This window comes from Diabrotica undecimpunctata, chromosome 2 (genome assembly GCF_040954645.1).
Source record: "Diabrotica undecimpunctata isolate CICGRU chromosome 2, icDiaUnde3, whole genome shotgun sequence".
NCBI classification, from domain to species: Eukaryota; Metazoa; Arthropoda; class Insecta; order Coleoptera; family Chrysomelidae; genus Diabrotica; species Diabrotica undecimpunctata.
Window position 1 is genome coordinate 70,450,512 of NC_092804.1, and position 72,089 is coordinate 70,522,600.

Below are 72,089 nucleotides of genomic sequence, written 5' to 3' on the forward strand. Positions count from 1 at the left end.
AGTACTTACCGCTACGACGCGACAGGGAAACTAAATACGTGTAACCATCGCATTTCGTTCGATGTTCTGTTCTTAGAGTTGCGACATGCGCGTAGTAATTTGCAAAGCCACCGATAATACAGATGACACAGATTCCCACGCGGGGTACGAATGCCCGCCGATCATAATTTATTTGTTTTTAATTTGAAACATCGTTACTGATTTTATGAATAGGATATTATTTGCAATACCCTAATGGACACAAAATAAAATTAGCCAAACGAAACAGGCGCTAATTTCATAAATATTACAAAAAATGTGTATCTGGAGTACAGCTGTACCCCACCCGGGAAGACGAAGGTTAACTTTGAGTTACATTTTTGATAATTAAAAATTAAGATGTTTAAGTTACAATAGGAATTGATTACATGGCAATGTAAGACTCCACTGATGTTGCTAGTCCTTAGACGAAGTGTCTGTGAGGACTTGTTGATAGCATATATCATCAGATTCAACTGTATGTGAAAAATCAATATCATATAAAAAAAATATTGGGAAAAAAGTTAAATATCCTTTGTTCTACTCAACTAGAATGTTTCAGTGTGATGGTTATTATAGAAGATGAAGATTTTAATAGAGCCATGGTACTACCTTACTAACTATGCAGAAACATATTTTTTTTATCTTTAAAACATCTTAATGCCTGTTAATTATTGAAGTTATACTTCTATACGCGCGCTCCACGTTGGAAATTTGTATGGAAGTGAATCTGTGAAATCATTACATATGTAAGATAATGAGTAAGAGAGAGACAGAAGATATATTTTCTCTCTCTTCCTCTCTCGAATATAAAAATGTTCCTTTTGTATATATAATTTAATATTATATATATTGTATAAAGATATATATATATATATATATATATACAAATAATATTATATATATATATATATATATATATATAATAAAATATTTATTAATATTATTATTTATGTGATATGTTTTGTATTATTTATTAAATGTTCATAATTATATTAGTCTTTTGTATTTCAAAATAATAATCTCAATAAATCACTGTATGATTCAGAACTGTCAATTTTGAAATACGTTTGTGTCATGTCCTCGGTAGTATAGTAGTCAGTATCCCTGCCTGTCACGCGGGAGACCGGGGTTCGATTCCCAGTCGGGGAGGACTTTTTTATTAATATTATTACATGGTAAATGTATAATGGTAAAACATATATGCGTCAGTAGAAAAGTTATGTATATTATTATAATACTCCCAAATAAATTTGTAACGGCGAATGCGTGTATAGAAGTGTAACTTCCACCGGCAGTCCCACTGGACTGCCACACTCGTTTTTTTTTGTGTGTATTTCTTTTTATCTTCATAAATTATATAAAATCTGGCAACTGTGGGCGCAATAAAATTCCTACAACCGATGCTAGCAACCCACTGCGGACTAGACAATCTGCTGGTGCCAATATCATAGTGACTCCTATGAAAAGAGAAAGATTTTACGAGCATCCTATGTGAGTGACAGTGATAGATATTATATATTTAGTAATACGTTTAAATGATACTACTCGAGCCAGGCACGAGATCTCGAGATAGAAGTTTTAGTAGATCTTATCTATTTCGAGTTTATTTATTTCTTCGCTTGCTGCTGTTGTGTTTATTATATTTTGCTTATTTCGTACGTTTAATTTATTTATTAACAATGAATCAAATTAATATCTTAAAAAACTCTTTTAGTGGTTTTTCGTTAGAAAAAAAAAACTACAAATTAAAGAACTCGGTCGGACTTTACCCGATTTAAAAATTAAAAAACAAAGTGGAAGTGGAGAAAAACTTCGCTGTCGTAAGTTTAAAACTATTTATGATAAAAATAGCTGATTGTGTGGTTGCGAACAAACTAATAAACTGTTTTGTTTTGTATGCGTTTTGTTTGAAGGTGACGAGACTTGATCAAACAAAGCCACCCATGATCTTGTTCATATATGGGAGAAAATGAAATCCCATGAAAAATCTAAAGTGCACATAAATAATGTTTTTAGCTTTTCAATTTTTGGTAGGTTAAATATAAAAACTCAATTAAACACAATGAACAGGTAAATAGGAATCGATATGTCTTGAATCAAATTATAAATTGTATAAGGTTTTGTGGAGCTTTTGAGTTAGCTCTTAGAGGTCACGACGAAACTAAAAATTGAGAAAATAGAGGCATATTTAAGGAGCTGGTCAATTTTAGCGCCGAATTGAACAACGACTTAAAGGTTCATATTCAAAGTTCCAAATTTTTCAAAGGCACCTTAAAAATAACCCAAAATGAACTCCTTGAGTGCATGTTGGATGTTTACCACGACGAAATTAAGAAAGAAATTGAAAATTCTCTTAATATTGCAGTGATTGCCGATGAAACGACAGACATTGCTGGTGAATTTCAATAAGTTATAGTTTTACAATATTTGTGTAAACGTCGACCAATTGAGAGATTTTCAAGATTTTATGTGCTGGACCGACATGAAGTCCATCGCTGAATGCATTTTAAATGTTTTAAATCCCTTATTAAAATATACTCCGAACAAATTACTTGCTCAAAGTTATGATGGCGCATCTGTTATGAGTGGTGGATTAAATGGTGTGCAAAAAATTATTAAGGAGACATATTCTCTTGCAAATTACGTTCATTGCTATGCACACCAAATGAATTTAATTATGACAAGTGCATGTTCTATCAATAATCAGGCGCTAGGATATTTTTTCTAATTTATCTGGTTTATGCTCATTCTTTTTTACGTCTCCTCAAAGAACAAAAATTTTGGATAAGGTGGTTAATCGCAGGTTACCAAAATCTTTCCAAACACGTTAGAATTTTCAATCACGGGGTGTTCATACTGTTCATGACCTGAAAATAGGTCATGAACAATAGAAAGGACCTCATTGCAGTGATGGACATTATAGAAAGTACTTCACGTGATTTTTCATCCATTAATCAAGCAAATGGTTATAAATTAAAGCTCCAGGATAAACATTTTGTATTTTGGTTCTTTATTTTCAATAAAATAATACCTCACGTTGAAATTATTTTTCATCAATTGCAAAAAGGATGCACTGATTCTGTTAAAGTGAAAAAAGATTTGGAGAATTTTGAAGCAGCAATTCAAGGTATAAGCATTGTTAAGGGAGCAAATGGACGTCATTATTGATAACATTCAAGTAGAAATAACCAGAACCAAGAAGAAAAAGAAACCAATAAAAAAGGCGCAAACTGGAGAGGACAGGCCCAGCAGAAAACGGGAAGCCTTAGAGATATGTGATAAAGTTTTGTTAAAAAATAAAAACAAGGTTTACCTTCTCTGGATATTTATTTGCTTCTAATTTATTTATGTCGGAGAAGTTTTCTGCTTATCAACATCAGTTCTACAAATCATTTCTTAATGAAACATCAGACAATTTTTATTTTTAAACAAAACTTGGCTTAAAACTGAATTACAAGTACTGTATCAGCCAGACGAATTGAATACTACCTCTCGGGCTGTTCCGCTATCAGTTTTATTAAATGATGAAGACTTAAAACATACATATAAAGAAACTATTAGACTTTTAAGTATATTAATTACCATTCCTATGTCAACATCTGAAGCAGAACGTTATTTCCGATGCTAAAACGAATTAAAACATTACTCAGAAATACCATAAAGGAAGAACAACTTAATGCTTTAGGTATGCTATCTTCAGAAAAACATTTTGTAAATGGCATTGATAATTTTAATAATAAAGTGATTGAAAACTTTGTAACTAAAAAAGAAAGAACGAAGAAGGCCTTCATATATCGGAAACTTTAAAAGTAATATTAAACAACTTTGTGCGTGTGTGTAAATATACTGGAATAGTGTTATTTTTATAATTTTGTAAATAGACTTTAGAGACTAAATCGTAATAACAAACTTTAAGTACCACAACAGTAAATAATGGTGGTAAGTTGAGTTTTTTTTTATTATTAATTAATTAGGAAAAAAAATTAATTAGGTTTTGATAAATTTTGGTCAATTTCTTGGCACGTCAGAAATAGTAGATACATATATAAGATAAAAGTATCTGTGCCTATTTTTTTTAACTTCCATTTTATACCTTTTTGACAATATTATTAACCCGTCACTCAAAATTTAGGCAGTTGCCCGAATTCTGGCACTACCTTCTTAAAGTGATACTGGTCATTTCTAAATCAATCTTAAATAGAAGGCAAGCCAGGGCATCCCCTTGTCTGAGTCCATCCTTTATCTCAAAGAATCGAGCATTCCCTCCCTGTATCCTAACACTGCCTTTTAAGTTAGATATTGTTATTCGTATTAATCGGATAAGTTTTTCTGGTGTACCAAGCTCACGCATTGATTGGTATAGTACTGTTCTCGTGACATTGTCGTACGCGGCCTTGAAGTCGACGAATAGGTTAGTTAAGCGCAAGCGCCCCTAACATGACTTAACGACTACTTAAGTAACCTTTATGACGGCTTCACGTGCCCCTCAAAAACCGGTGGCGCTCAGTTCAATTAGAAATTGAACAATTTCTGGTGTCAGCGCCGGGAATCGAACCCGGTCCCTACATCTTGTTAAGTTAGTAACATAGCCACTGAGCTACGGTTGTCTCTGGAAAATTTGGTAAAAGTAAACAACGAATAAAATTGTACCTCGCCTGTAAGATGAAAAAATAATTTTGCCAAGAAGTCAAAATTTAAACTAATAGTCATTGCTAATTAGAATATTCTTTAAAACCATTCCCATTTATAGACACAGTTTAAAAAACATTAGAGTATCGCACGAATATAAAGTTATACTTTTAAATGCAAAGTTATTTAATACCAAATATTATTCTACATTAAACTAAAAACAGTTTCACTTTTTTTTCACTGAATATACCCTCAATAAATAATTTATTATCCATACACCTGCACGGTTTCTAGTTAAACATGTTCAATGTTAGTCTACTATTGATAAAAATAAAGGTACTCACGATTTCACTGCATTTTAAATCGTTATTGTTCCACTTTACCAATCATAATTGTATGCAGCAGGTGCAATTCAATCCATAATCAAATTCGTTCCACACATTTTCACACAAGTTCAATAACATCGTTTATTAGATAGAAATAAAAAGCGAATATGTTGTTTTTATCTGAGTTATCATTGTTACAAATAGCTCATAGAAAGACTTTATAGATAATTTTAAACGAATTTTTGACATATCACCACATCCGCAGCCAATATGTTAGGATCAACGAATTTTCAAAAGAATTAAAAAATAAATTTTTAAACTAATAACCTTCTTGCAGACATTTATTCATAGGATAAAGTGAACCGTCTTTTCACGTCAAATTATGTTGCGGTTTCTTATCTGTCAAATAAATGTAATTTTCAAAGAAATCAAACTAATGTTTTAATATCTCTTTTGATTATACAATTTGTGGTGGCAAGAATAAATTAATATATATATATATATATATATATATATATATATATATATATATATATATATATATATATATATATAGGGCCTGCGTAGCGCAAGCGGTAGGATGCTTGACTCGCAAGCCGGTGGTCCGGGGTTCGAATCCCACCGCCGGCAAGAACATCTAGACATTTTAAAAATGTCTATAGGCCCCAGGTCGACTCAGCCTGAATAAAAATGAGTACCTTGGGTAAAACCAGGGGTAATAATAGACGGTTGAAGCGTAGCACTGGCCATGTTACCTTCCTTGTATACCGTAGGCCCTAGATATAGCAGACTACCCTGCTATACTCCCAAAGCCGCGACAGCGGTATAAAACGGGAGACTATTATTATATATATATATATATATATATATATATATATATATATATATATATATATATATATATATATATATACAGATTGAACGAATTTAAAACGGAACATACAATTTAATATATGTCTGTTTGAACTGCATTTGAAATAGTGGACCAATATAAAACTTGGACAAAAATAAATCCATACCCGGTGATAGACATTGTATAAAATATCGTTCAACTATCTGTCTCCTTTAAAGGAAAGAGGAGCTTGCCTAATAGTCGGAGAGATAGAGCCGAAATTTTGAACTGATCAGTAATATGACATTTCTCTATTGGAATATATTCATTGTAACTGGGTTAAGACTTTGTCTTACAGGCGGACGCCCCTCGTGGTACAGGGGGTGGCTATACAGGGATGAAGTTGTAATTTTTTTCGGAAAAATTAACGATCGATAATATGGCTGAAAATTTGCCCAGAGTAAGATCTTGGTATAACTAGACGAAATCACAAAGGGCGGACGCGAGAGTGGATACATAAGGGGTGGCGGACAGGGATGAAATTGCAATTTTTTGGGGAAAAATTAACGATAAGTAATATGTCCGCCATTTTCATGGCTCATTATTTAGCCCCTAAAAACTCTAAATCCAAAAGAGCGGACAGCTGGGTTGGTACAGAGAGCCATAAAACTCATCTTCGTTTCATTTTTCTCACTCTCACTGATGTCATCACATTCATCATCTTCGTCACTTTCACTTTCAATAATATCACATTCATTATCTGCTTCATTTTCAATCACTACTTCTCGAATTGATTCTGGTATCTGAGGTCCACTAAACCATTTGAATTTATATGTTTCATCTTCAAACTCCCAACCATGTTCTTCAACAATCAATTCTGTTGGTACTTTTTTATGAGCATTTGTCCAAATATTTGAAATATAATGGGCTCGCAGTAGATGTTGGTGTAATTCATCTTGACATGGTGGTAAGCTTGAAGCATCGAAATTTTTTAGTTTTTTTTTTAAAAAGGCTCGTTCATATCATGCAACTTATACTGCCGGTTAAATAGTGAAAATCTGACATCGTTTACTTTTCTTTTTGGAATTGTTCTCGTCAGTTCTGTTCCATATAAGTGACATATGAAAGTTTCTAAGGTTTCAAAAACTTTATTACAATCGAAGTCAGTTTCACCAAGTTGGATAAAAGCATCTTGATACTTATTACATTTAGCGCATGCGTCTAGAATTACTGATCTAAATGGAACGCGCATCATTATTATTTTAATATTTTAAAATAATAATGATTCAAAATTAATGTCCAAACAGAATTTGTAAAATTATAATTAACTAATGAAAAGAAAAAATTCAATCAATTTGAAAGTTAAAAAAAATATTGAAAATATCTAAGTACAAAGTAAATTTCAAAACTTAAAAAATTGATAATTCCACTATTAAATTGATTTTTATTAATAATTATTTGTAAAATGTTAAAGGAATTCTACAAATTGAATTTTACCTATTGATAAATAGAAATAATATATTTTGTATTTGATTATTAATGTAATAATAAATCAAATTTTTCTTATATCTGAACAACCATTATTTATGCAATATAAATTTAAAAACCTTTTTATTTCAATAAAAAATAAGTAAAATTACTATTTGTTATACCAAAAATATTTAATAGTTAACATTATAAAATTACTTTAAATTAATAAAATATCAAATATCAAACATTTATTCAATTAAAAATTAATTCGTAAAATATTTATATTTAAGAAAAAAATGTGATTTGTAAAGTAAATATGACTAGTTTGAAAAAAAACATTTTTCTTATCGTAAAAATCGTTTGAAAATTTTTGGAAAAAAATCATGGTATAACTTACAGAAAATCGAAAGGATTCTATAAATTAGATTTTACCTCAAAAAATTACGAAAATTTTCATTTACGGAAATTTTGTTGGAAAATTTTGAGGAAAACTCTACTTGACGCTTCTCAGAATAGTAACAGAAGTAAGCATACAAATTTTCAAATCAATCGGTATAAAAATATCATAATAAAATCAGTTTGAAAATTGTTACCGAGACCTAAAATGCGCAGGCAAGTGGTACATTTGACCCCGTTTTATGGCTCTCTGTACCAACCCAGCTGTCCGCCCTTTTGGATTTAGAGTTTTTAGGGGCTAAATAATGAGCCATGAAAATGGCGGACATATTATCGTTAATTTTTCCCCAAAAAATTCCAATTTTACCCCTGTCCGCCACCCCTTATGTATCCACTCTCGCGTCCGCCCTTTGGGATTTCGTCTGGTTATACCAAGATCTTACTCTGGGCAAATTTTCAGCCATATTATCGATCGTTAATTTTTCTAAAAAAAATTACAACTTTATCCCTGTATAGCCACCCCCTGTACCACAGGGGGCGTCCGCCTGTAAGGCAAAGTCTTAACCCAGTTACAATGAATATATTCCAATAGAGAAATGTCATATTACTGATCAGTTCAAAATTTCGGCTCTATCTCTTGGACTATAAGGAAGCGATAAGTGGTTTGACAGCATAATAACTGCTTGTGTAGTCTAGTTTTCACAGTGAATGAATTCAGAATCCAGCAGCCCGCTGAAGTATTGGATTTTTATAATATAATTATTTGACAACCTTTTGTTGGCCAACCACCTAGAGCGGAGTTGAGCCGAAATACATTGATTTCGTATGTTCCGTTTTAAATTCGTTCAATCTGTATATATATATATATATATATATATATATATATATATATATATATATATATATATATATATATAACAATCCCTACGGCCCAGAAATAACAAACGAAGAAGTAACTATGGCCATTAAGCGGATTAAAGATGAGAAATCACCAGGACTTGATGAGGTGCATGGTTAAATTTTAAAGCTATTAGAGGCACACCAAATCACAGCTCTTACGAAGCTATTCAACAACAACTACGAGACAGGTTACTTTCCGAAAGACTGGCTCCAGTCAATATTCATTCCACTTCCTAAAAAAGCCAACGCTAGAAAATGTGAAGAACATAGATTAATTAGTTTGATGAGCCATGTTCTTAAAGTACTACTTACTATCATTCACTCGCGCATATACACCAAATTAGAAGAACACCTGAGAGAAGTTCAATTTGGATTCAGAGTAGGACACTCGGAACGAGGGAATTTTAGTTTGCAAGTTCTAATACAAAGAGCCGGGGATGTCAACTACGATGTGTATGCATGTTTTATTGATTTCGAGAAGGCACTAGATAAAGTCCCACATAAGAAACTAATCGATATCCTAAAAACATCAGGGCTCGATGGTAAGGATATAAGACTGACCTCAAACTTATATCTCCAACAAAAAGCAACAGTACGATTAGAAAATGAACTGTCCAAAATCTTCATAGTCCAAAAAGGAGTTAGACAGGGTTGCATATTGTCACCGGCATTAGTTTCCATATATTCTGAAAACATCTTTAGAGAGGCATTGGAAGAATCAGAAGATGGGATTGCTGTAAATGGCCAACTTATAAACAATATTAGATATGCAGACGATACAGTGTTGCTGGCAGATAGTGCGCAGGAGCTCCAAAGGATGATGGATAACGTTGTAGAAACATGTAACAAATACGGCTTAAAACTAAATTGCAAGAAGAGAAAAATAATGATCATTAGTAAGATCATAAACGTAGACATAAACGCCCAAATTACAATAGGCGATACACCGTTAGAAAGAGTGGAAAAAATATGCTATTTGGGCTGCAATATTAAGGATACCTTGGATCACAGCTACGAAATAAAAACTCGTATTGAAAAAGCCAGAAGCTCTTTCAACAACCTTAGGAAGATTCTCTGCAACTTATCTTTAAGTATCAATATACGCATAAGAATTCTTAGATGTTACGTCTTTAGTGTCCTCCTCGATGGAGCCTTACAGAAGATGCCAGAAAACGATTAGAGGCATTTAAAATGTGGTGCTACCGAAGTATGTTGAGGGTCTCATATATACACCACACAAGTAACATAACTATTCTCCAGAGGCTAAAAAAAGACAAAGAACCATAAAAAACAGAAAATTGGCTTACTTCGGCCACATCATGTGTAATGATAAATACCGACTTCTACAGTTGATTCTTCAAGGCAAGATTGACGGTAAGAGAGGCCCTGGACGTAGACGTATATCCTGGCTGGCCAATCTTAGGAATTGGACTGGTCTAACGTCAACTGATCTATTTTATTTCGAGCTGCTTTGAATAGAATAAGATGGGTCAACATGGTCTCCAACAAGTGGAAATTGAAACGTCAATAAACGTATTTTAACCTTTAATTGTGGCTTATTCCCATATATATATATATATATATATATATATATATATTGTTATGCTATGTAAAATTAAAAATAGTATTGGTTTGCTCTTAATATATTTCAAATTATAAAATATAATAATTCAAAATATTTCAACGGATAAACTATAAAAGATATTTCAAAGAAATGAAAGTCCATTATCTTTGGATTACCTGTAGTAAACAAATTTTAAGATATGCATAAATTATTTTCTTTGTAAAATATATATTCGAGTGACGTGAGGTAGTTTAAGTAACATGGAACAATGGGAGAGTGGATTTTCCAAATAGACTTGTACGCGGATACGGTGAATAAGATAATAGAATCGAAATATTTAAAATGTATAATTCTCTGGCTACAAGCGGCCCAGTGTAGAGAACACTGGAAAGAACTGAGGGAGGCCTATGTCCAGCAGTGGACGGGATTGGCTGATTGATGATGATAATTCTCCGTTAGTTTTTAAGAATTTGTAGAACCAATTAGCATGTTAATAGTATTTAGGAAATTTATAATTGTAGGTAAAATTGTTTGTTTGTTATCTAAATGGTTTATGGGGATACGTATGACGAACTGTGATTGGAGGAGATAAAAAAAGGTGGTATAGCTATGTACGGATGAGAGTTTAGCTAGATTTTTGAGGGAGAAAAGATAATGAGTTGTTTTCCAAGGGTGCAAGGTGAACAGTCGTGTTTCTTTGGCGGTTCCCAAGTGATAGTAAGCATTAGAAGTGAATGTTTGTGAGTTTCCGTGGACTAAGTGTATCCTGACGGAAGCTGATCCAGTAAAATATTGTAAGTCATATTTTTCTACTTATATATTCCAAGAGTCACTGTTCAGACCGGAACGAGAGATTCAGTTTATCGAGAGGAGAAGGGGCTAGCGTCTTTTGAAAGATACGTGCATCTGAAGGAGATCATTTAAGACGAGAGGCTCGCAATAATTTGTTGTAAGATTGCGGATTACCTAGGGAACTGCGAAGAATAGATAGTGTAGGCTACCAGGAACAAGGATTTGGACAACTCATCTTCATAGAGATAGTTTTTTTTACCATTCGTCAGTTTTTCCTTTATCAACAAAGTTTTTTTTAATTGGTTAAGAAAAGATAGAAATATTTATCAGGAGATATAGAACAACAATTTTGATTTGAAATTTTAATTTATATAGTATATAACATTAATTTTTGAAGGTTCACGTACGTAGAACAAAATTTTGATAATCATTGTATAAGATATTTTTTGTTTAAGATATTTGAGTGTGAATTTTATTTCAATATATAATTTTGTATCATATATGTTTATTATTCCGGTATTCTTCAGACCTTACCTATCATATGTAAAGCATAGATATTGAAGCACGAATATAAGCCTGAGATAAGAGAATTAAATAGTGTGATAAAATCATAATTGCATCATTTAAATAAGTTTAATTTATTAATTAATTAGCTAATTAATTGCTTGGCGCATCTCTGACTTTTAATATCACATTAATATATATATATATATATATATATATATATATATATATATATATATATATATATATATATATATATATAACGTGATTATTTCAACCAAAAAACAATTTATAAGTATTTGGAAACATCGGGTATGTGGTCTATATTAAATAAAAATCTTTGTTTTTTCTAAAGCTCAATATTTCGCAAGTCCACTTGTTCCATCTTATTTATTGTTAACGAACGTGCTAAAAGATATTTAAAATTTTAACATGCATTTTATTGGATGTACATATACATCAGCAATAATGTTATTTTAATGTCAATTTTATTTATGTGTGTAATCTTTTAATTTCTTTACTTCCGATGAAGCTATTAAATAAATGGCGAAATATTGAGCTTTAGAAAAAACAAAGATTTTTATTTAATATAGACTATATATATATATATATATATATATATATATATATATATATATATATATATAATATATAGACTACCCGATATTTCCAACATACTCATATATATATATATATATATATATATATATATATATATATATATATATATATATATATATATATATATATATATATTAATTAATTAATGATTCTTCTAAGGTTACTCCATAACACTAAAATATTATATAAGCTTAGCTCAAACATCGTTAACTTAAGAAAGTTCAATTATATCTTTATTTAGCAAATTATCTTTAAAAATTGTCTTCATTTTAATGTCTCGCTAGGTGATAGAATGTTGGTGTAGATTAGAACAATTGAATCTTTTCAACTTTACAGTCACTTCCATTGGATAAAATAGTAAACCTTCTGTTCCAAACATAAAAAAATCTGTTACAGATCTGGTTTTAATATGGAATTCTTTTTAGAAATTTTCTTTTGAATTGTCTAGTGGACTCCTTAAAAATGGCTCCACTGTATAATCAGAATCTCCAAATAACAACCCATTTCTATTATCTCCATTTAAACTTCTTATCAAGAATACAGAATTATTTATACCTAGCTGATAGGTATCTACAAAAACATATTCAGGAAGTATCACGCAATTGTCAGAATTTAAAATTCAATAGTCCATATATTCTATTAAGATAATTCCGATTGCAGGACATTAAAATTTTGCAAGATTAAAATAACCACGTTTTATGAAATAAATGATATTTTCTGATGACGCTAGATTTTACCTAAATTGTTCAGTGAATCGTCAAAATTTGCAGAAATTGGTATAAGAATAATTCTTAGACAGGATAATTGCAGATCGTACTAAATACATTAAAAAATGTGTGAAAAGTAATAATTAATGACACAATGATTGTACCTTATTTTTCTGGAGAAAATCATACAAGGAAATATTACTTGCAGTTTCTAAGAACTGAATCTATGCCAGTCCTTGCCAATATGTTTCCAAATGCCAAAAATTCACACTTATCAGGTCATAGTTTCTGGTTTATAGTAAAATGGTGCACCACCGCACTATCTACGTGATATTAATTAAATAAGTGTTTCCTGGGTGGTTTGCATTTCCCACAGCACCAGATTCTATTTTACTGAGTTTTTTTAAAAGATTGTCAACCACTATCAATCACAGTTGAGGTGATAAAACTCTAACTTAAGGACAAGATTTTATTGCTCCATGACACATGATATAATATACAAAGTGTACGGATCAGACGGGGAAGCTAAAAAAGTATAGAAGACTAGAAGTATATAATATAGAATCTAACAATAAAACACTGAAAAATGTTGTTCTTAACACTTCCACAAAATTTATTATAAATTATTATCACTACAGCTGTTTCGACAGAGTGCCTTTCTCAAGTGATCTATTTTTGGTATGCGTTTACACTTTATAGCTTTTAACTGAATTAGTTGAGTATGGGAGAATGTTTTGTCTCAAGTTGGTCATTTAGAATTGGATCTGTATATTTTAATTTGTTAAATTCCATAGATTCTAATATGTTAATTTATATGTATTACTTTTATGTTCTGCTATACGTTTGTTAAAAGTTCTACCAGTTTGACCGATGTAAATTTTTGGGCAGTCACCACATTTAAGTTTTTATACACCGTAGTATAAGTGCTTTTTCTTTTGACTTTTGTTGTTCTTAATATATTTGCATAAGTTATTGTTTTTCTATAAGCTGGTGTTACTCCCTTCTTTTTTATGTGTTTCGCTAATTTTGTTGATATCTACAGTCAGGACAGTTACTACTGAGAAAAGCATTTAAAAAAGATGAAAGGACTATTAGAAAAAATAGGTCAAAACTTCTTCAGCAAAATACAGAGTTCTTCTCCACAACATATAAAAAACTTCTTCCTCGGGTTGTATCTAGTCTAGAACCTTAGTTCTGATGCTTGGCATTATAGTCACCGCCACACATGAATCGGTTGCCTAGTTTGTCGAAGTCTTTTAAAGTCTTTTTTTGTTATTTTATGCTTTGAAGGGCAAATAAACCACAGAGAAAGTAATGGAGCCTGCCCAGTCTTCTACAACTATATTTGTGGCTTGTATGCATTCTTTTGTAAGACAAGTTGCAAGATGATGTTTGATTGTGTTTTTAATAATGACTGCAGTTCCACCGTGGGCGGTTTCATTAGTATGCATGGTATGGTAAACTGTATACGGAATTTTTAGGACGTTCTTTTTTGTGAAATTCGTTTCTAGTATTAGTATTAGATCAATTTTATGACTTATTAAGTATACACCAAGTTCATGTTTATGTTGGGCTCAGCCATTCGCATTCCTGATAACAAATTTTAGTTGGTTGGCCATCACTTCATCTTTGCTACGACGGTGGTAAGAAGGTTGAGCATGGTGCTCATCTACTCCAAGAGACCATTCATCATTTATTTTAACTCTTGTGTGTCGGTTGGTTGTGTAGTCATTTGGTACAGTTGTTGGTTATTATTTGCTGCTTGACTATATGTAATACCTGGCACTATGGAATTTTGTGATGCTCTTCTTGCACTTTTGTTCGAACTGTTTCTTTCAGAGCGGTGGGTATCTTTCTTTCTCCAATTGCTTGTGTACAGTGCACCCTCTGTAGATGACAGGGTGATTACCATTACATAAGACACATGACATTTTCTGTTCGAGTTTTCTGTGTGCGTTCTGGGTGGTCTGACACAGAAGTTCTTCGTATGCCCATATCTTTGACACCTTTGGCATTGTACTAGATTAAATTTTACTCCTGCATTTTGTAGTGAGTCTATCTCATATATATCTTTGTTGTCAGAGCTTGGTTTTAGATTCACAAAAAATAATGGAAGTGGCTTTTTTGTTATTCTATGTCGTATATTAGTGATCTGGTTCACAATATGCCCTTGACTATCCAGTTCCGTCTTAACCTCTTCTAGGTTAGTTGTTGGATGTAGATGTCTTAGCACGACTCTGAATGAGCTATCCCTTTTTTTTTGTTAGGTGTGGTATTCAGTTTTCTTTTCATTTAATGCTTTTAAAATTATTTTATACATTTCAATTGTTTTGGATTGAACTTTTACTTGGTCATCGTTTAGAACCCTGATTGTGTGATTTTCTTTCGCTATGCTGTTTAGTAGGACATTTAGTGGTTTTATATCTTTGACGCCTGCAATGAATATTGGAGATAGTTTTGGTATTTTACCATTTTCTTGGCGACTGACTGACCAAATTGCTTACAAGATTTAAAAAAAGTTTATATTAAATTAATATGTATTTTTTACATAGAGAATATATTTTCTCGTCAAAATAGTTATTTAACCAACAAGTGTATTAATAAGGGCGATTAACAATTGACATATATTAACGCGCGTGCGAAGCGAGTGCGTTAATGTTCGAGATTGTTAATCGCCATTCTAATTCACGAGTTCGTTACAAAACTTTTCCGTCGACCATACTTTTCAGAAATAAAAATATCTTAGTTTAAATTTTTATTTACTTAACAATAAATAATGACATACAATGACAGAAAGTACTTACAGCGGCTACTTCATTTTAAATAATTTGTTAGTGGGAATATAAATAGGTATGTTTGGTTGCCTACACCACAGGTAACTGCCAATCACAGAGCGTTAAATGTGGTTAAATTAATTTATGCAAGCAATGTATGTTGTGTTGCCTATAATAAAATCGTTCATTAATAGAAAATCATTCATTAATAGGGGTCATTAATCAATGATTTTGAGGGTGTTAAAATTGATCATAAATGGATGGTCGACGGAAAAGGTAATATAATGTGATTATGCTTGTACAAAAAGGGTGTACATATGTGAAATTATAAATATAATTTCAGTAAATGAGGACTGTATTACATAGGGCTGGTTCAAATAAATTAGGATATGTGGTAAAAGGTTATACAGATTATAGCAAATTAAGTTTATATAAAGTCTTACCAATTCTTCTGCTGCACATACACACACTCGCGGTACTTGGAGGCTTTCAGTCGCGGTTGTTCTTCATACGGGGAAACTGTCCGGTTACCGGTTTCTGAAGACGTGTTTCGCGGTACTAACACTTAGATCACACGAGATATAGCACATTTGCGTCTGTACACGATTTAAAATAGTACTTGCGGTATTTTTCGCGTAACTATAAGCGAGAGAGATAATTAGAGTAGAGAAAAAGCGTGGTAAGTCTGTACCAAGCGATAGGTAGCGATAGAGAGATAATACGTCTGCCTAGTAGGACTCAGCAGACGAAAGAGAGGACGACTGTCTCTAGCAACAGTCAGCAGTCAAGAGAGAATGTCCGTTATCATCGAGAGACAACAGGCAAGAGAGTGTGACTTTCTTTGCTATCTTACAACTGTCTGTATTTCTAATGGAGTGGGGTTAAAATGTGAGTAGGAAGGGTTGGAGAACGGGAAATAATTGTAAAATTGTGGTAGAATGGTAGCTAGTAATACAGCGAAAAAATGACATGATTTTTCGCATGTGAAAAAATTGAACATACTGGGGGCGGGCGAGAAGAGTTACGCCACTGGGATAGGGTATCAAATAGTTACTTCGAGAACGAGGGTAAACCAGTATACATTAGGGGTACTGTTGTAATGAACTAAGATAACTAAAAACTATTTAAAATCTAGAGAAACTAAAGTCTATAGAAACTATATACATGTTTGGCAGAAAGTACCACTATTGGTTAAAGGGTAACCTAGCTACTTTCTTTATTGACCTAAGATATTCGCCATTAGGTGTGGATACCCTAACAGTTCGAACAAGAGAGTCTTTGCCTGGGAGCACTTCGATAATCTTTGCCAGAGGCCAGAGGAGTGGGGGAGTCTCTTCATCTTTAATTAGTACAACATCACCTATCTTTAAAGGATCAGTAGCGATGTTCCACTTACTCCTACTTTAAGTCATATGCAAATATTCCACCGACCACCTTTTCCAAAAGGTTTGATGAATTTTCGAGATATGCTGAAAGAGGGAAAGACGGTTCTGTGGTATTTCTGAGAGATCTGGTTCTGGTGGACTTGTGAGACTTTTTCCTACAAGGAAGTGTCCGGGCGTTAGGACTGAGAGATCATTTGGATCGTTTGAGAGCTGAGTGATAGGTCTTGAGTTTAAAATGGCTTCGATTTGACAAATTATTGTATAAAAAACTTCAAAGGTAAAACGAAGATTTTCTACAAGACGATAAAGATGGTATTTGGCACCTTTAATCCCTACCTCATGCAACCCAAATTGAGAAGGGTTACGAGGCACTCCAAATTTAAAACGAATAGAGTTTTCAGAGCAGAAATTAGTAATCCTCTGCGAGAAGTTCTTACTTTTAAAGAGTTCGTTTAACTCAAGAAGCTGATTGCGGGCACCATAGAAATTGGTAGCATTGTCTGACCATATAATCTCGGGAGCGCTCCGCCTTGCAATAAATCTTTTAAGGGTGAGAATAAAAGCATCAGCTGTTAAGCCGGTGACAAGTTCGATATGAACACATTTGGTGGTCATACATATGAAGAAGGCTATGTATGCTTTATATAATGGAGCCTTTCTAAGATGAGAGGATCGGATCATGAAAAAACCTCCGTAATCTACTGAGACCTTTTGGAAAGGTCTTGTCGAGAGAACACGATCGGGATGGAGATCTGCCATAAGTTGTGTTGACTTGGGTGTCATGAAACGGAAACATTTCACACAGTCGTGTATTATCTTCTTTGTTTGTCTTAGTCCAGAGATAGGCCAATATTTCGAACGAAAATTTGACAACGTGGTCAAGGCACCTGCATGTCCCAATTTAACATGCATTTGTTTTATCATTAATTTGACAACTGAATGATTAGATGGTAGTAGCAAGGGATGTTTCTGTTCGAAAGAGATAGGGGCAAATTCTAATCTACCACCTACATGAAGAAGTTCAGTTTTCTCAGAGAGGAAGGGGTTTAGTGCCCTGATAGTTTTATCAGAGATTATTTTCCGATGTTTTAACTCATGAAATTCTTTAGGAATAGTTAGTTTATTTTTTAGTGGAGCTATTCTAGTTTTCGATGCTATGAGGCGAGACGTGACTGTGTTGTCACTATACACGACTCGAAGATAGACACAAGCAGCATAAATGTCCTGAGAGGCATCGGTGAAACAATGTAATTGCATATCCGATTTAGGCAGTGGAAGTGTCAGGCATCTGGGAAATGTAATTATTTTAGATATTGATTGGAATGTATCCAATAATGATTTCCAATCCGGGATCAATAGGTCATCCAGTATATCACTGTACCAGTCTAAGGGCAATGACCAGATAAGTTGTAAGAAAGATTTAGAGTGTACTCTAAAAGATAAGAGTTTTCCTAAGGAGTTATACATTCGAGAAACATAGGTACATAATTTTCTTTTTGTTAAGGGAGGCGCCTCTTCACAAATAGGCAACTTAAAAGAAAAATCGTCTTGATAAGGTGACCTGTTAATACCTAGGACCTTAGAGAAGCTACTAACTAAGTCAAGATTAACTTCTGAAGTGAAGATCATATTATGCTCATTTGAAAAGGCACGAGAATTTAAATATATTTTATAGAGTTGGAAACCGTGAATGTTCAGAAGCGAGCGTAGTTGAGAATAAAGTATGTGTAACCTTTCCAAGTTATTGGCGCTGGTCACGATATTGTCGATATTTGCATAATTTTTTATAGTATGAGAGGCTACTGAGTGTGTGGTTTGGTTAACAAAAGTTTGAACCTGAGGGACAGTAAACAACGGAGTAGGGCACGTTACATTAACGTTCACCATATCAGGAGGCGGCAATGCACACTGGGCCTCCAGTAACAGAATATGGTTGGGCACTGCAGGAGCTGTTGTTACTTGGCCCTCTACGAATGGTAGAGCCACGGTAACAGAAGAAAAGGCAGGTTCTACTGAATTTAATGAATTAGATTGTGAGGTGGTATGAGTAAGAACAGTTTGTATTGAGAGAAATTTGATGACATCCGTGTCAATACGAGGCTGTGAGAGGAGTATTTGATTTTCGTGTGTTAGTGGAGGAACAATGGATCTATTCCGAGAAGGGATAATTTTCAAAAAATTGACATGTACAGCACCTTCACAAGGTGTTGCAATTAATAATAAATCAATAGATTTTTGTGTAGGAATTTTATTGAAATGTAAGAAAGTGGGAGTGAATATATTCTGAGCTTGAATAAAGAGTTTATTAACCTGTCGTATATTTAGAGCATTTAAAGTTTCATGTTGAGAGATATCTTGAATTTGTATACGAGTTTGGGGAGGTATATTTGCCAATTCCGCTTGCACACCGCAAGAAGGCGGTACTTGAGTTAAGTTTTCAATAACCAATGGAGACAAATTGACAGTTTTAAGAATAGGAGTAGAGACTAAAACATTTTGTGTATGTAAAACTTGACTTGAAACCAAGGTATTGGATTCTTGTAATATTTGTGGGGGAGAAATGTTAAGAAGCACGGGAGATGCAGATATTACAGTTTCAGTAATCATATTTTGTTCAGGAGTAGTTTGAAAAGTGACTGTTTGTGCTGGTAACACATCTTTTAAGAGCGGCTGGCCTATTACATCTTGAGTACTAATGTTATTAGAAGTGTTTTTGCAGAACTAAACGAAGTACTTATAGTTATTTCTTTCATCTGTTTGAACTGATTGGGGAGGGAGTCAGAGTAAAATGTATTTTTAACTTCTTTTTGGCCATTTATATTCAAATCAGTACTTTTAACAATGTGTTTACTGGAAGTATTTGCCTTAAATTTTGTATCAAATTTAAAAGCCTGTTTAGCTTCCAGTTTTTCTTCTAAGAAACATAAAGCATCCATATATTTTTCATAAGTAATATCTACTTCCTCACTTTCGAGAATAGTTTCGTCGTCAGCCAGGTTTTCCAAAGCATCCAAATACGATTTATAAGCTGCCCTAAGCTGAGTAATATATTCCCTAATTCTACAATTAGAGAGGCCTTGTTCATTTGAACTAACAACGTTCGCAATTCTGGCGATATTTCTTTGTGAAACGTGCATTGCATAAAAATATTCTGCAATTTCTGCCATTTTGAATTGGAGTATATTATAGTTATATAGAGTGTAATAAGAGTGTACGAGATGAATGAGAAAGAGAATAAAACCTAGCGACTCTTGGAAAGAGTACAAAGAGCAGAGAGAAAAATATGTATATATAAGAGTGTAATCAGATTATCAACTTCTTGTTTTTTTGTGTGTGAAAATTATATTTGGTATCGTGAATTTAATTTAAATTAACACTGAGATAATTTTAATTGATTTAATAAAGCAATTAATATGCAAATACTTTCTAAGAGCAGAGATTATTGTAAAAATTTAGTTTGTGTCATCAAGCGATTTGAATAAAGCGATTATTATGCTAGGGATTAATGACAATAACAGTGGAGAATTCTTGTAAAAATTTATTATTCAGAACAATAGGACAAAATCCCAAATTATTTACCTAGATGTCTACCTATGGCAAAACGTGTCAGAGAACAATACAATTAGTTGGGATTATAATGAGTATCTTTGGTTGACAAAAGACTGGGATTTTTACTACGTCACAGGTATCTATCAATGGGTAATTTTACCTGACTTTCTAACGTCCTTTAACAATAGAATCATAAAATTGGAATTTACACAGATAAGAATTATTAAACAAGGATCTATCAATATATCGATTTATCAATACATACGTATATACATATATATCAAAAAACATATACACATATATAGAAATACATAATTTCGAAGGACCAAATTAAATGAGATTTACAGCAGAGATAAGATTTATCTGAACCTAATTGGATCAAAATAAATATGTTTAATCGAGCATGAAATAAAACAGAGAGAATGAGGATTTACATATGACTCAAAAGTGTACCAAACTATGTAGAATCAAGATGTGAGACAGAGAGATAGAGAGTGAGAGAGAGATTATGATTTATATCCGACTCGAATAGACCACAATATGTACAAAAAGGGTGTACATATGTGAAATTATAAATATAATTTCAGTAAATGAGGACTGTATTACATAGGGCTGGTTCAAATAAATTAGGATATGTGGTAAAAGGTTATACAGATTATAGCAAATTAAGTTTATATAAAGTCTTACCAATTCTTCTGCTGCACATACACACACTCGCGGTACTTGGAGGCTTTCAGTCGCGGTTGTTCTTCATACGGGGAAACTGTCCGGTTACCGGTTTCTGAAGACGTGTTTCGCGGTACTAACACTTAGATCACACGAGATATAGCACATTTGCGTCTGTACACGATTTAAAATAGTACTTGCGGTATTTTTCGCGTAACTATAAGCGAGAGAGATAATTAGAGTAGAGAAAAAGCGTGGTAAGTCTGTACCAAGCGATAGGTAGCGATAGAGAGATAATACGTCTGCCTAGTAGGACTCAGCAGACGAAAGAGAGGACGACTGTCTCTAGCAACAGTCAGCAGTCAAGAGAGAATGTCCGTTATCATCGAGAGACAACAGGCAAGAGAGTGTGACTTTCTTTGCTATCTTACAACTGTCTGTATTTCTAATGGAGTGGGGTTAAAATGTGAGTAGGAAGGGTTGGAGAACGGGAAATAATTGTAAAATTGTGGTAGAATGGTAGCTAGTAATACAGCGAAAAAATGACATGATTTTTCGCATGTGAAAAAATTGAACAATGCTAAATTTATTTTCTTTAAAAAACCACCCTTTCATGCATATTTTCTATAGGTACTAAGTATTCTTGAGGTTTCACATTTGCCTGTTGTACTGTGCCGGCTTTTCTATTTTTATGTATAATAACCAAATAAATTTAAGTTTTTCATATCAAGGTATGTAGATTTATAACTTTTTATAAATCAAATGTTTTTTTTTAACTAAATATTTTATTTTTTGTTGTAAATAATGTTTGGGGTTATATTGACACTCACGATACACGTGTATAGTAAATTTGAACAGTACAGCCGGCTCTTTATTGATTTTTTCTCATGCTCAGACGATGAAAGTAGATCTCTTTTCATTGTAGGTATAAGATTTAAGTTGTTGGAGATAACTTGACTATATTTACTTGACTAAGTTTATCTAATTGAAATAGCTAATTTCTTATTTTGCAGATGCAATAGTCCGTTAATGCGTATTATTACTACTTTTGTTTTGAACGTGATATTTTAATCTCATACTAATCACGTTTTTTTATTAAAATTATTTACGCATCAGACACAAATTTCTATATACAAAAACTTAAGTATTAATGAACTCTCCTCAACTTTCGTGTTTCTTTAGCTACTCGTAACATTATATAGATGATAGACAGCCATCTCCATAGTAAATACACGCATTTGGACACAAATTACAAAGCAGAAAATTCACGGTGGATAAATTTCGTAATTCCATAGATAATTATGAGTCACGGCGCGCCTGTTTCCGGCGGAATTGCGTAGTTTTACTTTTAGTAAAAGTAGTCCGCAGGAATCGAAATGCAGAGTGCGAACGTAAGTCATTAAGGAATGTAAAAAATGAATTATACCCGACATGGTAATGTATTGATATTATTGTTAAGCAGTCATGGTGAGAATGGCAACTATTTTGTGGTAAATAATGTGTAGATAGAATGCATTTGACTAAAGCTTTCGTGTCAAAAAAATATATTAACAGATCGATATTTAGGCGTTAGGCCCTAAAATCTGTTGATTGGATCAAAATGAATTTTTGTAAGTTGGTCAAAAGTACATGATTGTATCACAAAAACTGAATATAAGAAAAATAAAAAAAAAAATGCCTTATTGACTAGAAAAATTTCGTGTTTTATTAATTTGGTTTGAATTTTTTATAATTGTTTCTAAAGAAATTAATTACTAACATACTTATATTTTCAAAATTATTTTGGTCTAACAGTGGGTTACTAGGAATTCCTACCAAATGATAATGCAGAATGTGGTTTAAGTGTTTTATTGAATTGAAAAGTTATTTCGAAATTAAGTTTTATTTATAACTAAAGTAGATATTAAAAAGATTTTAAACGAAATAATTATGTTCGATATTGTCGAAAAAGTAATGACAATCAGGAAGGATAACAGCTTTTAAATCTTGAAGATGTTTCCATTTCTCTGAGCCTTTAGGTTTGTTCCAACACGCAATTTTTGTACGATCCGAAAACCGTCACGAAACTACTTGTATCGTTTTTAATGCGCATTGTAATGTGGAAGTGATGACGTAGATTTTATTGACATCTGTCAGTTTCACTTTCCAAACAAACCTTGTTTAGTGTGGATAATTTGTATTTTTCGTTATTTTTTCATTTTTTACAGAATCTTTCCGCTTTTTGCAATATCTAAGTATTCTAATAGTTACTACAACAATTTTACAAGGTTGTGTAAATAATAAAGCATGTTGTTTTTATAAAAATAGCAATAAAATGCATGTATCAATAAAGTAAGGTTAGAATGTCTTTAATTTAAACTTTTAAACTATATTTCATATAAATAGAACACTGAATTATGATGGTATTATCGTAAAAAACACTATACTTAAAAGAAAAAGCAGCAAAGGAAGTAAAATGTTAACTTAATAGAAATTAAAAAGTCTTGAGATTGGGCATTTCAACTTTTGTTTGGAAAGTAATTGACAGTTGTGACGTCACACTCCCACTGTCCATTTGTAAACTGATGTTGGAACGATTTTCTGACAACTGACATAATTTGGTGACAATTTATTTTTTTTTAATTTTATTTATTTAATTATTAATCAGTAGTTTGCACAAATTTAAAATAAAGACCAATCTACCTAAATAATTCTGATTTTTCACCATAGGTTTGGCTAATAGCTCCAAATCATCCTCACTACTATAATAATCAGAAAAATCACTAATTCCTTCGTCGTCAGTCATATTTATAAAGTTATAAATAATGAGAAACAAATATATAAATAAATAATAAGTCTATCATAAACACGTGATAAAATCATTAACCTAACTTCTTCTTTTTTCTGAACAAATTTGCTGTTTTAATACAAAATCCAAGTTAATCTAGGCCCAACAAATTTAAAGAAGTAGAATAAAATCCTAGTGCGCAAGTCATCCCAACCAGTACATGCATTTGCCAGATTACTGAAATTATCATCACGAAACCCTCACTGGGCGATCATGATTTTTGTTGGAACGGTCAGAAGGACGATGAGATGAACGATCATATTTTTGTTGGAACGTATTTTGTTTAGTGCGCAGGAGCGTAACCGTTACGTGACGGTTTTTCGTTGTGTTGGAAAAAACCTTTTATTTTTCTGTTTATCAAATTCATTTAGGGCCAAACACGGCATACTTCTTGTCTGTTTCTACGCTGCGGTAGTTCTACCCATAAAATCATCAAAGTTGAGTTTGTAGAAAATAACACCTTCGGGTGTATATTTAATAGCTCTAATGTCAGTCACATTTTTGTTCTCTGGTCGTATGCCGGCATACATCTGGTTTTCCTTTTTCGAATAATCTTTAAACCGATCGTACGTTACCCATTCGGCCAAATATGGATTGTCAGTGGCCAGTGACCAGTGATTTTGTCTAGCTTCACGAGGAATAGAAAGATAAGTTGAAGGCAGATATATATCACGTCCTTTAATTTTAGTTTCTATTCGACTGTGAATGGAGTCACGCTCCATTTGAGTATGTCCACGTTCTAAGTATTTTTGTTCAATTATTTGATTTCTACTTATAGAGCAAAAAAGCAGTGAATTTGCCATGATACTGTTACAGTTTTGATATGTACATCCATCACTGTACACTGTAAATGGCAAGTTGCTATCCGTAAATCGTGTAATATAGTCCACAACCAAAGAGGCAAACGAAGAGGCGGACAAATCAGTTTCTATTTCGCTAAACCAATAACACATAACATGTTTTGTCTTTATATTCATTATGGTAAAATTATGACAACATAATTTTGTTTTATAATATACAGCACTTACGTTAAGGCTGGGACATACCTTAACAGCTTGTAGATCCATCATTAAAACGATGCTTGATTCATCTTGAGCTAGCTTGGTGTCATTCAGTTTTTCTTGTCTTGCTTTTTCCTTCTTAGTAATATGATTGGCAAAAGATTCCTCATCCAGGTTCCCTGCTTGATGTTGACAACAAGTGTCACATTTATCTTTTTTGGGCAGATATATAGAAATTCCTTTCTCATGGAATAACTCGTCAAATGTTCTTCTACTCATAGCCTAATTGCCTTCATTTTTGCACTTCAACAGATGCTTGCTATATAAAGCTGTAATAGATCGAACAGTTTGGTCTAAATATGATTTGCTTGAGCTTTTACGGCAGTAGTGGAATGGCAGTTTTGGTAGCTCATCTAAAAACGTCTCTAAAAACTGCTTGTCACGATTCATTTTGGGTCGTGCTCGTCTCATTCCTGTTTCTTCTGATACATTGGATTTGTGAATATTGTGTTTAGCTTCCTTAACCCATGAGGTTACTTGAAATTCACCCAAGGATAAAGTAGATAGAAATAATTTGTTACATACATTTGTCTTTTGACGATCAACTGGTAAAGTATAAAACAATGAAAAATTTCTGGATGATGTTTCATTCTTTGTATACCTTCGATTTACAGATGTGCGTGTAATATTATTAGCCACAAAAATTTTCCGTTGTTCCCATGTCATTTTCCAAAATTTGTTAAATATTTCTTTTCTAGTATCTTCTAAAATGTTGGAACAAGCGCGTAATTTACTTTTCTTAAACTGATTTTAATCACAGCGTGGTCCCATTGTTTTCTCAGGTTTTGGAGCAATTTGTTTGTATACTTTTGTTTCAGGATCTTTTTGAAAACCAAAATACACTTTACCGCTTTCTCGTAGTCTTTTGTTTGTTTCTCTTTTCCAAGATTGCCTCTCCGGTTTCCTGGATATCACTGGATACACTTCTTGCATGTTCCTCATTGGTAGTATTTTCATTGATGTTTAAATCTGATTCTTGATTTAATTTTGAAATTTTGTATTGATCTATATTCGATGATTCTTGTAATATTTCTTCACTTATGCTGGCTGTGTTGGTGTCCGTTAAAATTTCGAAAACTTCTCCATGTTCTACACCTCTTACATTTTCTTCATCGATAGCATTTTCATAGATATTCAACTCTAATTTTTCAGTTGACTCAGAAATTTTGTATTGTTCTTTTTTCGTTGCTTCTTTTGATATTTCTTCACTTGTGCTGGCTGCGTTGGTGTCCGTTAAAATTTCGAAAACCTCGTCATGTCCAGACATTTCAATCACTATATCATCAGGATTGTATACATTAATATTATGGACTATAGCTTGGTTGGCAGTCGGAACAGTTATAACTATAGGCGAGAAAATAGAATCAGAACTTGAACATTTTCCGTTTTGCTTAACATTTACATTAGAAGCAGCCTTTTGATCTGAAACAAACACGATGCTTAAAATCGTTTGAATATATGTATTTGTAGAGAAATGCATATTATCGTGAATTTAAAACAATAGAATAGGTAAAAACCAAAGACCACGTTCAATGTATGGATATGGGCACAATGTAAAACTAAACATGATGCATGATTAAATCGTTTTAAATAGTTTAAAGTTTTTAACAAAAACATACTAAAAACCAATTGATAATAAACGTCTTAGATATGTGAAATTATAACAGTCATCAATATTATGTAAGCTCACCTGTTGTTTTTAAACATTCTTGAACTAAGAATTTAACACGTTTAGAAACCTTAATATTGTCCATATTCATTTTAATTTGCACAAAGTTTGTTTTCAGTACTGCGGTATTTAAGAAATAATTTTAAGGTTAGAAACATTTGGGTTAAGTAATACAAGTATGCGATTCAAAAGCTTGAAGGCCACATGCGCACCATGTGTATGCGGGTTATCAGGTTTTGCTTAGAACTGCAATACCTCATATCCCACATAGACTAGATGGGTATGTGGTTTACGAGATGTTGCAGTAAAATATGTGGGATGCGAGTTTTTTGTTTTCGATAAAATTCACTGAAAAGATGTAATTGTGGCTTACCATATTTTGCAGGTGCATAGGTACGTAAGTAATAAACTCAATGGCTAATAAATCGCCATTTTGATAAAAGTGTGGGCTACGAGCTTTTGCATCTTAAGCGACGATATTATATATATATATATATATATATATATATATATATATATATATATATATATATGTATATATGTATATATATATATATGTATATATATATATATATATATATATATATATATGTATATATGTATATATATATATATGTATATATATATATATATATATATATATATATATATATATATATATATATATATATATATATATATATATATATGGAACATCGACTGTCGCTCTAAATAGTTCTACACTTTTCATTCAAACCACTTATCAATATTTCAGCTTTATTTTCTATTCTTCTAGTAACTTCTGTGTTTGACATTCTTTGAGTTCATGATATTCGTAGGATTCTTCTGTAACACCAAAATTCAAAGACGGCCAACGTAAAGAAGAGTAGTCGTAACACTAAAGCATCCTTAGGCGTAGTCCTAACCTTATATCCCGACAACAAAGAAACTTTTTAAGTCTAACGAATGATGCACGTGCTATTTCAATAAATGTTTTAATTTCTGTGCTTTGGTCTACATTTGATGTTATTCATGTTTCTAAGTATTTGTAGGTATCCACACTCTCAATTTACAGTATCTTTTACAACGAATTGGATGTTTATATCTGATGATTTAGTTATGATCATACATTTAGTTTTCTTCAAATTCATCCTTAGTCCGTACTCATGACAGCATTAATTAAGGCGTTGTATAAGGCTCTGTAAATCATTGTTGTCATCCGCCATTATTACTGTATCGTCTGCTGCAAAATGCAAGTTATTCAAAACTTCGCCATTGATAGATATCGCCTTCTAGTGAATCTGAGAGCGCCTCTTTGAATACAGCTTCACTGTAGACATTGAAACGTAGTGGTGACAGCACGCAACCCTAGCAGACTCCTCTCTGTATTTTGATTTCTTGGGTGTTCTGATTGTCAACTCTTTCCTTGACAGTGTTATTCCAATATAGAGTAGACGTAATTTTCAAATAACGCCCTTCAATATTTTTGCTTTTTAATATATCTACAAACTTTTATTTTGAACCTCATCAAATGCCTTTGCAAAATTCAAAAGCACGTTCAAGCCGGATAAAGCATTTCTTATGCCCATACTATTTTTAAAGCCAAATTGTGTGTCAATAATTTCATATTCAAGAGTTTTAACAATTCTGCTGTGTATTATTTTCAAAAATGACTCATTAAAGCTATTTTTCTGTGATCTGAGCAGCATTTGCACTTGACTTTTTGGGTATTGCCACAAAGTTCGATTGCAGCCATTATCTGGGGATTATGGCGGTCGGATATATTAGATTAAAGAGTTCAACCATTACATAAATAACATCTTCATCAATGAGTTTTAATAATTCGATGGGCACATCATCTGGTCCAGTAGCTTTGCCCTCTTTTGTGTTTTTAATGGCAAAGATGACTTATTTCTGTAATATTGGTGGTCCGGTATCGTCTGTGACTTCTAATGACAGTTCTTCTCTTTCATCATTAAATATCTTTTGGATGTAATTAGTCTAGTGTCACAGTCTTTCCTTCACATCAGTAATAATATCTCCTTTATCATTTTTAAGGATATTCGTTCTTGTGCTTTTTCTAGAATCTGTCATTTCTTTGATTGTTTTGTGTAAATTATAGCTATCATACTTTTTATCCAGATCTTCTATTTCCTTGCATCTGTCGGAGAGCCACCTCTCTTTTGCCTCTTGAATTTTTTTCAGATGTTTTTCTGAATTTCTTTGTATTTATTCAGGTTGTTTGCTTTATGTTTTCTTCGTTGTTCCATAAGTTCAAAAATTTTAAATATCATCCAAGGTTTCGTTTTTCCCCAAGTGGTTTGAGGGTTTCTTTTCCAACAGACACAAGTGCATGTTAAATTTTTCCCCATTTTCCATATCGAGTCCATATCGCAACACACAATTCTTCCCTTCTCCTTAGCCCACTTTAACATTTAAATCTCCCATTATAATATTTATATCATGTCTTTTAGTCAGCTTTAAGACATTGCCAATTTGTTCATAGAAGTTATCTATGGTGTCTTCATCCTTGTCTGCAGTGGGTGCATATATGTACTTAAATTATACTTATTTTACGTTTTAAATGAGAGTTAACAGACAGCATCTATACTCGATCAGAGTAGGGAACAAAGCTACAAATAGCTTTTTGAGAATTCTTATCGACTATAATGCCAACTTTCTGCCTGTGATTGGAGTTGTTTTTACCGGAATAATACATTATTCCATGTCTAGTTTTATTTTCCTTATTCAGGCAATTGTATATCACTAGGCCCTAATATGTTAATCTTCATTCTGCACATTTCCAAAACAGTGTTATCTAGTTTGCTATATGGGTATAAGCTTCTTACGTTCCATGTTCCAATTTTTAAAGCTATAGTTATTTTTATTTGTTTGACAGGGATTTACCTTGATAACGATCTGAGAGACCTTGTTGTTTAAATCTGAATGTATTTGCCTGTTGGATCTTGGATTCCGAGCTCCAAGATAATTAAGTAAATTATCGACTATAGTCGAAGTCACAGTTAGAATGCAGTGCAGGTAAGATAGGCAATGTATTTCTTACGGGAGAACGGCCGACCATGTTGCCGATTTGTCCCGAGTGGCGCATCACCGGATTTAAGAATCATAGCACTGAAATATACACGTACACAACAATTGCCTATGGTTGTATAATAGACTATCATTATTGTTTTAACTAAAGCACGATTTAATAATCGATCTATAAATAAGAGAGTTACATTGTCGAACTCAAGAATAACATGAAGAAAAATACTATAAAAAAAGTAAAATATATCAGAAACTCATTGTCGATAGTTTATCTATATTTATCAACTTTCAATAGCTTCTCAATAGCAACTCTTTATTTGTAAAGATGTGAAATCTTCAAAAAACACCTTAACCTGTCAAATCAAGCTTTAGGCAGGTCAGAGTGGTGTGAAATTCCAAAGAATATGAGGCGACTGCCAGACATGCACCCCCTACGCCTACGGTAACAGAGGTAGTCGTGTACCCCAACTTCAGTAACCTACCCACTAAAACACCCCTTTTGCTGCCCGATTATACCCGGTAATGTCCTATAGGGATTTACCACCAAACATGACCGGTGTGCTTACCGTACGGTTTCGTCGATGATTTAATTGAAAATCTCCTGCTGATCTAGTTCTTCCTGATATTTTTAACCCTGATAATGTGTTTAATTTTGGTGTAAATATTCAAGGTATTTTTATTGCTACATACATCGTTAAGTCTGGGTCTATAATGGTACCTGCTCAAACCGTATGTTCTGCTGTATCTTGTTCGCCACAGTATGTGCATAAAGCATAAGCTGATTTCTGAATCCCATGAGTATATTTTTTTAATGATCCTTGTCGTGTAAGAAATTGGGTCATGAAGTAGTCGGTCTTCTTATACTTTAAATGGTTAATCGCCTTTCGTCGTGAGTTAACCTTCTAGTCTAAATCCCCTTTGTCCTACCTGCCCATTTATATTATCGTCTGCCTAACATATCTAGTCTTATTTGTTGTCGTAATCTGGCGTCTTATCTGTTTGCTGTATGCTCCTACCTTCGTCTCCTTCTCCATCCATATATTTAATGAAAGGAGGTCATAAAGGCGGTTGGGGTAGTAGTTAAAGAAGGAAGTAAAATAAGAAAACCAAGAAACTGAAAAAAAAATGACTAGCTCTGTATACTGCCTATGTATAATACAAAAATTTTACATTAAACATTTATGTGTTAATATTAATCGTTTTCACTGAAATATCTTGAAAATTAAATACAATGTTTGTATATACTAATTATTACTGTTATTGTTAATCACCATTATTCAAAAACAACATTCAATAACAGGCAGAAATGGAAAAAGGTTTCCAGATATTCCCTTTCGCATAAAGAATATTTACTGTAAATTGCGAACTCTACTAAATACACAATAACGACCATATAATACCTCGCCTTGCTTAAAAAGTCAAGGTGTTGACATAAACTTTTTTCTTCTAGAGATCGACTACCTCGACTCGGGCAATTTCAGAGTTGTGATGGGTCAGTAGGTCACATCCAGTCTTACTTACCTTGAACGTTTTTATTTACCTTTAAAATAAATAATGCTACATCAGACGACAATAATTTACGTATTGATACGCAGTTTCATTGGAATATTGAAGGGTATTTACTTTTTATGTCAAAACGCAGGTATACATTTGCTATTGGTTTGGGATAGAGTAGTGTATGGAAGACCTAACTTTACAAAAATATTAAGTTGAAAAAATAATAAGTTAAGTTAATTGGACGTGTTAGTTTAGATGTACCGTTAACAAATTCTGATTTTTTTTCAGTACAAAATATTAGCCAGGTAACAATTTATAGAGCAATAAAAAGAGATCTAGGAATGTAGGACTACTTGCTGTAAGCTGGATTCTCACACATATACATACAAAAGTCAAAATTTAATTTTGGTCAAAAATACATACATTCCTGAAAAAAAGTGTTTGGAATATATTATACTGGATATAGAAAACAACTGGACTAAATTCTTAGAAATAATACAAGAAGACCACATCAGTGCTCTAGTTAAGATTTTTAATGATGTGTATCTTCTTCTTCTGCCGTTTTCTAACGAAGGTTGCCGATCACTTCTTTAAAAGCTTCTCTATCTTTTGTAACGTGAAATATCTGTTCAACACTGAGCTTAGTCCGATCTCTGATATTCTTTAGCACAGAGTTCTTCTTTCTTCTCAAGCCTTTTCTTTTCTCTATTCTTCCTTGCATGGACGTGTAGAAGAGAGTATTTATCGATTCGAAGTGTGTGAGCCAGATACGATGTTTTTCTTATTTTAATTGGGTTTATAAGCTTTCTGCCATATCCGATTCGTCTTAACACTCCTTTGTTTGAGACTTCTGCAGTCCAAGGAATTTTAAGAATACGCCTATATAGCTACCTTTCGAACGCCTCCAATTTTTTTACGGATTGGGCTTTCAGAGTCCAAGCTTCTACCCCATATGGCAGTTGTGACCATGCATAACATTCGAAGAACCTCAATCTGATAACCATACTCAATTTCTTATTTGTAAACATTGACTTGTATTTTATAAATAATCCTGTTAGAGTTATTTCATTTCTGACCTTTATCTACTCACCTTGATCTAAACTGCTCCGAGTTATTTATACTTGTCGACCCTCTCTATAGGTTTACCCTCTAATGGCATATGTATGTCGTCAAGGGGGGTTTTCCAGATCACCATGTATTTAGTTTTATCTATATTCATTGTTATTCCCTGTTAATGATTTCTATAAGAATTTGTAACTGACGTGTATATTACTGGTAAACTATCTGAGGAATGGTTGAAGTCTATTTTTATAGCAATTCCGAAGAAGCAGCGGGAAAAAATACGCCGAATACAAGTCAATTAGTCTGACGAGCCACACATTGAAAATTTTTTTTTCGCATCATCCATGGAAGAAAAAGAAGTCATTACAAAAAATACCTACATAAAACCCGGTTTAAATTTGGGAATGCGTTATGCACTTTTACGAGAAGGCGTTCGATAGAGTACAGCACGGAACGCTTTTGAATATATTAAGAACCAAACTCATTGATGGTAGAGACATTTGCATCATAGAAAATTTGTATTGGAAGCAGAAATCGGTCGTACGAGTCGATAGGGGATTAGCCAACGAATGATACATTCAAAGATGCATTAAACAGGGATGCATTATATCCCCGCTGTTATTTAATATCTACTTGGATATTATTTTCAAACAGGTTTTGCAAGATGAAAACTTTGAAGTGAAAATCAATGGTGAACTGATTAATAATCTTAGATAAACTAACGACACTGTTATCTTATGCGATAGTCCTTAATAGAGTTATTGGATTGCGTAAACACGACAGGAAGAGAAATGGGTCTAAAAATGAATGCTTCTAAGACAAAATTTATGATATTTAGTCATCAACCTCACAACATTGCTTCCCTACAGATATATCAACAAAGCATTGAGAGAGTTACTATAGTCGATCGTAAAGAATGTAGACCAATATTTTGTAGATAACGTTTAGGAGGGTAATTATCTACGTTTCAGTCTTCTGGTAGTTTTTCCTACTTTCAAATCAGTTCTACTAGCCTACTTATACAACAGGTCAAATTATTTGCGTCTTTCAATTTTTGTATTGCTTTAATGACTTCTTTCTCTGTAAGGAAGTTTTCTTTATCTCTTTCGTCTTCCATGCCTTAGAGCTGGATTTCTGCTCCTTGCAATCTCATCTCACTTATTATATTTAGTCTCTCCTCAAAATTTTCTACCCATCTTTCTAGTATCTGGTCCAGATCACCAATGATCTCTCCTATTATGTTTCTAACTATGGATAATCTAGGTTTAAATTCCCTTCGTGTTTTGGTTAACCTACTTGTAGAATTTTCGCGTTTCCATTTGTGTGTTGTGTGTTATAATTTTCTAGTTCTTTCAGTTAGTTTTCTATATGCTCCTTCTATATTTCAGTATTCGTTTTTCATCTCGTCTCGGCTACCTATACTCTTTAACTACTTGTCTCATTAGTACTATTTATCATACCAGTCCGACTTTATTTTTTTTCCCGCTTTTGTCTTCTAACAACTTCATTTGCTACCTCTTGCAATATGGTTCTACACTGATTCTAATAATTGTTAAAATCTTCAACTACACCACCTGTACAGTCCTCTAGCTTACCTTCCAGACTTTCCCTAAATATCTTAGCTATCGCAGAGTTTTTCAACGCTTCTACGTTAAATCTTTCCTCTTTACTTCCTTTGACTTTCTTTGAATTTGATTTAGCTCTTATTTTCGTTTGGACTAGGTAGTTGTTCTAATGTATGTTTGCCTTTGGTCTTGCATATACGTATATTATGTCGCTAAAATGTCTTGCATCAACCACTGCATGGTCAATTTGATTAACTGTATTCCCATTAGGGCTTTTGAGCATGTGTTGGCAACTACCATGTTTATTGAGGCGGCTGTTTGTCAGCCCAGTTCCATTGTTGTTGGACTCTTCATGTAAACTGTAGTTTTCAATGGTTGGCGCGTATTCCCTTTCTATATTCTTTCAAATATTTTCTTAAGACTTATCATATGCTCTTGAAGAAAGGTGAAGAATACAATAGAATAAGAAGAATAAGAAGAATACCGTCCATGTGAACTTGATATATTTCTCCTATAAGTCCTTTTAGTACTTTCTCCATTACTCTTTGGAATACTGAGAGTGCATTTTTCAGTCCGAATACATTTTCAGATATTGATAGTGGTCATTTTCAACAGTAAATGTAGTCTTTAGGATATATTTTTTTTTTTCATTTCAATTTGATGAATCTGCTGTCTATCTCGAGGGTGAAAAAGTATTGGCATCGTTCTAGTTTGTCGAGAATGTTTTTTATGTTCGGAAAAGGATATCGGTCATCGACGGTTTTCTCATTAACTATTCTTTAGTCGACAACTAGTCGCCATTTTATTTTTCCTAAGGCCTGGTTTCTTTGGTAAAACACAAATTGGTGATTGACTCGGACTGATTATTCCTTGATTGAGCATTGAAGTTATCTGCTTACGTAATTTTTTCTTATAGATGTCTGGATACCGATATGACTTGGTGTAAGCTGGAACTTCGTCTCTGGTTCGAATTAGGTGCTTTATTTGGTTAGTAAATATTAAGGGATCGTCTGGATGATGAAATACCTCTGAAAACTTTCTCCACGGTCGTCTTATATAAAATTGTTCTGTATTTAAATGATTGGTTCTGTATTTAGATGATCGATATCTCTATAATATTAATATTATCTTCCGTAGGTGCGATATCTCACGTGTGTATATAATATTCTTGTAGATTTATTGGTTGGCTTTTGATGGGTTTCCTTAGTACTACTTGGATTGATTAGCTCGGTCCAGGTAAGTTGATTAAATGCGATGGCACCTTTGACTTCTTGTGTATAAATGGTTTATATTTAATATTATTTTTGTAAAATTTATGGGCTATCTCAGGAATAAAAAAAGATTTAGTTGATCCTCTTCTTCTTCTTCTTTTTGTATAGAAGTGACTTTGTCTGTTTTTTATTGTGCCTCCCGTAAGTTATCATTACATGTTCTTCACCTAGTTGATCCTGTATCAATAAAAACTTTCAGAGAAGGGTTTGGAATTTTAATGTAAAAGGGCTCTCTTTTGACAGCTTGGAAATGTAATTCTATTATGTGTCTTTCTTCTCTTCTTAAAGCCATCTTCTTCTTCATATGCTTGGCTTTCTTGTTCGTAGTAAGAGTAATCTTCGTCATTGTTTCCCTCTTGTTCTTTTTCTTCCTAGAAGAAGAACAAGATCGTTTCCCTATTAGTTATTATGTTACTTCGATGTAGGTATGTATAGTTAAATATCTCATAGTAATCAAAGTTAATATAAGTGTTGAAAATATTATATAAAGGTTAATTGAAATGTAAATTTTAGTTCTATTGATAATTACGTATTTAGTTAGTATGAAATTATATATATGGATTGAACTTATCGCAAGGGGCCTGTATTAACTTTCAGCAGTAAAGTAAGCGTGCAAATTAAATAGTACTTGATTTATATCTAAAACACGTCTCGCCATTTTCGCTGTCAATACACAAACAAATTCTTTCCAATCACAAGTACCCCTACGACAATTTTATCAGAGTACCATTAATATGCAAACGATTTAAGAGTATCGAGAATACACAAGGTATCAGTTTCTCCAAATGGTCAAAAACTCAAGTACAGGCTATGAAGGATTCAATAAATTACTTACTTACTTACTTACTTACTCCGTGGCGTTACAACCCTTCATGGGTTTTAGCCGACTCGACAACATGCCTCCACTGTTTTCTGTCTTGAGCAACCTCCATCCAATTCTCCACGCCCATAGTGCTTAGGTCCCCTGCTATATTATCTCGCCACCGGAGACGAGGGCTTCCACGTGGTATCCTTCCAGTTGGGACTTCCTCCCACACCAGTCTTACTGTTCGTTCGTCAGAATGTCTTCTGAGGTGTCCTGCCCATTAGACTCTTCTGGACTTTATTTCTTTTATGATGTTGGCGTCTGGGTAAAATTCTTCGAGCTCTTTGTTAGTTCTTATCCTATATTGTCCTGATGCTTCATCCAGCATAGGGCCAAAGATCTTCCTTAGGATTTTTCTTTCCCAAACACATAGTCTCCCTTCGTTTGCCTTTGTTATCGTCCACGTTATCGTCGATTCAATAAATATCTACGCTTATATTAATCTCTCATAGCTCACTGATTAGAAACACAATAAATTCTAGGTAATAACTAATATAGTTGTAACAAATATTTTGCAGGTAAGTATTAAATAAAAACATGTTTCAGAAATCTAAATCTTTTCATAACCTGGTTAATAATAATAATTTATTAGTTTGTCAGGGTGGATCCACGACATGTTTAAATATCGGGATTGGACCAGCAGCTGTTTTATTGAATATTATTGTATTATGATAATTAATTTCTACACTTATTTCAATATACTTAAACGTAATTACATAGCACTAATTGGCTTACAAAAAAGTGACTAAAAAATTATTATTTTTACGAAGAACTTTGAAATATGTATTTCAACTCTTTGACAAACCTTCCGGTACTTCTATACTAGCTATAATCTGCTTTATTTATTCTACTGCCATAAAACTAGAATCAATTTTTTTTGTAATAATAATTTAGATACTATTGTATTGGGAATAGGCCACAATTAAAGGTTAAAATAAGTTTATTGACGTTTCAATTTCCACTTCGGAAATCGTTCTCAAAACACAAACATTAATAAATTAAATAAATTTAATTTTTTGTTACTTGGTGAAAAATTCTTCTAATAATTTAATTTTATCTGACTCATTTAAATTGAAAATTCAGATATATATTAAACATTTTAAAGTAGACGACTTTAAAACAAATATTGCCAATATTGCTGAGTTGCGTTCCTGGGGAGGAACAATAACAAACGGACCTTATAGAAAAAGAAGGGATCCAACAAAGCCTTTGGAAAACAAAATACATATATAGAACTTTATTCAAGTTTAAAGAACAAATTATCAAAGAAGATTAATTACACCTCATTACAGTAGTAAGAACCCTCATTTTTATGGAGTACCGAAAGTTCATAAAACAAATATATCACTTTGAAAAATGAAAAATGACACATTTATAAAAAATACACAACATTTTTTAAATAAATTATCAAATATTGAATTTAATTCAAATATTTAAGTAAGTTTTGACATAAATAGTTTATTTACAAATGTGCCATTAGATAAGACTTTCAATATAGCCAAGACAAAATTATAGAGTGATGATACATTGGCAACTAGAATAAGACTAAATATATCAGCTATAATGGAGTTATTGACATTATGTACTGATAATACATATTTTCAACTAAATAATAAATTCTATAAACAAAATTTTGGTCTATCAATGGGATCTAGTTTATCTTCATTATTAGCCGATATATTTATGGAAGATTTTGAAACAAATATTATTTCTAAACAAAATTTAAAACAAACAGTATGGTGGAGATATGTAGATAATGTAATCTCAATATGGCCTCATAGATCAGAGTTGTTGGACACATTCCTGAATTATATAAACGATAAAGGAGAGACAATAATATTTACCATGGAAAAGGAATATAATAACACACTACCTTTCCTGGATGTTTTAATCTCTAAGAACGATATTGGATATGAGACTCAGGTGTATAGAAAACCAACACACACCAACAGATATCTAAATTACAAATCAAATCACAACATCAATATTGAAAAGGGAAGCATTATATTCTTATACAATAGAGCCAAAATTGCTTGTTCTAACGAAAATTCATTCTTGGAGGAATAACATTTGTTAACATCTGTTTTAATAAAACATGATTATCCTTTATCGTTTATAAATAAGGAATTTTCAACAATCGACCGAATAGAACAGAACAACTTAGAACGAGATTCTACAGCATACACAAGGAATAATACGAGAAAAATAACAATGCCATATATAAATGGATTATCAGAAAAACTTAAAAAAATGATAGGAAATAAATTCACCATTTCCACAACATTCAAACAACAAACACATTGAGATCTATTTTATCTAAAACTAAACCCAACAATGAACAAAAAAGAACAAAGAATTGTATTTATAAAATCCCTTGTGAATGCGATCAGTTTTATTTCGGTGAAACATCAAGGGATCAAGGCCACTAAATGTTAGAATAAGTGAACATCAATCTTATATTAAAGATAGAGAATTTGAGAGATCTCAAATATGTAAACACGCATGGGAAAATGAACATAGGGTTCAATGGAATGATTCAAATAGAGTCCTAAAAGAAACAGATGGTAAAAAGAGAAAAATTAAAGAAGTGGCTGTAATTATGCTAAATAAGGATCTTATTCCTTGGCAGAATACAGTAGGATCTGGTTACTCATATTAAAAGAGGAAGTTAATAAAAGGAAAATACCACTATTAGTAAGTCGGTAACATAACATATCGAGGATACATCATTTATGTTTTTTAAATAACAAACATATAAAATCAGAATCTGGTGTTTATTGAGAGTAAACTAAATGAAAGACCAAATACTTACCATGTCGGGATAGTATTACGAGGTTTTTTCCTGGTTTTTCCCCTTATAATTTACTATGGAATCATTAACAGGAGATACTTTAAAATGTATAATATATGTTTGAATTGTCAATATAAATAGTCAGAGTCAGATAAAATTAAATTATTAGAAGAATTTTTCACCAAGTAACAAAACCCAAAATTTGTTTAATTTGTTAATGTTTGTATTTTGAGAACGATTTCCAGAGTTGAAATTGAAACGCCAATAAATTAACCTTTAATAATTGTGGCTTATTCCCAATAAAATACTTTAAAATCCACAAGAAAATAGCTTCAGAACAATAATAATAATTTATTATAAATTGTCGGATTACACAACCCTGTATATTCAATTACCCACTTTTAACTGAAATGGATGTTATTTAAGTGTTAAAACAAACAATAATTTCTTCATACTCTCTTGTCATATGAAATCGTTCCATTGTATTCATAGATGACTGTTGATTGTTGAGAATTAATGTGAGCAGCTGTTGATCATTTAACCTCTCATTTACAAATATGAATCACTCTCCTAAAATTAAAGTCACAGTCTAAGTACCCCTTTCTTAGTACAATGTTCGTTATATTTTTAAATACAAAGCTAGTCAAATGCATTCACCATAAAACTAGCAATATAAATTAGACTGCGATACTAGTCTAGTGTTTGGGTCTTTGAATTAACAAAGCTTTTGTTGTAAACTAGTGAAAGTTTTTATACAGGAGTTTTTTGACACCCAAGTGCCAGCACTTTTAACTATTGTTCTTAACCAGAGTAGTTGGTGAACTGAAGCGATACCGACGAACAATTAGGATCACTTAAATAATAAAAAATCGAGATTCTTCATTGAGGTCAGTTTGAAGATATAAATATGAGAAAATCAAAGATTGTCTCTTCAAGCGAAAGTTTCTTGATATCGTCAATTTTACAAACCAGATAGGATATGCTAAAGTAAATAGTAAATAGTAATTGACTACGTGTCTGAACTTGGCTGAATACTGTTGAACTATCAGATTATTTACAAGATGGAATAAGGTTTAAAATCAATTAGAGACGAAAAAGTAGTATATCCATTGCAAAAATATACTTCTCCTTCAATTTATCAATCACTATTAATGTGCATCCAATTTTCAGTAAGCTAAATGCTTATCGAAATTACTGAAAATTTGTGGCTCACATAATATAATAACATATTTATACTCCAGTCGTCAGAGACGAAAATACCATTGAACCTCTAAAAACCATACGAACAAGCTCAATTTTGCCGAGAATATTAATTTTGAGACCCCAAAAAAGATGCAAACAAGTTTACCACTTTTACATTTTACACTCACAGGTGGTAAAAACGCAAAAAAATTGATTTACCAAGAATCTGTACACCGTAGAAAAAAATGTTTCAAATAAACAATGTAGCTGAGGTAATTTTAAACAAAAATATTTATAAGCATTTTTTGTGTAGAATGAACCGTTTTCTTAGAAACAACGCTTGAAGCGACCGTCGATTTTGAATGTCAGTTACGCGCGCGAAATCAATGTTCAATAAAATTTGTTTATAATTGGCTGGACAGTAAAAATTCGATATCTTTTAATTCAAGTGACCTGTCGACAAAAATCAAGATGCGTATTAAAGGTAAAGAGTTCAGATTTTATACAGGTATTAAATAAATAAATAATGAACATAAGACAATGGAGAAGAAGGGCACAAGAGAGATCTGAATGGAAGGACATAGCCAGACAGGCAAAGACCCATCCAGGGTTATGATGCCAAAAGAAGAAGAAGAATTAAATAAATAAATGTTTTTGCTATTTTTTATAATTCCCACGAGATTAATAAAATCTATCCCCCTTCATTGACTGGCCACTATGAAGTTTCTATTACTAGAGCATAAACTGTAAAACCTATAGCATGAGATTTTAGTTTTGAGTTTTGGCAACAAATGTGAGGCATTTGAAATATGCTTAAAAAACGCTGGATTTAAACTTTCACACAACAAACGATCAAAACATTTACAACTTTTTTTCAATTACACTAGTACATTTTTTAAAAGAACAAAATTTCTGCAATAAACTACACCCAAACCGTCTTCTGAAATGCATTTCCCGTGACGTGTGATCGTTTGTAATGTAAAACATTAAATTCTGCGTTTTCTATTCATATTTCAAATGCCTCATATTTGTTACCACAACTCAAAATTAAAATTTCATGTCGTAAGTTTTAAAGATTGATCTCTAAAAATGGAAATTTTACTACAGCTGGTCAATGAAAGTGATTAATTTTATTGAGCTCATGAGAATAGTAAAAAAAAGGCAAAAATCGCGCCACGTTAATTTCTTTAACACCTTTATAAAAACTGAGTTTAATCTCGGCAAAATATAAAAACCGCTTACGAAAGCTACACTCTTTGCCGCCTTTAAAACGCATCTTGACTTTTGTCGATAGAACATTTTGATTAAAAGATATCGAGTTTTTACCGTCGAGTTGATACAAATTTTATTGAACATTGATTTGGCGCTCTTAACTGACATGAAAAATCGACGGTCGCTTCATACGTTTTTTCTAAGAGAACGGTTCATTTTACACAAAAAATGCTTGTAAACATTTTTGTTACGTTACATTACATTTTTTATTTGAAGCATTTTTTTTCTACAGTGTACAAATTCTTAGTAAATCAATTTTTTGCGTTTTTACCCCCTGCGAGGGGGGGGGTTTTAGGGCGAAGCCCGTGGGTAAAAGTGGTAAAGTTTTTTGATTCTTTTTTGGGGTCCCAAAATTAATAGTCTCTGCAAAATTCAGCTTGTTCGTATGATTTTTAGAGGTAAACTCTCTGACGATTGGACTAATAGTAGAGCGATTCAATGTGTAATTTTTAAGTTGAGAAATAACCATATTGTAAATTTATTTATTTATAGTACTGTCGACTACTTGATTATAAACTCGGTTACATTTAGTGATTTATTACTAATTTTAGCTAGGGAAGGCGAATAAACGAATAAGAAAAAGTTTAACCTGCTACACTCTTCTCAGAGAACTAAAAAATGCATCCTGATAGATTTTTTAATTAAAATAGAATGGATTTCCATTGGAATGGAAGTCGGACACGTGCTTTTAGTACAAAGTCTGCTCACCAACGCGGCATAAAACGAATTGACTCGCAACTCGCAACTGATCACGATTCAACTGACATGTCAGTCGCAAAATACAACCGTTGCTTGCACTTTTTGTGGATCTTGAAGGGATTATTTTGTGACAATATTAATTATGTATTAATATACTGACGGAACAAGACGTGTGCTTTAAATTAGTGGACGCAATTAAAAAACATGCCTGCTTGTACAATTATATTCTGACGGAATATTCTCTCAACGCTGTCGTAGAAAAGACATGATTGGAGTGGTTTATGCTCTCGGCTTTATCTATAATTAGAAACTCTACTCCTCTTGTTTAACTTCCTCTTTGGGTATAGTTTTATGAGATACCCTTTTATTAGAAATGCTTCATCAGCGACAAAATAGTATGAAAAATTTACTTCATTAGTCATATGGTAGAGAAGCAGATTCAGGTAAGTCTACTAGTCTTTAGGTACTCCTAAATGACTTGAAAATGTCTAATACCTAATAAAGTCTTGAAAATACCTAATAAAGACTTGAAAATGTCCCCATTGATATTTCGTATGGCATATCCAGTTTCTATCATAATAATGTTTCCATTCCATTCCATTCCGTTCCATTCCATTCCATTAAATTCCATTCCTTTCCATTATAATTGACTTTTTGTACCCAGTATTAGGTACTTTTTGTATTCATATATGTTTTCCATCGATAGCTTCCACACAGTGTAGGAGATTCCAAAGTTGTTGAAATAGATCTGCTATATTTTTAAAATTATTGTTATTCGCTACTGGCATATTATTGTTCATGTAACCAGTTCCAGATTACAACAGTAGGTTCAGAGATAATTTCAAGTGTATTATTTCCACGAGCAAAATAAAATGATAGCAACGTAAACAAGCATCCTGTAGCCAAATATCTGAATATATATATATATATATATATATATATATATATATATATATATATATATATATATATATATATATTTAATTAATTTAATATTAAATATATATATATATATATATATATAATTAATTTAATATTAAATATATATATTATTATGATTGTTTATTTTGACTTTAATCTTAGTTTATTGAGCCAATAAAAAAGAATTATAACTTATTTGTTATCAAAAGTAAAATAATCCTTATATTACCTGTGTTCGATGGATTCAAAAGATTTTCTAGTTGTCTTTTATCGGGAGGGGGAAGAAAGGATAAGAATACAAATATATTATATTACAAAGATTTACGTTTCTTTATTTTATATGAACGAATAAAACAATTATTAAATTCTGTCGTTATCTTATCAATCAGCATACAAGAAAATAAATCAAATTTTTATAATAATAAGATTATAAAGCTACATACATTTATATTACGTGAAAACCAATTTTACTTAAAATTTTCTTTACTTGAAACAAGAAACAACAAAACTTTAAACGTTTGATTAGCCTAACAAAACCTCAGTTCTTAAATTTGAATGCTAATGACCATGATGTTAAACCGATCCTTCACAGATATAAAATTCAATTGTACAAACACTTACAGCTAATTTTCTTCTTGAGTTGTATGTTGGAACATACCCAGAAAAGTCCAGTCTCCTCAACGATGTGATCTCTCCTCTTTGGCACCTCGGCTCCTTCTTAACGTCTCTGCAAACCTCCTGCAGACTACACAAAAAACACCTGATTCACTTCTCCAAACTCAGCTACTTATTTATGACACCAGGACCTCCTTTTGTCAACTTGATGCCGTAAGAATACTTTCACATATACTTTATAAAATGCCCACGGTAGATACAAGGACCTCTTTTAATCTACTTGTTATCTCCTTCTGCAAACTATTCACTTCTTTTCGTTACGCCGGTATCCAAACTCACGAACCACACCCTATCTTGAGACAAACGACTGTTTCCTTTCGATGACCAAAATATAACTAACTCCTCCGGTCTCCTGATCGGCTCACAAATTCCCATTTAAAAACGACCGTCCAATCAAAAGCTCAAATTGTGTTTACCATGATTTTGGAAAAGCCTAATTTCGGTTTCAGAGAAAAACTAAATAGCTTACTTTAAAATTGGTTTTGTCAATACACAATTTATACATATTTCAAAAGATTAGAATATGGTCATTTAATACTCGACTATACAAACAATGAAAAGATTAACTAAGACAGGTAAAATGTCTTCTAATTCTAAACAAAGTTTTTTTTGATAATTTTGTTTGAAACGGAAAAAGGTCGTTTGCCAAACAAATTTCTATTCTTATCTACACTAAATCTTATCTTAAATTACTATATACATTTTTATTTATAATGATATCTTAAAATTTTATTCCGATGGATATTTTTATTTATTTTTCTTTGGTTGGGAAAGAAAAATTATGACAATATATATATATATATATATATATATATATATATATATTTAATTAATTTAATATTAAATATATATATATATATATATATGTATATATATATATATATATATATATATATATATGTATATATATATATATATATATATATATATATATATATATATATATATATTTAATTAATTTCATATTAAAGTAACGGAACTAATATTTTAACACAAAAATGCAAGAATAAGTGGAGGATAATATGGACTGTTTTCGGCAGACACTTAAAGGTGGGGTCTAGCGGTGGTAAACTAAAGAAACCCAACTATCTAAACGATCCACTGCAATTTTTAATTCCTTATTTAAACCCGACAACAACAGATATTACTAGAAATCTACCTTCATCTCCTGAAGATACCCAAGAAATGAACGAAAGTGACCACACCCAGGCAGATGATGAAGATAACATAATCAATAATGTCCATCAACCACATTTACAACAGACATGGTGGGGCATGTCATAATTATTAATAGATACCAACATTATTAATAGATATAATAATATGTAAAAAATAATTAGTAATAAAACCTCTCCGAATAACTACTAGGTCAGAGCGGCCATTTGAAATTATTCCACTCCAAACCATAATTGAACCTCCGCCAAAAGCGGTCAAAAAAAATTGTGGAATCCAAAAAGCGCTCGCTTGCTCTTCTCCAGACTTTCACACGTCCATCAATATGATTTAAAAGAAATCTGGACTTGGGTCTTCTCCATATCTTACTATGCATGCAAGACATGGGCAGTCCAAGAATCAGATAGACGACGCATAGACGCTTTTGAAATATCGACATGGAAATGACTGTCTTGGTTCAAGATGAAATTAAACGCAATCAGCATCTCTCTAGTACTGTTTACTCTAAAATTTTAAAGTTCTTTGGTCATATCCATGTAAACGATCAAAAATAAAGGGTTGGTGATCCAAGGAAGGCAGAGTCAACGCCGACGCTGCAGACCTTCACAGCGATGCTGATGTTAATGACTATGATGATGATATACATGCTATTATATATATATATATATATATATATATATATATATATATATATATATATATATATATATATATTATATATATATACCTATATATATAATATATAATATATATATTATATATACCAAGTGTGCAACGTAGACGAATCACATTCACTTCATTGTGAATGATTTATCGGATCGATGGTTCAAACAGTGACCAGAAAACAAAAATGCTAACGTAATAGATAAAATCTTATTGAGTGTGCTATATATATATATATATATATATATATATATATATATATATATAATGTCAATGTCAATTGTCAATTGTCAATTGTCAATTGTCAATTTTGCATTTATGTTTGAACTGGGACTTTCTAAATTATGGAAGAATAACAATCAATAGATTTAAGAATAGTTTGTAGATAATATGTTGTATTGAAATATGATATCTACCTGCCGTTTTCAGGGATTCATTTCTGTTATCTCAAAAGCGGTTATTAACGGTGAAGGAGAAAGTTATTGTTTTGTATGATTTGTACACAATTACGGGAATTTGAAATTAGTTGAGTTTTAAGAATTTGGAGAATTTTGGAATTTGGTTGAATGCAAAGAAAGAATGTTTTGATTGGTTAAAAAAAAATTATGGAAAGGATAGACAGACGGGAATTAGATTGAAAAAGCAAGGAGGATCGTCTGCTGTTGGACTTGAAGCGAGTGAAGACAAAATCGAAAGAAATGTGCCGATAGTTTGTTTTTTTTTTAAACCGGTGAAAGAAAAAATATTGTGATGAAAAGTAGTACAAAAGCTGTAGTTGCAGTATTTATAAGTAAAATAATTTACTATTCATAGAACGAAACATAGCTAAGGAGAATTTTGGACCTCCAATAGGAGCAATAAACATTGTTAGGAGTTTGTCGACAGTTTTGTTTTTATAAGCAGAACCCGGAAAGAAGTTTGTTGAATAGGGAACTAATTAAAGTAAATCCTTTTAGAAAAATAAACAGGCAAATTGTGGAAACGAGACATTGATTGAACTATATTTAATTTGAATTTGTTTTGTGGATTGTATATGCAACAGAGTATTTAGGGAAACATTTATTTATAAGATATTTATTTAGTGTATGAAAATCTACAAAGGTATTTATTCATTATATTTTGAATTTATTGCAATAATTGATTTCTTTTATTTATTTCCCTCTACTCCTCTTTTTTTCTCAAGCACTATTAAAAGAAAAGGTAATGTTTTTGAACTTAATTAAGAACCCTGAGATGAGGAAAACAGATATTAATCTGGCGTCTACATTAAAATTCATTAAATAAATTGTTTGTTTTAATTTGCTAATTAGATCTTAATTAATTTGATTGTGTGTATGGAATTTCAAAATTAAGTTATCATAATAATATACATATATATATATATATATATATATATATATATATATATATATATATATATATATATATATATATATATTAGTGGCTGGTCTCAACTTGCGTGGAGGAGGGGCTTTGAATTGAGTAGGGGCCCTTTAGTTCTTTGCGTAAGACAGACTAGGCGGGGAAGTCCTCAACCCCTACACGGCGCGTCCCAATTGCTGAGTCCCAAATGAAAATTCCTGCAGATATGCAGGACTGGTACGAATAAGGCATAGCCAAATAAATACCCACGGATCAACTGAGGACATGGCATTAAGCAGCAGTAATGTCATTACTGGATTAAGGCTGTGGGAAAGTAAAAAAAATCCTGTAGGCTTAATTTCACCGAGTGATTGCCGATATAAGCAATCCCCCACTAACTGACCAACGGTTTCGGGCGGATGAGTTAGTAAGTGGTACGGCACTTTTATGTCCTGGGGTTGAGAAATTGGCTCCAAAGGCGGATGAACCTATTAGTGGTCAACGGCATAAGGATGTAGAAGGCAACGGGAAACCACTACATTAAATATCGTCAGATTTCCCTAGAACAATAACCATGCAAAGTACGCTCAATCATATAGCCCCTAGTCCGCGGCAGACCTTTAATGATCGAGGGGTGCTAGGAATCTCCGCGAGGAGGAGACACCCGAATGTGGCAACTAACTATATAGAGAACATATATATATTTAGGGATTCTACAGTATTCACTGCCTTCCCTCGCTCAACCGTTTCCATCTCTCTCTGTTGTTCCATTCTCCATCGTTTAGTCCTCTCTTACTCATAGCGTCGTCTACTTCGTTCCTCCAGGATTTTCGGGGTCGTCCTCTTTTCCTCCTTCCTATGGGGCTCCATTCGGTTATTTTCTTTATCCATCTGCTGTCGCTAGTTCTTCTTACATGTCCATACCACTTTAGTCTTTTTTGTTCTATATATGTTAGTATGTCTGTTTCTATTGATGTTCTTTGCTTTATTTCGTCATTACTTCTCCTATCCATTCTTGTTACTCTGCAGCATCTTCGCAGGCATTCCATCTCTGTTGCTACTATCTTACTGCTGGTTTTCTTGTTTATGATCCAATTTTTAGCCCCATATGTCATAATACTTCGCACTAATGTTTTATAAATCTGCGTTTTTGTCTTCATATTTAGGTGTCTATCCCACCATACTGAGTTAAGTTGTCGGATTGCTGTTCTTGTTTGTCCTAATCTTTGTGTAATTTCTTCCTCTGTTGTTGCCTTTTTCGTGGTTATAAACCCCAGGTATTTGAATTTATCCTTTCCTTTGATTGTTACGTTGTCATCAATCTGTAGATCTTCTATGTCTTCTTCACTTGTAGATAGGTACTCTGTTTTCGCGAGGTTAATATCTAGGCCAGCCTTGGTATATTCTTCTTGTAGTTTTTTCATCATGTAGCTGAGGTCGTCTTGGTCTTGTGCAATCACTACTTGATCGTCTGCAAAACTTAATGTATATAGGTATTCGTTCCGTACCGGTACTCCCATGCCTTCGCATTTTTTTTTCCATGTAGTCAAGGCTTTCTCTAAGTATATTTTGAATAGGGTTGGAGATGTGGAACAACCCTGCAGGAGCCCTTTTGTTGTGGTGAAGTCTCCTATGATTGTTGTTCCCATTTTAATGGACACTTTATTTTCTTTATACAGAGCTTTTGTAGCTTCTATGAGTTCCGTCTGTATTTCTAATTTGTACATTGCCTCCCATAGTTCTGACCTTGGTACAGAGTCATACGCCTTTCTCAGGTCCACAAATGTCAAGTGTATATCTCTATTTTTTGCTTTTTTCTTTTCCAACAGTTGTTCCAGTGTGTATATGTGGTCTATGCATGATCTTCCTGCCGTGAAGCCTGCCTGATCCTCTCCGATTTTGCCTTTTATCGCTTGCTCTATCTTTTCTCGTAGTATCTTCCCATATAATCTTCCTATTGATGATATTACGCTTATTCCTCTGTAGTTTTCGCATCGTTTTCTATCTCCTTTCTTAAATATAGATGTCATATATGCCGCCGTCCATTCCTTTGGGAGCTGTTCTCCATTTATGGCTTTCTGAAATATCCATTGTATCATCCGGTGTAATTTTTTTGATCCGTATTTTATAAGCTCAGGTGAGATGCCTTCAGGTCCCGATGCTTTCTTATTTTTGATTGCTTTTATGGCCGTTCTCATTTCCGTATCTGTTATTTCTATTTCTTGTTGTGGGGATCTGCTTCGTCTTCGCCTGTTTTCTTTTCCAATGAATTGTGGTCTTTGTTCTGTTAACAGTTCCTTGTAATAGTCCTTCCATTCTTTGTCCTGTATATTTCCCAATTTAATTTTTTCTTTTGAGTTTTGTTTCAATCCTCTCAGTACTTTTCATGACTCCGAAGTTCTTGTACCTCCTATGTATGATATCAATATTTAAGCAGGTTCTTTCCCATTCTTCATTCTTTTGTTGTGTTATTTGTTATTTCACTTTTCTATCTTTTGCTCTATATTCTTTATAAACTTCATCGTTGTTTGTAGTCAGCCATTTTCTGTATAGTTGCTTTTTTTCTTGAATTATTCTTTTTGTTGGTTCATTTATTTCATAATAGTGCTGTTTATTTGTTATATGTTCTTTTTCCCCAAGGGCTTCGAATGCTGCTTGCTTTATACTCGCCTTTATATGCTCGTATATTTCTTCGATGTTGCCGTATCTGAATTCTATTAATTTTTGGTCTAGACGTTGTTGGTATAGTTCTCTTATTGATTGTTCTTGGAGTAGTTCTATATTGTATTGTTTTTCTCTTATAGTGTTCAACGGTTCTTCTGTGGAGGGGGTCTTGTTATGTTTCCAATTAATGCTCATTTTTGCTGTCAGTAGTCTATGGTCCGTTCCGCATTCTGCTCCTCTTTTGACTCGCACATCTTTGATCTTTTTTGTGGTATCTTGTTTGATTATTATGTAGTCTATTATCGATTTCAGCTTTCGTGTTTCTTGCGTCCATGTATATTTATGAATATTTTTATGTCTGAAAAATCCGTTGGTGATTTTTAGGTTGTTTAGTTCGCATAATTCAATCAGGCGTTCTCCGTTATATAGAGAACAAATCCTTTTTAAATTTCGAGACATAGAATGGAGTTGGAGTTTGTTTTGGAAATTGGAATGGAAAACATGGAGTTTGTTCGAACAACAAAAGACGCACAACACGATTCAGGAAATGGACAGAATGAACCTAGAAATATTAAGCATAAGCGAAATGCGCTGGCCTGGTTCCGGTAAAACATTATTATTATTATACATAAGCGAGGGCGGAGGAACCAAGTCCCTATTATGCCCAAAAACAAAGAAATTTCATTAATAACCTACTAGTAAAAAACAAAAATTACAAATAAAATAAATAAAATTACAATTTTTGGTTTAAAAGAAAAACAATATTTTAACTATAATGTAAAACGGTCAAGTCTGTTTTTGAACGAGTTGGTAGAGGGAGCAGAGACAATGTTATCGTTAAGGTTATTCCAGCACTCAAAAACTCTATTTGGTAAAAAGTTCTGCCTTGATCTTGTAGAAAAATTTTCTTTCTTCAGTGTGAACTGATGACCTCTGAGGCGTTCATCTTGATTATTGATAAACATTTCATCGAGATTTCCAAAATTGAATTTTAATATTTTAAAAGTTGTAATTAAGTCTCCACGTTGTCGGCGATGTTCAAAAGAAGTTAGGTTAGCCATAGTAAGTCTTTCTGCATAAGAAGGTCTTCTCGGTCCCAAAGAAATTCGGGTGGCTTTTCTTTGGACGTTTTCCAACATAGTCTTGTCTCGAACCAGATCAGGATACCACGTTGGTCCAGCGTATTCAAGTATGGGTCTTACGTACAGAGTGTAAAGTTTACAGAATGATTGCATTGAAACTCTCGAAAAACACCTCTGAATAAGATACAGTCTGGAGTTCGCACGTTTACAAATAGAGGTAATATGGTCGGACCAAGTTAGGCTGCTGTTTATGATAACACCAAGATCGTTATACGAAAACACAGAATCTAATGGCTGCCCGTTAACAAAGTACGGCACAAGTGGGTTATTTTTACCAATTCGAAGCACTACACATTTCTCCGCGTTTAAGGGTAGTAACCACTGGGAACGATATCTTACTTGAGACATAATAAGGAACATCGCTGGTGTAAACCATAAACAGCAGAGGTCCAAGGACGGAACCCTGAGGCACTTCACTTTCCACTAACCTGTCCTGTGAGAAAGATTCGCCAACTCTAACTTTGTAATATCGATCTGTTAGAAAATCATCTATCCAACGAAGTAAAGTACCGCGAACTCCGAAATGTTCTAGCTTATGTAGAAGTCTGCGCTTAGGTACATGGTCAAAGGCTTTAGAGAAATCTAGATAAACAACGTCGACCGGCTGCGAACTGTTAAGGGATGACGTCCAGTCGTTAACACAATGTAAGAGATTGGTTAGAGTAGAGCGACCAGAGACAAATCCATGTTGTTGTGTTGGAATAACATGTTCCTGGAGAAGGAATTTAGTCATCTCCTCGGAGATAATGGCTTCCATAACTTTGGCAACTACTGGCAGCAAGCTAATCGGACGATAATTGTTGGTGTCGAGTTTGTTACCTTTTTTAAAAATAGGGGTAACGGAAGCTAATTTACAACTAGGGGGTAAGGAGTTCTGGATGAAAGAAGTTTGCATAATTAACGTTAAGGGTAGTGCAAGCGTGTCTGCGCACCTTTTTAACAGTTTTGGTGTTATACCATCTAAACCGGGTGAAGCGGCTGTGCGAAGTTTAATTAAGTGTTGTTTGACATGATCCACTGAGAATTCAACTTGCTGTAAGGATGCGCCGACACGATTACAGTTAATAGCAGGTAGATAACCATCATTCGATTCTTTAGTAAAAACCTGTGAAAATGCTAAAGAGAGAGTTTCGGAAGATTCTTTGTCAGAAGAGCATAAAGTCTGGTTGGATTTTTGAAGTAGAGGAATGGAAACTTTAGACGTCATGGAGGAACGTATGTATTTGTAGACTTTTTTAATGTTATGCTTTTGATAACATTTGTTTCAAAATTTTGTCTTAGGGTTTTTAGAGAGGTTTTGGTCATGGATAAAACGATATACTACACTGGAAATGACCCCCGAGATCATCTACATTTAGTTAAAATAATTATCTCCAGGAGAATCCAAGCACCCGTTGTAAATTTTGTTCCCTTTTCGGATAGAATGCTATTATTACAAATACAGGGTAAGCCAGTGAACATTAATGTAGTACAATTATATGCTCCAACTACAGATAAATCAGAAGCTGAAACAGAACATTTTTATGAACAACACAAACAACTTCGACAATATACAAGAAAGGAAGAAATTACTATAATAATGGGTGATTTAAATGCAAAGATAGGAAAAGGCTGAGTCGACAATATAATAGGTGATTATGGTTTAGAAATAAGGAATGTCAGAGGCAACAGATTAGCTCAATTTTGTCAAGAAGAAAACCTGGCGATTATGAACCCATGGTTCCGATTACTACCCCGTAGACTGTATACCTGGAGGTCACCAGAGGATAATGAACAAAATTTTGCATTAGAAATCAGATCGACTTTATTCTAACCAATCTAAGATTTAGAAATTCCATTGTAAGCGTTAAGATAGTTTCTGGAACAGATCATAACCTCAGACCATAAACTCCTTGTCTCAAAAATGAAACTGAGGGTAAAAAAGATAATAAAATCTAAAAGTTCTAAGGTGAATACTCAAGATACAGTTACTCAAGATAAATAAAATCGATGCTGAGGCTTCAACTCGTATTAATCAAGAAATAAAGAAATTAACATCAGAAATGAAAAACACTGAGAATGTGAACATTATGTGGAGCAAAATCAAGGATTCTGTTATAAAAACACAGAAAGGAACTCTACAAAAGAAAATAGAAAGCCGAAAACCTTGGATGACTCAAGAAATATTGAAAATCATGGAACAAAGAAGAAAATATAGAAACAAAAACCTAAATAAGTACAGAGAAAAACATAAATTAATAAGGAACAAAATAAAAGAGGCTAATGTACATAAAAAAGTGAATGAATTATCTGGAAAATCACGAACAAATACACCTAACCGATTAATTGACAAAAACAATAAACCTATTAAACTACAATTGAAATAAAACAAGTATGGACTAAATATATTGAAGATCTTTTCATGGACACAAGAACGGAACCAACACAAATTGATAACGAGGAAGCTCCAATAATATTAAAATCTGAAGTCCAACATTCTACAATGTTGTAGAATGTAGAAACAACTCAAAATCTGGCAGAGCCCTGAGCTAGATGAAGTTCATATCGAGCTAATTAAACTTATAGACGAAGACAATTTAAGTGCAATAACTATACTTTTTAACAAGATATACAAATCTGGTGAGATACCTACAGAATGGCTGCTATCGACCTTTGTTCCACTACCAAAAACCAAGAACCCCAAACATTGTAATGACTATAGTTATATATCACTATAGACACTGTATCTATTTTTAAAGATTATACATGCTAGAATATTCAGAAAGTGCGAAGCGGATATGAGTAATAGACAGTTTGGCTCTCGTAACGGCTTCGGAACAGTGGAAGCTCTGTCTAGTTTTACTCTTACTCAAAAATCGAGACCAACAAAAAGATCTTGTCGTTGCGTTTATAGACTATGAGAAAGCTTTCGACAAAGTTAAACATAACATTCTCATGGAATATCTAAAGAGAAAAGGACTCTACAACATAGTGAGAAATCTCTATTGAAACCAACAGGCTGTGGTAACATTAGATGGAAATAGCACGGATGCCCAACAGAAAAGTAGAGGAGTGAAACAGGGCTGTGTACTTTCCCCATTACTATTGAATATATATTCCGAAGAGTTATTTACGCAAGCACTTGAAATTTTTACAGAAGGGATCAAGATAAATGGTGAAAATATAAATAACATGCGTTATGCTGACGATACAGTCATTATCGCTGAAAGTGAGACAGACCTGCAGACGTTACTAAACACAATTTGTGATACTGGAGAACAGTTTGGTTTAACAATAAACATTAAGAAAACAAAACCAATGGTTATCCGTAAGAGGGGCAAAGTCATTACAAGGATCCAGATAAAAAATGAAGATATTGAGAAAGTCAAAATGAAATATTAGGAGTCTGGATTACGGAAGATCTGAATCCGAAATCAGAAATTCCTTCAAGAATAGAGCAATCAAGAGCAGCCTTTTTAAAGATGAGTAAATTTCTGAGTAACGAAAAACTCAATTTGCAAATCCGATATCGGATGGTAAAATGTTATATCCACTCTATTCTTCTTTATGGTGTCGAAGCCTGAACTGTTAATGTTGACTTAATGAGAAAACTGGAAGCTTTTGAGATGTGACTTTTTAGGAGAATTTTGAAGATATCATGGACCGATCATATTACGAACGAAAAGGCGAAAGACAGCATATTTGCGGCACATACTTATAAATGATAAGTACGAGCAGCTGATTATGAAGGGTAAAATCGAAGGAAAAAGGGGTCCTGGTAGACGAAAAATATCATCCTGGCTGAAAAACATTCGCGAAAGCAGAAGATAGAGACGAATTTGCAATTGTTATAGCCAACCTTCATTAGTGGGGACGGCACTAGAAGAAGATATAATATATATAATATATATATATATATATATATATATATATATATATATATATATATATATATATATATATATATAATATATATATATATATATTCCCCTTTAAAAGAATATACCTGACATGAAATACGGATTTTGACAATTTTTATAACTTACAATGTCGGATATAATATATCTAATAACATATTTTACTGGTACTCCTATTGGAAAGTCGGAAGAAATAGCATATAATTTTTCCTACTTTCTTTTAAATGTTTAATACCGCATCATAACGTTTATTAACGTTTGTGACATTAAACTAAAATGTTTTTCCACTACTTTCATTAAATTCTCATTAACTTTTTTAAGCGGACATTAAACGTTAGTAATTACAAAAAGTTTTACAGGAATTAACATGGCATTTGACTGAAAAACTAGAGGCCTAAATAATTGTTATTGTGAATATAGAAAATACGGAACAGAAAATAAATAAATGGTAATCAATTCTCTTTGTTATAAATGAACATTGAAAAGTACAATTTTATAAACTTTCACAAGAGTTATTCAGGTACTAACTTAAGTGTTTTGGTGACAGTGTTGATGTTTTAAGTGAACAATTTTAACATATATGTAGTACTCACTATACACAGAGCAACTCTAAAGTCTACCTTTAGTCTAATCATTAAAGAAAGATAATTATAAACTGAAATTTAATTACAATAAGTAAATTGTCTGCAAACTATTTAGCAAATGTATTGAAGGAGATTACCCATTGACAATTGTTTACATATTCTAGACACTGACAGTATCACATAAGTCTTTGGATTAGGTTGACTTCTGCTACTGACTTCTTTTGGACTTTGGTCTTTCGCCTTTGTCTGACTCTTTGCCTTATTCTTCTTCTTATGTGCTTTATCCAATTAGTGGATGTTGGCGACAATTCTGGCATACCCCACTCGGTCTTGTGTGGCTCTAAAGAGTGCAAGGGCATTGAGGTTTAAATAAATGTTATATTTTAATTTGCAATCATGTTTTTTAAACAACATAACATAGGAAACATTTTTCGTTCAAATTTTGTATTTTTTATAGAGTCTAATGCAGATTTAGAATCTGTTAATATTACTCCTTCGAGTATGTTATTGGATGTTAACCAGGTAACACCTTTTGTAATTGCAAAAAGCTCGGCAGTATAAATGCTACAAACAGGTTGTAATTTATATTTCAATGATTGGTTTGTCTTTTGGATAAATACACTACAACCAACACCTTTCTTCTTAGACCCATCTGTAAATATAAGAGTTTTGTTATAGAAATCACCTAGTATGGATTTTAGGAGGATGCGATTTATTTGATGAGATTCATTATACTTGGGTATTATAATTCTGTGTGTTTTTATTAAAGATTTAAAAGGTATGGTGTACATGTATTGTAATTTGTTACCACCAAACAAATTTTGGACTCCATTGGTCTCAGTAAACGCTTCTGCGAGCGGGGAAGAATTTTTTAGTTTCCAATACGGGTTTGTTAAGTCTTCTTTTACAATATGACTTAATGTGTACCGATCCCTGAGGTAACCCATGATAAACAATTCTTGGACCGTGCAGTACATTTCTATGGTCTTTGATGTATATACATCGAGAGAAATATAATTGTAATATATTTAGAGCAGTCATTTCACTCAAACCAATATCAACCATTTTTTGTTTAAGTATATTTAGGTTAACAGAGTCATAAGCCCCTTTTATATCAAGAAATGTACAAGCAAGATACTTATTAAATGAGAACGGTATTTGAATGTCAATAACTAAATGTGTTACTGCATCCAACGTACCATATCCCCTCTTAAAACCATATTGGAGAGTATTGTACTCGAGATACAACTCTAGCCTTGTTTTTATCAAAATTTTAAACGTTTTAGTTATATAACGATAGTAAGGATATAGGACGATAGGAAGAAGCTAAGTTTCTATCTTTATTAGGTTTTATTATTAAAGAAATGGTGACTTGTTTAAACTGTTCAATATATTTTCCATTTACCTACCAATCGTTGTATATTTTTAATATATATTCGAGAGCAACCTCGGGTAGATTTTTAATATCATATGTAATAAAATCATGACCAGGGACAGTATATCTAGAGGTGGTAAATGCAGCTTTTAGTTCGTCAATGCTGAAATGCGTATCCATAATAGTGATTTACAGTATTGAGTTTAGATCCTTTAAGCATATTTGGTACAAAGCTAGGTGCTACAATATCAAAAATTTGGTTTATTAGTTCTTCAGAGATAACCTGTTTTTTTAAAGTTGAATTTTTGTTACATATTTTTTTTTGTTTATAAAGCTCCAAATTTTTGAGATTGGGGTATTTTTATTTAATTTATTAATAAAATTCTTCCAACCTAGCTGCTGCTTTTGCTTGAAAATCGATTTAGCTTTGGCTTGACTATGTTTAAATTTGAGATAATTTTCAAAGATTGTGTTGTTTTTATATATCTTATAGGCCTCTTTTCTGTTTTTAACAATTATAGTACATTCATTGTCCCACCAGATGGGATCAAGTTTTTTTTACAACTATTTGACCAAGATTTAATTGACTTCGAGGCTGCGTCATTTATTAAATTTATAAAGACTTCAAAGGAATTATTGTGATTATAATTTTTATCAAATTGTGATTCCATGAGGTTTCGGAACAGAATCCAGTCAGCTGAAGATTCAATCCATTTTCAGGCAGGTATGATATTAGCGGGTGTGTATTCTCGAGATAGTGTGATATGAATAGGAAAATGATTAGATGTAAGGGTATCGTTAATAGGATTCCATTCTGAAAGGCTAACGAGACTTGGAGAAACTAAAGTGAGATCAATAATGGAAGGTCTTCCATTCGGTCTGCCTATCTTGGTCGGTCGTCCGTCATTTAGAATAATCATGTTAGTATTATCGTTGGCATCTACCAATCGATTTCCTTGAGTGTTATCTAATATGGAGCCCCAACGAGTGTGATGACAATTAAAATTGCAACATATAACATCACCCTACAGCTGTGAAAAACGTTTAGACCAGTCATTTTTAGTTACTTGTATTTTGGGAGGTTTATAAATACAAACTAAGGAAATTTTAAGGTCATTGATGGACGCTGCACAAACTTCAATTTGAGAATGGAAATTTTTGCGGATTGGAATTTCATTAAAAACTAGACAATCTTTTATAAGTATAGCAATGCCTCCATATCCATCTGATCTATCTACGCGCATTATATTAAAACCTGGTAAATTGAATGTTCTATTTTGAGATAGCCAAGTTTCATTTAGAAATATTATGTCAAACTTAGCTGTTGATTCGTTAAGAAAATTAAAGAGATTGGATTTATTTTTATTAATTGAGTTACAATTCCATTGGATTATATTTATCATCTAATAATAATTATCGTAACTATCAGAATCATTGTAATGTATTGTACCTAAAATTGTTCTTAATTCTGTTTTTGTCTCTTGTAGTATTTGTTGATTTGGGATTACTAAATTAAATTTTTTAAACAGATTTTCAAAAATATGTGTGAATTTTTGTAAAATTTGTATTTTCAATTTTTCTTTATATCATTGAAAAGATTCCATGTGGGGATTAGGAATAATAGGATTTGAATTTATATTTTGAATTTTGAAAGGGGGGTTTTTGTTTACGGAAACGGAGAGACTGGGATAGTTGTTAGGGTTGGTATTACCATTTATTTCAGAAAAATTTTGGAGTTTATTTAAAATTTCGAATTTATACAAGAGGCATTAGAAGACCAAGAAGACGTCCAAATTCAAGATGAGACTATGACATAAGGAAAGAACAGATACAAAATGGCACAGAAAAGCGAATAATAGACAATCGTGGGCAGAAATCAAGAATAACTATGTAAGAGAGGCTGCACCAAAATCGGTAGAATACGCTGAGAATGATGATGATAATGATATATGTAATGTAGACTGTAAAGAAAATATTATAAAACAGCTATGCAAATATCATTTTATAATTGTACTTAATATAATAGATAATAGAATTAAAAAATATACACTGTACACTATGTATACGTGAGTATATAGTAAATATAAAATCAAAATATTTTATTGCCTAACCGTAAAAGGGAAAACGAATACAATAAAATAATAATACTATAGCCATTTATTTATTAGACGACATTTTTGCTGATTACCATTCACAAAGTTGACGATAATACAGCCATGTCAAAACGGTAAACAATGATGTATTGTTTGGCTATCAATGTTATATTAGATAGCTATATATAAAATGATTGATACTTCCCTTTTAGTAACGCCTGCCTAATTTAAATTCCAAACATTAAATTAATATGTGACAAATATAATACTAACTAGATGATTAAATGACTCATATCTAACATAAGTTTCATAACAACAAAATGATAAAATTTGTTTGTATAAAGCCACAATAATATGATTATATTTTGTGAAAAATCTACAGAAGTTATTTATTATATATATATATATATATATATATATATATATATATATATATATATATACATATATATATATATATCATCATCATCATGTGCAGCTTTATCAACCGTTTCCAATTACGGTGCAGCCTCCCTTATTTCAATGTTATTTTATGTTCTTATTATTATTCGACGATGTCTTAGTTATACGTTGTTCTAATAATTTGCGCTCATTTGCGTCCATATTTTTCTATCTTGTGCTATTCGAGACCACGTTGTTCCTGTTAATTTTCTAATATCATAATCCCATCTGAGATTTGGGCGCCCCTTTGGTCTCTTAGCGTTCCTGGGGTACCACATAGTTGTTCTAGTGGTCCATCTGTTATCTGTTCTTCTTGCCATATGTCCATATATATATATATATATATATATATATATATATATATATATATATATATATATATATATATATATATAATAATAATAATATATATACTTTTCGTCGCCTGCGTTTTGGCTTTCTGCTCCGCATTTTATTATCAAGGCTCTTCTTGACAATCCGTCGTCATCCATCTTTACTACATTTCCAGCCCATTGAAATCTCTGGAGTCTAGCAAATTCTGAGATAGATATTTCTTAGAACGGTTGGTAAAGTTCATAGTTATATCTAAATCTCGATATCCTATTTTCGTTGATCGGATCAGAAATTTTGGAAAATATTCTATCGTTACTTTTTCTAGCCATTTCTAAACAAAGTTCTTTTTCTCATCCACTGTCTATTCAGTACTGTTTTAATACATCTTGTTCCAGCATATTTATTAGTATCCTTACTATCTCTCAGCTGGTCTTCTTCTTCATTTCATTGTTTAGGCATTTATTGTCTGATCGGGCATCAAATTTCGCTTCATCTGGTGGTACTCAAAGGATGTAAACTATAAAAAAGAATTAAAAAAATCCTGCAAAGAAATTGCGCAATCGTTTGACACCAACTGAATAGAAATTGAAAGAAAAATTAAAAACATAATTTCACAAGGACAAGAAATTCAATACTAAACCTTCGCCTAAATTTTTATGCAATATGAATTTGTCAGGAAAAAGTACTATGAGTTTTTTTTTTATTTAAACAAAAATGACCCTGCATCAACTATTAAGAGTTATTAGCAGGGGGTACAATCACAAATTACAAGTACATATTCAATTTCTTACAATGTATATATAACTTAAATATATTATATTAAATATTGTAAAAATTAATGTCTTTCAAATATTTCAGCACTTGGTTGAACTGGCAGCTTAGTAGATCCTTCATGTTGGTAGAGAGGTTATTTTTTCTTCTTTCTTGGGTGTATGTTTTGCATTCTAACAGAATATGTTTCACAGTGATTTGTGTCTTGCAGTTGTGGCAGAAAGGGATGGCTTCTTTATTTATTAAGTGAATATGGGTTGGTATAGTATGTCCTAATCGTAGTCGAGTTATTATCACTTGTTCACAACGTTTGAGTGGGAGTGGTAAGGTGGTGCTGACAATTTCTATGACATCTTTTAATTTGTTCAGGTTCAGGAGTATAATTTTTTTAGGTTTATTATAGAATTCTCTTTGAAGTGAGTTTCTTGTATACACAGTATTAGTGGAGAATATTTTTGAATTAATAGTTTGAGTGATTCGAGGTGAGCCAAATACCCATTTGGGTTCCATTGAAGGATTAGTGATTTATCCATCGGATTTTTCAGTCTCTTCCGTTGAAGATGTGTGAGTGGGGTTAAGTTTTTTCTTTAATCTGGTAATATTGTTTTCTAATTTAGAGTTGTGAGAGTAACAATGAATAAAGTTAAGGATATCGGTTAATTCGGAAGGTTCATTTGAGTAGTTCTTTAAGATAGTTTCAGGATGTTTAGCATGAAGGGTATTAACTAGAAAGTCGCATATTTCATTAAAATTTAATATGAATGGGGGTGATCGGTTTTCAATTTTGTCTTTTATCAATTCTAGAGAACAAATAATGTCGTCGTTAGAGGTTTTAGTTTGTTTTTTAGGTTTTTTTAGTTTATGTGTGATAGGAGGAGTAAAGATTTGTGAGTCCGTTTCTGGGTTATTTTGGTCGATGTCAGGTGAGGATGGGATTTGTCTTTTAACTTGAGTAGATACTTGAGTAAGTTGTTTATTAATATTAACTGAAGGTTGCAGAGTTACAGTTTCAGCAGGATTATTAATATTATTTAGATTTGATGATATTGTTTCTTTTGGTAAGGAGGGTTGACTTGCGTTTTCTATAGTTTCAGTTATGCTGGCGTTCGTTTCCATGTTTTGTTGTGTTTCAGGTGTCGTTTTTAGAGAGGTTTCTGAGGGTACGGTTGAGGAGTTAGCAGTTGTTATGATGGGACAATCTGTATCGTTATGTCCAATAGTCTTGCACTTAGAGCAGTTTAGTCCATCAATAGAGAGGAATAAACGATAAGTTTTATTGTGGAATACATTGAAGGAGTCAGGAATGGAGGTATTATCAAGGGGCGGAATAAATATTTGCCGTCTGAAGCAACGTCAGGACGTGGCTATATTCGGTTTCTGCCATACCAACTCTTAACAAAGTCATCTTGGAAACTGCAGTGATGCCTAATTTTTGTAATTCTGCTTCAATGATACTGTTTGGAATTGAAGGACATGCGTTAGAAATTACAAGTCGTTGTGCTGGTGTGATTAATCTTCTTATCTCTATTTCTGACTCATTTATATTAATATATTTGTAGGAATGAAGAAGCATATCGACTATGTTTTTGGTAGAGAAGTAGATACATATTCTGTTATTTGGAATTCTAGATGCAAACAAGACGTTACGTGGACCAACCAGTGATCCAATTGCTACGATGTAATTGTGGATTTTGATGCCTTCGATACTGGAAAGTACTACTGCTTGGTCCTCTGTTGGGTGTTTGAACGTATTTACTACATTGGAATAAGTATTTTTTGGTGTATTTGAAGTAGAAGTAGTCATGTTGTTAATTGAAGTCATTTTTATTTTGTTTCCCGCGTTGCCGCAGGTCCGGTCCTGTCACCGGTCAAAGAACCGGCGTGGATCAGTTCCGAACGGTTCCAAAAAACCAGTTGATAAAACCAGTAGGTTGAACTTGATTCGAATTGTATAGGTTATATTTACTATTGTAATATCTTATATAAAGGTTTTTTGTTACTCACGTCGGGTTGAGTTGATTGGCATTATCACTGCACTATGGTTTGTTGATAGTATTTAAGGATATCAAATTTTTGTTCCGTATTTTACATTTAAAAATTGAAAAATAACAGAGCGGTTTAAAACGTGGTATAATCATGCCACTGTCAGGGCCGTCTACTATGAGTTTATAAATGATAAAAAATGCGATTTTCGAAAAACTGGCTATATTTAAACAGCTATATCTTTGAACCTACTAAATGGATAGGAACTTACCAACGCTCTTTCAAAGGTATTTAAAAATTCTTTAATTTGTTTCCGCAAATTTTTTTCCCCGTTTGGTTAAATTTTGGCAATTAATCAGAATATTTTGTAAGTTTTCTGTTTGTTCTTCTTGACCTATAAAATAAAACTTATATTTTGTTATTTTGTAAATTATTTCATCAAAAAGTTGATATTATAACAAAAGAGACCTTGTGAATGAAAATCGGTTCACTGAGCTCAGAAATACAGCTCTTCAAATATAGGGTAAAAAGTGCTATTTTTGACACTTTTAAGGGGTATATCTCAGGCCCAATGGAACCTAGAGGGCTAAAAATAGGCATGAGCTACTTTTTTAAGTTACAATGATATACTAAAATTTGGTAAAAATACGCGGACCCCTCTATACAAAAGTGGTTGAAAAGTAAAAATATTGGTCATATGCAAATGCAAAAAATACTTTTATCGACTAAATTACTTTTTGGGACGTATTTGTCCCGCTGGTAATTAAGTATTTCGCAATATTCGCCACAACGGTAACGCATACGATTTAAAAAAAAATATTTATCAGAATTAGACCTTCAATATAAAGCTAATTATTTATGGAATAGCTACGAAGAACCACGTCAAAGCAATCGTTCCGAATGTCCCGATTTTAGACATACATGAATTATAAGTAAATCATTGTAGTAAGAAAAAGAGTTTCAACAAAATGAAATTGAAACTATTATTGATCATGCTTATGAATATCATTAAGTATAAAGGGCAGAGGAGGAAGAACATGAAGAAATTGTGATCCCAATACCAGATACGTGGAATTGTTATAAAATGAATTTTGTTCCACGTATAAATATTCCCAAATAATTATTTGGAAATATGTGTACAATGTCTATTACTACTTGAGTGAGTAAGTATTACAATGTCTACTTCAGTGAGTTTTTATGTTTATTTAGTATTTAGTATGCTTTTTGTTTCTTGTAACCTATGTAAGCTTCCTTCCTAAAATGTCAGAAATCAGCAAGTTTTGCTAAAAATTGCATTCAGCGAACTAATATTTTTATAAAGATACTCTCAAATAATTTATTAATTTTCATTGCCCAAAATACAAATCAAACAATAAAAACTCGACTCCGAGAAAAGAAAAGATTTATTAAGTTGTGAGTAGCACAGGTGATTCTTTGCTTGCTTTTGAAAATAAAATAAATTTTTTGAGCCAGAGATAGAATAAATCGGAAGTTATCCATCCACTATCGGAAACCTCTGCTCAATCTCCTTGTTACAGTCTCTCTACGTTCAGTAGAGGTTAAGGTACTAACTTGACGTTTACCTCTTAAAGCTATTATTTTGACTGGCTTTTTAAGTTGACAATCACTCCAGATTCATCACAAATAAAGATTCTGTCACAAGTTGTTGATCTGTCTTGCACAAATCTAAACTGATTTTCAGATATTTCGGTTTCTTCACGTATCTGTCTATCAATTACTCACTCCCATTATTTCATGGTGTGACTAAGAAGTCATATGACCCTGTAGTTTGTACATTGTTGTATATCTCCCTTGGTTTTGTAAGCAGGTACTAATATACTGCTTCTCTAATGCTGTCCACATTTTCCATTAATACCATTATTTATATCCTTTGACTAGTTATTTCGCCCTTTGCACTATCCAACTCGTCTCTTAAATCCGAGCATTTTAAACTCTCCTGATATAATTTTTCTAACCTATAATGATGTTTCCCCTGAAATAGTCTTATATACTTACATATAATGCCTATAATAATTTTAGACTAAGCACTGAAATATAGACCCGTTCCCATAGTGCGACAGAGAAAAAAGATGCAAAGCAATCCCTGCATCTCTTTCTAATGGACGGGGTTTATTGACGACGTCACCTTCCCACTACACAACACACTAACACAAGTAAGGTAGTAACTTAAAATATAACTTACATGTCGAGTGGTGGCTACTCGGTATTGTTTCTGCTTTTGGATCTGGCTAATCGGGGTTCGAATCTTCCACTGATTTTTCTTTTTTTTATTTAAAATAGTTTGCTTCCGGAACATCTTATCTCAGGAAATGCCATCGTTTCAGTATAGCTTTCAGATGCTTTTTAACGACATCAGAATTTCAGACGCTTTTCGACTACATGAAGAGAAATTCGTTTTAATGATTACATGGCTAGTATTAGTGCTACAATAAAACAGGAAGAATGAACAAAAATTTTCTGTTAAGTCTACGATATACCTTTGTGCAGGAAGTGTTTTTCTATCAGAACTAAATGGCTAATAAAAGTATGATACCATTAAGACTTTTAATACCCAGTAACACATTGGATGCATGATCATAATGTAGGATTTAGCATTGGACCATTATAATCTGGGATTTTTCAGTACGCGTCAATCGCTTACGAAAGTGCAGTGCATGTAGACGTGAATTAACGTCATTGGCGTCTGGTAAAATTAAAATGCGAATTTAGTCAGGAAATGTCGGTATTTTTCGCAATGAAATCAATAAAATTTTCCACATTTTATTCTTATAATTACAATTGTTTTTATTATTTAGTTTGAACAAAAATTTCACACAACTTAGAACAAAAAATTATAGTTCACTTATAAACAAAAATACAGAAAAAAAAACTTAAAAAGGAGGTTCATATCTAGCAATAAACTTGCACATGGCTTCTTATTCTTAAATATCATCTTTATTTTCTTTATGAAATACTGGAAAACATTCTAGGTATAGTTCAGGTTACTTAGTACATTCATAACAGTAATATGTTCTATCCTTACGTTTCCCACTCTTGTAACCAGTTTAAATCGTGTTTGTATAGATTTTTTATTTCCTTCTTTTTTATAAAATTTAGACGTACATATGTACGGAATATGTAGCTTTATTTATTTTACTTGATTTCTTTGCATTAATGTTGTGGGATAATAAGTAATCAATAATTTTTATGCGATAGTTGTACAGTGACAGTTTTGTTGAAGAATATTTGTTATATACCTAACAAATAAGAATTAAGTAAAATCAACTGAAATATATAAATCCCTAATTTTTGATTGCATCGCAATGTTTTACGTTCACATGGGTAATACGATAACATCTAATTGGTTATATCCACTCTTCTTGTAAATGTATTGTATTCCAAGATGGACATAGGTTTGATGGTTTCCTGTCCTCTTTTATTTGTTGTACTTATTAATTCTCCTTTATGTACGGTAGATATCATTGAAATTTCTCTTTTGTCTCTCCAATTTTGTACAGATATATTATTGGAATATCTTGATATAAGTTCTTCTTTTTTTGTATTCAACAATTCTTTAGGAATATGTTTCCGATTTCTCCTCAGTGTGACTGTCAGGTAGGTAACTGACTTGCTAACTACACGCTATTATAAACGTTATCAGCATATACGGAATATACCTTATCAAATTTTCCACCCAGTAATTTGTTAACAACATTTGCTGCATGTCCTATATCTGCATCTTGGGCTCCTGTATAATCCAATAACTTTTGTACCATTTCAGTTGATTCACGGAAAAAGTACAATTTTACACCTTATTTATGGTGGACCCCTCAATAATATCGTGGATTCATCTATACTTCAATTTTTTTGAGGATAATAAATTTGTTCCAATCGGCTATTAAGATAATCGATTAATGGTCTTTGTACAGTCTGTCTGCTGGCATCAATTCGGGTAATATGGGATTATCAGCAAAATGCAAACATCGAAGAATACTTTGGAACCTGTTTCTTGTCATGTATTGGTGAAATACTGGAATATTAAATAGGTAACTTGTCTTCCATTAGTCTTCAATCCTCGATAATCTTATGGTATCTGAATGAAATAAGAGCCCTAAGAACACTTTAAATTCTTCAGCAGTAATATAGTTCCAATGTGTTATGCGAGAATATTCTCCTACACCTTTCAAAAAATTTTCTTCTGCATATTTATTTGTTTGACTAATAATCAAATAATAAAGTTGGTCTGTAGCTAATAAGTTGAAATCGTCTACGAGATCATTAACATCATCAACTGCGATTGGAATCTGAGTCCCTGTAAATTAAAAATCATTCAGTTTTTTGGACAAATCTTTCCAGTTCCAATCTGCTAAAACTACATCTCTAGAGTCAAGTTTCATCATCAATATAATTTTGAATATAAGAGTCTGAACTATTCTCCACAGATTGCTCACTCTCGGACGATTGATTGTCTTTATCTGAGAGCTCCCCAAAAAATAAAAGTTCTAGCGCTTCCTCAGGTGTATACAATTTCTGCAGTTTATATCTAAAAATTAATAAAACTATTAAAGCTCTCAAAGAAAAGTTCAGCAAAATTTAATTTTAGCAAGGATATCATCATCATTAACTTGTATGCGTCCACTGCTGGACATAGGTCTCCCTCAGCTCTTTCCATCTGTCTATGTCTTGTGCGGGTTGCATCCAGTTATTGCTAACATGCTTCAGGTCGTCAGTTTATCTATCTGGTGGGCGTTCTCTGCTCCTTATTGCTTCTTGTCTTGGTCTCCCCTCGACAATACGTTTTGTCCATCGGTTGTCTGATAATCTGCCGACGTGTCCTGTCCAATTCCATTTTAGCGACGCAATTTTTTCGATGACGTCTGTTGTTTATATTCTACAACGCATTTCTTCGTTTGTAATTCGGTCTCTTAGAGAGACACCCAACATCTAGCGCTCCATAGTCCTCTGAGTCACCCGAAGCTTAGTCACTACCTTTTTTGTGAGTGTTAATGTTTCCGCTCCGTAAGTGAATACAGGTAACACACATCAGTGAAAGATTTTAGTTTTGAGTATATGGGTAGATCCGATTTAAATAAATAGTTTAATTTACCAAACGCTGCCCATCCTATGCGACGTGGAAGCTCACATGTCTGGTTATCTCTGCCCAACCGAATTTCATGTCCTAAGTACTTATACGATATAGTCTGTACAATATCCTTTCCATCAACAGCAATATTTCGATGTAGCACTAGATTAGTCATTATTCACGTCTTGTTCATATTAATCATTAGTCCGACCTCCAAGATGACGATGTCATCTGCAAATCTAAAATGACAGAGCGTATCTCTATTTATGTTGATACCATGCTTATTCAAATGTGCCTTCTTACAAGTATTTTCTAAAAGTGTCGTGAATAGCTTTGGAGAGACGGTGTCTCTCCAAAGTCCATAGTCTTACGTTAGCTGTGGCATTTTGGTACATATATTTATGTTAGTGTAGCGATGGTCTATTCGGCATTCTGTCAATGCTTTTAACATTTTTAACATAGCAAGGATATACAATTTTAAAAATTTCTAACCTCCTAATATCCAGTAAACAATACCAGTCGAAATAATTTGTTCCATTCCTCTCTGTCTGAAGTTAATAAAAGGTTTTTCTTCCTACATTATACTAAATTGTAAGTCGTGTCGTATCACTAAGATGGAACCAAATGATAAATTATTTTATTATAAATTTTAGTTATTTATAAAAATTCTGTGTGGACTAAAACCGAAAACACAAACGTCAGATTGAAAATTGTCTGGATGATTGACGCTTAATATACGCCATAAATACAAAAAGATTGCAAATTTTATCAGTGGTGTATGTGGTGTGTCAAAACATTAATTTTCCTAAACTAGCTTTATATTTTATAATATTGAAACCAGTTATTAGAAAATGTGGCAAACCCAAAACCACCGTTAAATATGCAGCTACAACTTCTTCTTCTTCTTTGAGTACCGTGCCCAAGTTTTAGGCATGGGTAGCTTCCATGACGATTTGCCGATATCGTTCTCTATCTTGCGCTGCATGTAATAATTCATCTGCTGATAAGCCAGTCCATTGACGAAGATTTCGGAGCCATGAGTATTTCTTTCTACCAATTCCTCTTTTTCCGTCGATCTTTCCGTTGAGTATCAACTGCATTATCCTGTATCTGCTTCCTCTCATTATATGCCCCAGATATTCGAGTTGTCTCTTTTTTATCATCTTTATTAAGTCGCCCTCACCTGGACCTACTCTGTTCAAGACTTCTCTGTTTGAAATGTGTTGAACCCATGATATTCTGAGCATTCTACGATATAACCACATCTCGAAGGCTTCTAATTTGTTCATCATGTTAACTTTCATAATCCAGGTTTGACATCCATACAGTAATACAGGATACACATAACATTTTAGAAACTTAATTCTCAGCTGTAAGTTAGGCTGAGAATTGCTCAGAATAGATTTCATAAAATTTCATAAATGCTCCTCTTGCAATTTCTATACAAGTTTTAATTTCTTCATCCGGATTTAGTGTCTCGTTTAACCAGCATCGTAGGTATTTAAAATAATTACCTAACTTTTGTTATAGGTTCATTATTGACAATTAGTTGTATAGCGCCGAGGTCTTGTTTACTAACCACAAGTAACTTTGTCTTTGTTGTATTTATGCTTAGTCCGTTATTAGAGCATTCTCTAGTGACTCGATCTATAAGAAATGGAAGATCTTCGATGCTTTCAGCCATGATGGCGGTATCATCTGCATATCTGATGTTGTTAATAGTTTCTCCCCCGATTCGAACTCCACATTGCCCTTCCAAGGCTTCGTTAAAAATTATTTCTGAGTAAACGTTAAACAAAGTTGGGGACAACATAACCCTGTCTAACACCTCTTTGAATACAAATTTTGTTTGTTTCTTTGCCGTCTACCAGAATAGAAGCTTCTTGATTCCAATATAGATGTTGTAAAAGTCTCAGATCTTTATCATATATTCCAATCATTTCTAGATATTCGAACAGCCTACCATATTGAACCCTATCAGATGCCTTCCCCCAAAATTTATAAAACAGACGTAAATTGGTTTCTGTACTTCCCATGATAGTTGAAGTAGTGTTAGCATTGAGAACAAAGCTTCCCTTGTTCCCAATCCTTCTCTCAAACCGAATTGTTTATTTCCTATTGTGTCTTCACATTTCTGCTTGATTCTATTAAGAATTATCCTAAGAAGTAACTTGAGAGAGTGACTCATGAGACTAATTAGTCTAAAGTCTTTACATGATAATGTATTAGCTTTTTTTGGAAGTGGGATAAATGTAGACTCCAACCATATTCGTGGCAGTGTTCAAGTTTCGTATATGTGGTTATAAATGTTTGTTAGTTCTGAGACATTGTCGTCGTCTAGAAATTTGAGCCAGTCTGATGGTATTTGGTCAGGGCCTGGAGATTTCCCATTTTTGCTTTTAAAATACTAGGACCAGTATTCGTATACTTTGTGGTGTTAAGCGGTGGCCTCGTATCCAGGAAGAGCTCTTTTATGAAGTTGGTATATTCTTCCTTTTTTTCGTTTAAGTCGAGATTAATTTTACCTTTGGAGTTTCTTATAAAGTGAGGAGTTCTTTTTTTCTGAGCGTAGGTAATTTCTTTAAGTTTTTTGTGTATATTAAACTCGTCATGTTTTCTTTGTAGTTTTTTAATCTCACGACATCTCTGTTGCATCCAGGCCTCTTTTGCTCGCTTAACCTCGTAGCTTATTTGTCCATATATTTCTCTACATCGAGTCTCATCTTTATTTTTACAATTTCTTCTTTGCTGAATAAGGTCTAGAATGTTATCGGTCATCCAATCCTTTTTCTTTACTGGCTCTTTTTCTGATTTCAAAACTTCGTCTGCTATGGTAACCATGGCGGAATTCATTATATCTATATTTTGTCCGATATTTTCTTGTTTAGATCTTTCTAGCTGTTTTTTAATTCCATGATTTATCTTATTTCCGAACTCATCTGCTATTTCGGCATTTCTTAGGAGTCGATTATTATGTTTTTTCTGAGCTGTCGGGGTTGTTATTATTTTTAATTTTAGTTTGAATCCAGCACAGAGCAGATTATGATTAGTTGCTTTGTCTGCACTTAGGAATGTTTTTGCAGATGTAATACTGTTTCTAAACCTTTTGTTAATGATAATGTAAGTGGATTCGATTTTTGACTACCTTTCCTTTTTGATCAGCTGGAGATTTCCAGTTATATAGTCGTCTTTTAGGTTGTTGAAACAAAGTATTTGCTATAATGCAATTCTCTTCTTGGCAGAACTGTATTAGTCTCTGCCCTCTTTCGTTCCTTTCTCCAAGTACATATTTTCCGGTTATAGTGTTATTTCGGCACCAACTTTTGCGTTGAAGTCTCCCATAATAATCGTAGCTTCATGTTTTTTTGTGCTCCGGAGAATTTGTTTAATTTGGTTGTAGAATTGCGCTCAATTTCTTCATCTGGTTTGTCAGCTGTTGGTGCATAGACTTAATATTATTATATTATAATCTTCTTCTTCTTAACATGCCATACACCAAAGTGCGTAGGCGACTATCTCATTACTAGAATTCTGTTCTTGGCGGCGTGACACAGCTCGCCTGTATTGTGTATTCCTGTCCATTCTTTAATATTTCTTAACCAGGATAATTGTTTGCGGCCGGCTCCTCTCCTACCTTCGATCTTCCCTTGTAGGATTAACTGAGGTATTTCATATTTTGCTCCTCTCAATATGTGCCCAAGGTAACCAATCTTGCGTTTTTTAATTAATTTAAAGAGTTCTCTTTCCACGCCGGCTCTCTTAAGGACGTCATCGTTTCGAACTCTATCCACCCAAGGTATGCGCATCATTCTTCTTAATGACCACATTTCAAATGCTATTATAATAATATTCATTAATTTATTTTGCAGCTGTATCATCATGATGCGATCATTGAAAGGAACGAAATTTCTAATACAGTTACGAATTTCTTCTTTGACAATAATTGCGACTCTGTTACGTCTGGGTCCTTCTGCCTTTCCTGAGTGGTAGACAATGTATCCATTGCTCTCGAATATGTTTGATTCTAGCCATTTCGTCTCGCAGATACCTAGGATAGGAATGTCTAGTCTGGCCATTTCCATCTAAATATTGTGTAGCTTCGCGCCTTCAAACATAGTTTAGACATTCCACGTAGCTATCTTTTGGACTTCCATAACACGGGGTTTTCGTGGGTTTACGACCTGAGAGGCTGGTTGTGATCTTCCTCCCCTGCCGGATCTTGGATTCCGAAGTCCATGATCATTAAAAATATGCATAGTTTCTTCCTCTGTCATGGGAAGCTGTACTAGAGATATCCACAAGGATCCTTAAAGGAGTGGTTTCTCCTGTTCTTCTACATCCTGATGCCGTTAACCATTTCTTGGTTCCTCCGCCTTTGAGACAGATTTCTCGGTCTCAGGACAAGAGAGTGCCCTACCACTCACCGACTCATCCACCCGAAGCCGTTGGCCAGTAAGTGGGAGATTGCTTATACCGGCAATCATTCGGTTTATCTGTAACCCTAGACAAGGGGCCCTTACAGGGTGCTATCAGCCAGGCCAGCTGAACCCTGTTTTTTTATAGAGGTGTTACTCCTCTCCCCTCTTCTTTTATCCGGGCTTGGGACCGGCTGTATCAGGTGTAAAGCTACTCAGTTCACCCCATACCGAATACAGGCAGAGTTCAGCTACATCTACTTACATATGTTTTTTTCAAAGGATATCTCTGCCCAGTATATAACCCTCTATATAACCCCAGTTTTTAGAATTATTGGCTTTGGATACTATGTTTATTCACCATATTAATAATTAATTAAATTCTACAATTTTCCACTTCGGTGTAATTCGAACAAGGATCTCCTTGCTTGCTAAGAAAAAATTTACTACACCACTGAGGCTTTACAATTACAACTAAAATTTAACTGCAGATATACATATATCTAAAACGCTACCATACAATTGGTAGCGTTATTAACTTGTGAAAAAAAAATTAATTAAAATTATTTTTATATTTTAAATTAAAATTAC